The sequence below is a fragment of the Rhipicephalus microplus genome, chromosome 5 (genome assembly GCF_043290135.1).
Source record: "Rhipicephalus microplus isolate Deutch F79 chromosome 5, USDA_Rmic, whole genome shotgun sequence".
NCBI classification, from domain to species: domain Eukaryota; kingdom Metazoa; phylum Arthropoda; class Arachnida; order Ixodida; family Ixodidae; genus Rhipicephalus; species Rhipicephalus microplus.
This window is the reverse complement of record NC_134704.1, coordinates 92,406,254-92,478,342: the sequence shown is the minus strand read 5'-3', so window position 1 is coordinate 92,478,342 and position 72,089 is coordinate 92,406,254. Positions and strand designations below refer to the sequence as shown.

Sequence of the window (72,089 nt, the reverse complement as noted above, 5' to 3'; positions counted from 1 at the left end):
AGCCAAGCTTCGGCTGTAGGTATCTGCTACAAACGTTGGATCGAGAAGAATAAAACAAAGACAAAAAGAGTGGCAGTTGATGCTGTTTTTGTCGCTTCTTTTTTTGATTTTAAGTTTGCGCCAAGGCTTTCAAGTAACGATGTAACAACATAGCGTACTGTTAAGCATCAATGTTGCCGCAAGGAAACGAACATCCAGGGACAAAACATTGCCCGATATTAACTATCCTTGCCTACTAAACGTACATATTATCATGCAGTTCCCACTGCACACAATTTTTCCTTTTGCGAATCAGTGGAGGGCCCACTATGTATACGCGTCCGTTGGGCAACACGCGATCTACGCCACTGCTTCCTTTCTGATGCTTTTACTGATGAGGAGGAGGACGTTTCTACCCTTCTGTTACGATATATTACATAACTTGTAGACTCCTCGCACTACATGGCATTCATATTAAGCTTATCCTAAGCAGCTCTGATGAGTGTCGTAGATGAGGTAGGACAGTGCCTGCTGCGCAGAAGGCCTAAGTTCAAGGCTGAGGTTCCAGCGTGTTGGCTCTCGCTTCAACGCACCTTCGAAACTTCGAGCTAACGTTACCAGCCATGCTAGCTAGGCCTGGAGTAATTGCTGTGTGTTGTGTGCAGGAAACTTATTGGCCGTATACTTCACGCAGAACATCCCAGAGTTGACGAATTTCAGCTTAGAGGTTGTGCACATTTGCGGTCACAATGAAACATGAAAAGTGTTTGATGGCTGTCTTGTGGTTTTATTGTACAGTGTACGGTGAATAGCGTAATTCAATTTGCCTGATAAGTACGCTTTAAGGCGAACATGATGGAGTAAAACTCGCTGAAAATGCAAGTACACAGAATAACTTGCAGTTCTTAGTATTTTGCTGCGAAATTTCTTGTTGGTGGGTACCAAAACCTGAAAGAAAAAAGAAAAACACACTCAGGCGTGGCATGCTTTTCCCTTTCTCTCTTTCTCTCTCACACACACAAACACACACACACACACGCACGCACGCACACACACACACGCACGCACACGCACACACACGCACGCACGCACGTGCTCACACACACACACACACAAACACACACACACACACACACACACACACACACACTACATATTGTGCATCACGTACGCTTCGTAAAACGTCGGTATTTCTGGATAGGGTGATCCATGGTGCTTTATTGTGACGCTGAAGAACGAGCTCTGAAAAAAGGAAAATACACGGAAAAGGAATGCATGGCCACCTAACTGAATACGTCAAACAAATTGTAGTTTCAGCATACAATAATGTAAGCCATGGCAAATATCTAATAGGCAGACAATCATAAATTGGCATTTTGGTCAAGAATATTTCACCATTTTGCGTCCACAAACAATTAAATAAGCCGCTTGCTACGATTCACACAACATTAACACGACCACGCTAGAATATTCATGAAGTGATAATTTCATTTTGTAGGTTGGCTGGGTACAAATAGGGCCGTTTTAACGTAGTAACTACGAAAAAACATAAAATGTACTTTTTGGCATAGAGATATCGCTTTTACTTGGTATTGTTTGTGTCGGAAATTACGGAAATTACATTTTGCTACATAAGTCATGCATGACTTAAAACGTCTCCATGATTGCACAACTTTGCATATAAAAGCCTGTAAAAAGCTATGAACACCATTAAAACATCATCGATCTTCAATAGTTTCGAGAAGTTACGCAGAACTCTTCTCGTCTTCTCTCTTAACATGCTAAGAAAACGACTATCAACTAGTTCAGATTCATCTTCTTAGCTAATTTAGTCAGGGGCTATCTCTTTGCAAACGCTGGAAATTACTATTTTTTGAGGGGGAGGGGATCTCATTATTCTTGTCGTTAGCCGAGTTGTGAACTGAAATGACATCCTTACGAAGTGGTGCCACCAGCTGAAGCACTCGAGGTGGGAAAGCTGGAGCTACCACCATAGCTAACACCGTAGCTACCGCCGTAGCCCCCACCGTAGCCACTCCCGTAGCCACTTCCGTAGCCATTCCCGTAGCCACTCCCGTAGCCACCCCCGTAGCCATAGGGGTAGTAGTAGTCATAGCCGGGGTATACAGAGCCAAAGCCCTGATCATATCCGCCGTATCCGCTGTATCCACCATATCCACCGTATCCGCCATATGGATTGCCCCAGTTAGGATAACCTACGCCGAAGAAGAAGGAATTAGTTCAACATGCAACATAGGGCCATAAGGTCCTTCCTAATATTTTCGAAAATGGACTGTTTCATTCAACTGATTGTTTAAAATTTGAAAATCTTGGTTTCTTTCAGTGTTTGCCACTGAAAAAAATTGCTTAGCAAGTTTTATTTTTTGAGGTCACAAACAAATACATAACATTGTAGCCATGTTTACTTTTTACCAACTGCTGAGAGTATCTTGCACATGTTCAGTGAAGATACTTTTCCAGATATTGGGTGTTTGGTTCGAATGCAATGATTTTTTTTTCTGCTCGCTACTTTACGTGCGTGCTCTCACTGCTATGGTGGATTCTTTAGACTTGTCATTGTTTCTAGATTTTTTTTTACTTATATGGTAATAACTGCTCCCTAAAGAGTACACATTGCGACGGTACTTTTGAGTCTGCTCCTTCATTATTTTCTTCATTTTGTTTGCGATTGTGGATGTTTATTTGTGAAACAACAATGAAGACGATGACAGCGACAAGGACAACAGCAACAACAATAATAATAATAATAATAATAATAATAATAATAATAATAATAATAATAATAATAATAATAATAATAATAATAATAATAATAATAATAATAATAATAATAATAATAATAATAATAATAAATATAATAATAACAATAACAATAATAAAACTATAATAATAATAATAATAATAGTAATATATCATACAAGTACATAATAAAGAAAGAACAGCCCAGACGTGAGTTATCGTGAGGGTCCTAGAGTTTATCTTGCCTGCAACACAGATCAATAGACCCGCAGAGTGACTTGTTGGGCGAGTTGGTTCATTTAATTGCGATCGTGCTTGTCCTTATATGGTGTTTCTTTGCGCCATAAGCTCGTTAACCATTGGTCCAGTGTGTTGTGATTATGGCAGGTTGTCTTGTAAAGCCGATATCTATAAATGAACTAAAAAAGCCTGCAGTTCGTCAAAGATTTGTAGGAATTTCTCTAATATCAAGGGAATACATAGCTACAGCAACTATTTACGGGCAAATAATAATCACAGGAGGGAGGTAGTTATGGAAGCTAACTGAAGGCTTTTGCCTAGAGAGGTTACAGCAAAAGGAGTAATTTCTTGCATTGCGAACATGGCACAACAAATCTTGCAAGAAAAGGCACAAGATATGTTTATATGTCAGACTAGCTAGCACTATCATATGTTGTTTATGAATTAGGTTACCTAACGTGGTGGTTGCCTGATTTCTGTAAATAAAAAAAGAAAAGATTGCCTCCCCCTCCCCAAAAAAGCAATAAAAGAGACCCAGCAAAACAAAAGCAGTGTAAATTGAACAATCATTGTTATACAAAGCACAATGTTAGCTTAGGAGTAGATTTTTTAGCACTATCCATAAAAAAGACCATGCCGTACTGATGTCTAGAAGATAGAATCGTTTTGGGGTCTTATGACTGAATTGCTCTTGCTACCAAGCTCAACAATATTATTTGAACTCTTAATACCTCTATATTTCTACCTTTATTTCGCTAAAACAAGTGAATAAACTTATTTTGTAATAAATTAATAATTGAAGTATTGGTGACATTTGAATTTGGTGGCATTTTGCAAATAGGCACACGCTTTTTACGGTTAACTACCTGTTTTAACGTCACAACTTCTTTGCAGCTTCTATGAAGTATCTCCCAATTTTTTTTTTCACCAGCATCAGTGACTGCCCGGAAGACGATATTCCGTCGTATGCGTTCTCATGGTGGGCAGATCCACTGATTTATTCTGTAAAGAGGGGTTTGAGGTGCGGCTCTCGAAATCACCTTTCCTCAGTACCTATTAAAAACTCCTGCCACTTCATTTCATGTCATCGAGTGTGATTTTTGTGCAATGAGCTGCATAGTATGCGCGATCCTGAAAATGTATAAATTACTCGCATGGCAGTGAAACACTCGCTGAAGCTTCACTGGCAAAAAATTTGTTGCGTCTGTGAATGCATTCAAGAAATGACAAGACCTAAACGTAAGAGGTATTTATACCATTCTACACTATTTTGTTTTACGAAAAGAAAGAAAAAAAATGTTTGTGGGTAGAGTATGAAGGCAGAAGGAGGAAGCGAGTTATTTTATTAAAATTGCCATTCTGGGCGTCACCGATCAAAAAGACAACAGTGCTGCATAGCTATTATTTGAGGCCTAGCATTTGTCTTTCGCTGCACGCAGTGTGTTTATAAGGCCTAATGAATTTCCCATATAAATGATGATAAGCGTGTAACAAGCGGGTGTGTCAGTGAACCCCGATCCTCATATTCGTAAGGTGAATGCTTTAAAGTGTAGTCAGCAATGTTAAATCACTTTGCGAAAACGTATCCTATTTAGGTATTACCGTAGCCGTATCTGGTTACACCCACGCCGGCACCTCCACCCAGGTGTGCGCCTAGTTCGCCTCCGACTGAGGCGGTGAACCCTGGGAATCCACGTGGACCCACTCTCTCGACGCCGGCATACAGGTGACCGGCTATTCTGCCATTTGCTTCGACGTCACTTCCGAGACGACCACCTCTTGCCGCAGCCGTCAGTGCAGCTGTGAGTAGAACACATGCAGATAATCAGAAAACTATACAGGGCAATCGAGAAAACTAAATATTATGCCTTAATAAGCTATGAGAAAGTCATGCACGATGGAAAAACAAAGGCGTAGAACTAAAGCAGCGAAGCAGAGACACCCGGTGCTACAGAGCTGTCAAAAGAATGTAATCCTTGTGAACCTAAGCAACTGCTCACTTTCTTTGTGCTTTTGCTGATGATGTGTAAATGTGTCGAAGCGCATTTTAATGTGTGGGTTTTCAAAACACCCACTCGTTGTTCTGTTCACATATTTTGACATCTGACGGGATTTCCCGCTTCTGCCACGCAATATATGATGCGTTAACGAGACACCCACTACATGACATTCCCGTAGTGTTTTTTCTAAAGCAGTTTCAACAAACAGTGCGGCTCCGTGGTAGAGCACCTGCTTTCTAAGCAGAAGGCCTTCAATCCTCACTCGTACTCAGAAATTTTCATTATTTATTGTACTTGCATCTTTCTGAATTTTTCGGTCACGAACAATATGGTGATTTTTCGCTTACAACCAATGATGCTTGCAGCAGAATTTTGGCGAAACAAGATCTTTAACGCTATCTCGTTGATACTTAGCAACGTTCACAAAGAAGCCGCAAAAAAGCGCAAGTTCAATAATTTTCTCGCACATAAAAAAATGTCATTAAAAAAGAGACACTGGAATGCGAAAAGGATGTGAATAAGTTGCTTAAACAGATTTGTACAGCCTATTTAAGATAATACAAACGAAAGCACATATTTACATTGTAACATTAAATTCTGAATGATCTTCACTAAGTTGAAAGCACGTGTTCCACTTTCTTTGGGCCACCTCCGTTTTTTATTCCTCCAGTGTATATTTGACTGGAACACTCAACTACGCAAACTTATTAACAAACACGCAATCAATGAATATTAAACGAGTTATAGTGAGCATGAGTAGCACTAAATACTCACAGAAAGAGAATAACCATAAAGTCGTGCCCAGTGACGAAAAAAAAATCTACAAGCTACTCCATGATGTTTTTTAAAAGAAGCCCGATTCTGCCTATTATCAGCTAAACTGGTAACTTCGTAGCTCAGCTCAAGATGACGCAGATACATTATGAAGAAGAAATGTCGGCAAAAGTACAGAAAGGTGTCTATTGGGTTAGACCACCACGTGAAGCGGAGACTACACCAGCTACTCTGAGAAATGAATTATTTGCCTTAATATCGGTCGCGAAATATGTGCAGAACATCGTTGGCGCAAACTTAAAAGACGAAAGAAGATACTCAAAAAAGTGCGCTTTTCCGAGTCTCTTCTTTCGTCTTTTGAATTTGCGCCAACGATGTTCTGCACAGTTACACACCAACTAGCCCAACAGCATACGTTACATCGCGAAATATATTTCACAGTGAACACGATTGAGTGTAAGAGAGAACAACGAAAAGAAAAACAACCGTAATCGGTGTGTTTCGTATTTGCATCTTGACCACAGTTCTTTTTAAAGTAATCTTTCAAATTCATAATACGCGTGTTGGTGAAACAATACAGAATAATGGAAGTGCTCCTAATAATGTACCAACAAAATAAATAGTGCGCTTACCTCGGTAACTGTGCATGCTCCCTGTTTTCACAGTTTCCTAGATTTGCTGGTGCAGTCCAAAGCTTTCTAATAGCCAATTTTAACTTCGGAAGATTTCATTATGCCACGGCTTTAACAACTCTTTGGACTGCTGCTAGATGTTGCGGCAGTATGCTGATAAGGCTCTACATAAATAAACTAACACAAGGATAGACCACAGGAGATCTTAAGAAACAACAAATGGTTCACCCAATAAACATTATTAAAGTGTGTAAATAAATTAACAGGCGAGTCACCTGGCTGTCTATAAACTAGACAAAACATCTCACCGGTTGAAAGAAGGCAAAGAACGACGAAAACTTTCATTTTGCGGCGGTGTTCGCTGAGCTCTTTGAAACAGTTGATCTCTGATCACAGTTTATCGAGTTTCGAACTTCCTGCTTGCCTTTATTGCAATAAAATGACGACAGACAACTATTCTGATATATTTCATTAAGTCATTGTTAAGTGTTATTGTCACCGAACCACAGCTGGTTATGAAGCTTTTCGAAGCTGACAAAGCAAGAACAATGTGGAGCATTGTAATGTATGTTAAGCGAAAAAAGGACAAATTTTTAATAGAAAAAATTCGGCAGATCCCACGTACCCGGGAATCGAAGTTACGCGAAGCATTCGGAGGGAAGGTGACCTTGTTGCAATTTTTTATTGAGCAACAATTTTTTTCTTTAGTTCATGACGGTAAATATATGTACAATTGTTGCACACAGAGAAATACGTTGAAGAGCTGCAGATATTTATATATCGAGTTGTTTGCACTTGCGCAATGTTCAATAGCCACACCAGAAGCCGATATGAAGCGCCTATGCTCGCTTGGACACTGACATTGGACAGTGCTACATAAATCAACTTCAGCGCATGGCAACTAACCACAATACCGATAACGCAACGTGACGGCTGTATTAGAGTATTTGTAATGTTTTCAAAATTGGCCAGGCAGCACTGCAACCACTATCGACGTTTTACGAAGACTAGCGTCTATTTGAAGAGTAGTTCCGAGACCTGGTGTAGCTCTGTGGTGAAATTCATTGCCACGCAGGATGCTCCGGTTCGATTCCAGCTGGGACCCTGAAATTTATTCTTTGCATTTGTCGGGTCCACGCTACCTATGTCAGGTATATCTTAATAAAATTGCCCATGTGTGTTCTCGTCGTTTCTGCGTAGATTTCAAGTGTCAATCACCCATAGCACATACCCACATACCAGCGGGACATACCCGCTCCTGGGTATGTGCCACTGTCTGGCCGGAAGCGTTTGAAGACGTACGCGACAGGATTGTGATATTGCCACGTTCCATTTCCCAAGTTTTTGTTATCGTTTTGAAACACCACACGATTCTCGGCGCAAACCGTGCCTGCAGGTTTCGAGAAGGTTCCGGACTGTAGTAGATCATTTCGATAAGATCACGCCCACTGTGCGAACGGTACAGATTGTTCTGGAACCTACGCCACCGCCAGCGATAACGCTAGAACATTCGACGGCAAGGGTATAAATGCCGACGCGCTTCGCCGCTTGTCAGTTGTTGATCGAAGGCCGACGCTGCGTTCGCCGCTATCAGTCCGAGACTGCTATCTGTGCAAGACTGCTGCTGTAATTAGACTTTCCCTTTACCGGGCACAGGTTCGCCCAAATAAACAGTTAAATCCAAACACGAAGTTTTCTGTCTTCGGTCACGTCACGACACCGTGACATCTGGTGGAGGTGCTGCTTCGTTCATGTACCGGACGCCCCCGTCAAGCCGTGAACCCAGCCCCCGTCGCGGAGAAAACACCGACGCCAACCAAGAGCAGCGAACAAGCCGCCGACAGCAAGGTCTCCCACCGGAGTACGGCCTTCTATAAGACAAGGCGCGGAAGACCAAGACCATGACCTCGACTGCAGCGACAATGACAACCGGAGCGTCCCAGCCCGCGATCGTCATTCATCAACCCAGGGAACCACCAACGTTCCATGGCTCATCGTTTGAAGACCCGGAAACCTGGCTTGAAACATATGACCGTGTGGCCGCCCTCAACCACTGGGACAACGAAGAAAAGCTCCGTCGTGTGTACTTCTACCTGGAAAACACCGCAAGGACCTGGCTAGAGAATCGGGAGTCCACGCTCCGAACGTGGGATGTCTTCTGCGGCGCTATTGTGCAAACGTTCGCGTGCGTCGCTCGCAAAGAGAGGGCCGCTGCTCTACTCGAGACCCGGGTTCAGCAACCAAATGAAAAGGTTGGAATTTTCACAGAGGAGATGACCCGCCTATTCCGTCACGCTGACCCAGACATGCCTGAGGAAAAGAAAGTTCGTTTCCTCATGCGAGGGGTCAAACAGGAGCTCTTCGCGGGACTAATGAGGAATCCACCGAACACCGTCCAAGAATTTGTATCCGAGGCGACCACCATTGAAAAAACGCTGGACATGCTCACCAGACAGTATAATCGTCGCCTGACTCCAGAATGCGCTGCTGCTCAAGACAGTGACTCCGACGACCTGCGTGAAACGATCCGAGCGATCGTGCGGGAAGAGCTGCGCAAACTGTTGCCTTCGGCGCAACCTCAAGTGGATTCGATCGCCGACATTGTGCGAGAAGAAGTTCGGCAATCGCTTCGAATTCCCCAAACACCGCTGCCCGAGCCAGAAACCTTGAGCTACGCCGCTGCAGTGCGCCACAACGCTCCTCCCCGTCCACGCCGAAACGCCGCCCCGTCGCACTTCCGTCGCCAGACACCACCGCCGCCACCACCGCCACCACCCCCACCGACGTCCTACCGTTCCCCAGCGGGCCAGCGCAGTGCACCGAGGAAAACGGACGTTTGGCGTGCACCTGACAACCGACCGCTCTGCTACCACTGCGGCGAGGCCGGGCACACATACCGCCGTTGCCAGTACCGACAGATGGGACTGCGTGGCTTCGCCGTCAATGCACCGCGTCCGCAGCCAGGAGATCGGCCACGTGACATCGCCGACTACCTGACAGGAACTCAATGGACACCACGAAGTCCTCCCCGTTCGCCGTCGCCCAGCCGCCGCATGTCACCGCACCTCCGGCAGTACTCTGGCCCAACGCGGGGCCGGTCTCCTAGCCCGTATCCGGGAAACTAAGGGCAGCAACCGATGGAGGTGCGGTTGCTGTGCGACGAACTACCGAAGATCCTCCGATGACGCCGCCACCACGACGGAGCTTTTTGAACACAACACCAACCAGGCAAAGCCCTGAAGGCAAAAGCTCATTTACCGAAGGTGGCCGGACGACGCAACATGGAAGCAGCGGAACAAGCCGACGCAGCCGTGACCCGACGCCACGCCCAAACTGTAATGCGAGACGGCGAACTAGCGACCTCGACGTTCTTATCGACGGCCACAGTGTGACTGCTCTCGTCGATACTGGAGCCGACTATTCTGTCATCAGTGGGTCGTTCGCCGCAAAGTTGAAGAAAGTTAAGACAGCTTGGAAAGGCCCTGAAATCCGCACAGCCGGAGGTCATCTCGTAACGCCTGCAGGAATCTGCACAGCGAGAGTCACCATTAACGGCCGTATTTATCCTACAGACTTCGTAGTCCTACAGCGTTGCTCGAGAGATGTCATCCTTGGCACGGACTTCTTATGCCTCCATGGTGCTGTCATCAACCTGAAAACAAGGTCGATAACGTTATCCACAGAAGAAGCACTACCGCCGCGCACGCCGTCAGGACACCATGCCTTGAATGTGCTGGAAGAACAAGTCACCATTCCGCCTCGCTCAAGCGTCATTATTTAAGTCGGCACTCCCAAATCACCTGACTTGGAAGGCGTCGTTAAAGGCAGTCAGCATCTGTTGGTCACCCGAAATATTTGCGTCGCAAGAGGAATTGCAGAGCTGCGGGGAGGCAAAGCAACGGTTATGCTCACGAATTTCAGCAATGAGTACAAACATGTGAACAAAGGAACAACGGTCGCATACATCGAATAAATTGTCGAAGCCACCAGTGCTTTCGCCCTCGCCGATTCTGCGGAACCTGCTCAGAGGAACCAAGCCCCTCCCATAGCTTTCGACGTCAGTCCCAGACTTCCGAACGATAAGCAAGAACAGCTCAAGGCCCTGCTCCTGCGATACGAAGATTGCTTTTCGTCGTCATCGAAAATTCGGCAGACCCCAATCACGAAACATCGCATCATAACCGAAGAAAATGCCAGACCAATCCGTCAGAGTCTGTACAGGGTTTCGACGCGAGAACGTGAGGCCATGAAGAGACAAGTTGATGAAATGCTGCGAGACGACATTATCCAGCCGTCCAAGAGTCCATGGGCATCCCCCGTGGTGTTAGTGAAGAAAAAGGATGGGACCCTACGTTTCTGCGTCGATTATCGCCGCCTGAACAAAATCACAAGAAAGGACGTGTATCCCCTCCCACGAATAGACGACGCACTTGATCGGCTCCATAACGCCAAGTACTTTTCGTCAATGGACCTCAAGACTGGCTATTGGCAAATCGAAGTCGACGAAAGAGACCGAGAGAAGACGGCGTTTATAACACCGGACGGTCTCTTCGAGTTTAAGGTGATGCCCTTCGGCCTTTGCTCAGCGCCTGCAACTTTTCAACGCGTTATGGATACAGTACTGGCAGGATTGAAATGGCAGACTTGCCTTGTGTACTTGGACGACGTCGTCGTGTTTTCCTCGAGTTTCGACGAGCATCTTCGGCGCCTTGAAGCTGTACTTCAAGCCATCAAGACGTCCGGACTCACACTGAAGCCACAAAAGTGCAGATTTGCGTATGAGGAGCTCTTGTTTCTGGGGCACGTTATCAGCAAGTCTGGAGTTCGTCCCGATCCACGGAAAACAGCCGCCATCGCCGACTTCCTGCCGCCCACTGACAAGAAGGCCGTGCGCCGATTTCTGGGCCTGTGCGCCTATTATAGGCGGTTCGTGAAAAACTTCGCCCGCATAGCCGATCCTCTCACTAACCTTACCAAGGCCGACGTGGAATTCAAGTGGGAAACGCCACAGGAACACGCTTTCCAGGAGCTTAAACATCGCCTCCAGACGCCTCCGTTACTTGCCCATTTTGACGAATTCGCCGAGACAGAAATACATACTGACGCAAGCAGCGTAGGTCTTGGCGCCGTTCTTGTGCAGAGGGCTGACGGACTTGAAAGGGTTATTAGTTACGCCAGCCGATCGCTATCCAAAGCAGAAGCAAATTATTCCACAACAGAAAAGGAGTGCCTCGCCATCATCTGGGCTACGTCGAAATTTCGCCCCTACCTCTACGGCAGGCCCTTCAAAGTTGTGAGCGACCACCACGCCTTGTGTTGGCTAGCCACCTTGAAGGACCCTTCAGGTCGCCTCGCACGATGGAGCCTGAGACTTCAAGAATATGACATTACTGTCATTTACAAGTCCGGCAAAAAACACTCCGACGCTGGCTGTCTCTCTCGTGCGCCTGTCGACCAACCACTACCCGACGACCCGGATGACGACTACTTCTTGGGAACGATAACTACCGACGACTTCGCTGAACGACAGCGCGCCGACCCCGAACTTAAGGCCCTAATAGAATACCTCGAAGGCAGGACCACTGAAGTCCCGAAGGTATTCAAGCGCGCACTTGCGTCGTTCTTTCTACGAAACGGTCTTCTACAAAAGAAAAACTTTTCACCGCTTCGAGCTAAGTACCTCCTTGTTGTGCCTTCAGCTCTGCGACCAGAACTCCTGCAGGCCCTGCACGACGATCCGACGGCAGGGCACCTCGGTGTTTCTCGCACGCTCGCGAGGGTACAAGAAAGGTACTACTGGCCACGTCTTACCACCGACGTCACTCGTTATGTGAGGACATGCCGGGACTGTCAGTGACGCAAGACACCACCGACAAGGCCAGCGGGACTTCTGCAGCCAATTGATCCACCTTACCGACCTTTCCAGCAGATTGGTATGGACCTACTGGGGCCGTTCCCGACGTCGGCTTTCGGAAACAAGTGGATCGTGGTAACTACCGACTACCTCACCCGCTACGCCGAGACAAAAGCCCTGCCAAAAGGCAGTGCATTCGAGGTAGCTAAGTTCTTCGTCGAAAATATCGTCCTACGTCACGGCGCCCCGGAGGTCCTTATCACCGACAGAGGAACGGCATTCACTGCCGACTTAACTCAAGCGATCTTGGCATACAGCCAAACAAACCACCGCCGGACGACAGCGTACCACCCACAGACCAACGGCCTCACCCAGCGGCTTAACAAGACGATCGCCGACATGCTGTCAATGTACGTCGATGTCGAACACAAGACGTGGGACACCATTCTTCCGTATGTGACCTTCGCATACAACACGGCGGTGCAGGAGACGACGCAGATATCTCCATACAAACTGGTCTACGGAAGAAGCCCGGCAACGACGCTCGATGCCATGTTACCCAACGTCACCGACGAAGAAAACCTCGATGTGAGCGAGTACCTTCAACGCGCCGAGGAAGCCCGACAACTTGCGCGTCTTCGTATCAAGAATCAACAGACGACCGACAGCCACCGTTACAACCTTCGACGACGCTTCGTGGAATACCAGCCCGGTGAACGTGTTTGGGTGTGGACGCCGATACGCCGACGTGGACTAAGTGAAAAGCTTCTGCGACGGTACTTCGAACCGTACAAGGTGGTTCGTTGTCTCGGCCCACTTGATTACGAGGTTGTCCCCGACGGCATCACGAACTCTCAACGACGCCGATCGTGACCTGAAGTCGTCCATGTCACGCGCCTCAAGCCGTTTCATGCACGTTAACAAACTGAAACAGTGTTTTTTGTATTATTGTTGTATTGTAAGTTATTCATTGTACTTTCTTGCATTATTATTGTACCTTCATCTTTAGTTAAAGCATCGGGACGACGCCTTTTTTTCAGAGGGGGGCAATGCCACGTTCCATTTCCCAAGTTTTTGTTATCGTTTTGAAACACCACACGATTCTCGGCGCAAACCGCGCCTGCAGGTTTCGAGAAGGTTCCGGACTGTAGTAGATCATTTCGATAAGATCACGCCCACTGTGCGAGCGGTACAGATTGTTCTGGAACCTACGCCACCGCCAGCGATAACGCTAGAACATTCGACGGCAAGGGTATAAATGCCGACGCGCTTCGCCGCTTGTCAGTTGTTGATCGAAGGCCGACGCTGCGTTCGCCGCTATCAGTCCGAGACTGCTATCTGTGCAAGACTGCTGCTGTAATTAGACTTTCCCTTTACCGGGCACAGGTTCGCCCAAATAAACAGTTAAATCCCAACACGAAGTTTCCTGTCTTCGGTCACGTCACGACACCGTGACAATATTATTCATGTCTTGACAAGTGCGTCATATACATCGAACCATCTTACCCTTGCATGCTAATTTTGGTTCACGCGAAGTTAAGGGGGTGACCACGAGAGCACCCAAACGTAAGCGGCTAGATAGATAGATAGATAGATAGATAAATAGATAGATAGATAGATAGATAGATAGATAGAAAGAAAGAAAGATACGCACAAAGTCGCCGACGTTCGCTAAGAAATGCTTCGCATTTAAAAAAAAAAGAAGCTGCAGGAACTGTGAAATATATGCTGCGGCATTAAAGTTAAAAAAATAAAAGAAACACTGAGTATCTGACTCTTCATTTGATGATTACATCTTTCAGCCTATGTAGTGGTACACCATTTTGCTATAATCAAATAAATACAGTTTAGCAATAATTGATTGATTGATTGATTGATTTGTGGGGTTTAACGTCCCAAAACCACCTTTGATTATGAGAGACGCCGTAGTGGAGGGCTCCGGGAATTTTGACCACTTGGGGTTCTTTAACGTGCACCCAAATCTGAGCACACGGGCCTACAACATTTCCGCCTCCATCGGAAATGCAGCCGCCACAGCCGGTATTCGATCCCGCGACATGCGGGTCAGCAGCCGAGTACCTTAGCCACTAGACCACCGTGGCGGGGCAATTTAGGAATAAGAACTCTTTTGTTTCTCTGCGAATAGAAGATAGGATCATTTTAAACTAAATGTTGATGTATTTGATGTATTTTGGAGTGTGTAAAATATCTCAGATGAAAAGTATAGTAAGAGTCTGTGGTATAGCTAACTCACGTTTACCGTTACTTATTACTGGTGGAATGCTTCCTTGAGAACAAGGTTGCAACTATGTCATGAGAGGAGCATGTGTTAGCAGCTAATAAATTGAAAGTTGCTGCATGCCCATTAATAATATTTGTGTCCTAACAGCGAGCAAATGGCGTATAAGGTGATGTATATAGTTGAATACTTAAGGACGAAAAAAAAAAACGAGGGCTTTGGCCATATCACATCGGAAGTAGAAAAGTGGGCAGGCGATGAATGTGTTTTGTTTTTTCTGCCATATTTGCTCCACTGATTTTGGTTTTCTGTAGGCATACATATTATTCTACTACTCGGTAGTTTGAATAGTTGAACATTTTAGGAAAAAAAAAACGAGGGCCTCAGACATATTACATCAAAAGTAGCAAAACAGCCAGTTGATGAATGCGTTTTTGTTTCTTCCATATTTGCTTTACTGAATTCGGTTCTCTGTTGGCCTATATATTATTCCACTATTGACTGCATCTTTTTTAAGTCTTCTATTCAAGTATTATGGGTACACGAGTCTTTTGAACAAAATGTAAATCAAGGTTTCTTCTTTTAGTTTAATATTTTCCCTATTCGTTGAAGACTAATTTGTGCCTGGTGCACCATTGTATTTACCCCTTTTTTGTAAATATTCCCAACACTAGAAACTTTCCTTTCATTCATACTTGCAAATTTTTCCACGTGTTAGGCTTCATATTTGATCTTTTACTAGCTTTGTTTTATTTGATATCTTTAATTTCCGTCTTTGTTGAGTCAATACAAAATTCTCGCGAACATCCCTAGATTTTACTTGTTACCAAATACTGCTGGCCGTAATGGCTGTAAATGTGAGGGTACAGGAAGTGTGCACAAAACACAACAACTAGAGAATTTAAGTGAATACATATTGTAACACACAATGAAACGGTACACTTCAATTAAATCAAGTGGTTAGGCCGAGCTTGTGACCAAGAAACAGGCAACTCAAAGAAAGTCTATGTGGCCACTAAAGCGAACGATCGGTTCGAAATCATTCACCTCGTTTTCTTCTTTTCTTTCAAATGCGAATAATTTCAGAAAGAACATCGGTGACTTTGAGCGTATCTATCTATCTATCTATCTATCTATCTATCTATCTATCTATCTATCTATCTATCTATCTATCTATCTATCTATCTATCTATCTATCTATCTATCTATCTATCTATCTATCTATCTATCTATCTATCTATCTATCTATCTATCTATCTATCTATCTATCTATCTATCTATCTATCTATCTATCTATCTATCTATCTATCTATCTATCTACGACTTTAAGCTCTTGTGGCCATTTCAATAATGGTATCAATACCGAACTTGGTATGGCATAACATGAATGTATGAACATATTTCACTGGTCATAACATGAAAATCATGACATGCATGTCATGAATTTAATGGTTTACATTTACTGGTCTTGCAGCTTTTGCGGTGGTTTCGTTCACATGGCATGTTACAAAACTGGTATGGTATGGCATGATTGCATGGCGAACACAAACGACAGACTTTAACATTAAAATCTTGACATGCGCGCCATGTAACAACATGACATAGCGTCTCATATACCATATTTGTTATTAAAGTACGTGAATGGATGACGAAGGTAGGTGACTGGTGCAAACATCATAAATTGCAAACATCAGAACATCATGACTGGTGTGACCGGACTTCGAAGAACATCTGAAGAAGGTACGTTGCATTGTTATGACAATGCAGTTTTTCTACGGGCCCAACTACTCGTTACTCAAAAAGACTTGAAATGATAAACTAAGATCTCAACTTTCTTTTTATAGTTCAAGGAATACAAACTGTCAACATGAAAGCATTTATGGCACTGTAGTGTTGTTTTCTCAATAACTTTGTAGATCTCGGGCCACTATATATACGCAGCTCCTTGCGCACATCTTCATGGGTACCATGTCTCGGTGACCAGCATTTAGAAGTGCCAGGATGTTGCTGAGCTACATATGATCACCTATGATGCAAGTGTGAGGCACTTGCAATGAAATGCTGGTGAGGTCGCTTTTCGACGTTAAAGAACGAACTCATAACCTGTTAGTTTCTCCACTGACACGTATCATGAGATACGTGTCATGTAACCAAATTGCTACATGCCACGCTCACGATGCGCTATAGCAGTTGTTTCGCTAGCTTCACTTATGCCAAATTTGGTATTACGGGACGTGAATAGATGGCGAAGGTATGATATTAGTACAAACATAATAAACATCAGATACGTGTCATGTAACAACATGGCAACATGCTACGCTCTTGATGCGGTGGTGGCCGTTTCGCTAGCTGCACATGTAGCAAACTCGGTATTACACTGCGCGAACAGACGACATAGGTAAATGACACATTCAAACATGATAATCACGACATGCGTGTCATGTAACAACATGACTACATGGAACACTGATGATGCGGTCGCGGCATTATTCGCTAGCTTCACATATGCCAAATTTGGTATTACGTGACTCCAATGAATGACGAAGGTGTGTGACTGGTGCAAACATGATAATCATGAGATGCATGTCATGTGAGGACATGACTACATGCCTCAGTGAAGGGGCCAATACATTTCGACGTGACGCGCTGCGCGTGCTCCCCAGCGTTGATTTCGTCGCGTCACGCCGGCATTGCCACGCCAGGCGGCGGTCCTGCCATTTACTCGCAGGCCCGCGCCGCGCTGCGTTGCTTTGACGCATGCACGTTTCAGTGCGTCCGGCGTCCCTTCGTCAACAAAAGAGGGAGACCCAGTGTTGTCTGGGTAACGCATCGGCGCATAAGGCAGCATGTCGCATTTGGCGCCGGTTGCCATCGGACTGCGCCGACGGACGCTGGTCACGCGTTGCGTCAGACTATATAGGGCTCGCGTTTTGCTAACGTAGCGTCGCTCTGGCAGCATGCGCGTGCACCAATGCTACATTAGAGTATATAGGGCCCTTCATGATGCGCTCGTGGCCACTTTGCCGGCTCCAATCACACTAAAATTAGCCTAACGTGATGTCAGTGGATGAAATATATGACTGGTGCAAACATGATAATCATGACACACGTGTCATGTAAGAACACGACAACTTACCACGCTCGTAGTGTGCTCGCGGCCGTTTCGCTAACTCTACATATACTAATTTTTGTATCACGTGACGTGAACAGAAGACAAAGGTAAACGACACATCCATTCATGATAATCATGACACGGAAGTCATGTGCGGAATCATTTACCTTCACATCATAACGTTGTGCTGAATTTGAAGTGACATATCAACATTTCTCATTCGTGCTTCGCATATCACCGATTCCCACTGTACGTAGGATCTGCCAATTTTTTTTTTTATATAGCAAGTTCTGAAAGCTGCAGGGGGTTGTTCGTAAGTTAGCCACCGTTTTGTAGAGCAGGAAAAACGTGTTCGTGAGTCGAGTTTGTATAAAATATTGTTAAAACAGTTCGTTTTTTCCACCTGGTAGACCCACCGCACTGTTGGAGTGAGGATATATGGGAGCCTTTAATTTTGAGGGGGAGAACCTCGATATGATGTCACTGTGAACGGACTTCAATGTCTGCGTGGCTTTCCTGAAGCAAATTCACCTTATTATCGCAGACACCTCAAAGGCTTTCTAGTGCAAGGCTCGAGACCATGCTGTATTATATCACGGTACCCATAACGACAAAGAAGGTGGATCAAACAACCGGGTAGCCAGCGATGTTCTCTGTAAACCGCATAACTCTGCTAGCCTGTTTCTCATACCCTAAATATTACTTTTGTCTGTTATTTATTTCCTGCCATGTTTAGTTCCTGCGAACAAATCTGGACAATGGACTGCTTAGAAACCTTACAAGCTGTAAGCATTGCCACAAATAATAGGGCACTCAATCATATTAGACCAACCCTCCACCTCCCCCCCCCCCCAATACTCTATATTAGGCTAGAAGAAAAAAAAAGAGAGCAATAATGAACAAACGAAGTTTTTACAGGTTAGATTTTATTGCAAACAGCATACAAAAAACATCTGGCGTTAATTTCTTCAAATCATCCTACCTCTTTTTCTGGAAGCTCGTGTCCTAGCAATGTGCCTACAATAAAGCTATACGGCGAAAAGTCATACACGACACCGACCATATATACGGAGTCTATACATATTTTCTTTACAAACACTACATAGAAACAGAGTTCACGACACCAAATCATTTTTGTTGCTGATTTTGAAAGAAAATGATGACAAAAACGACGCAGCATTAATCTCCGAAAGGGCTTATTTGAGTTATGGGCCAACAACCGACTTGCTTAGTGCACATAAACTGTACCGTTCAGGACCAACAGACAGACCGAAGGATGGATTGGCTCAAACATTAAATCTGCCGAATTTCAAGGGGCGAAGCTCCTTAAAGCGGAACCCGTTCATCCCTCGTAGTAGTGCGTAACATGTCAGTTCAGTTAAGTTCAGTTTATTTCCTTAAAGGTCCCATTTATAGGAGTGTTGCATCAGGGGTGGGGACAACATGTAATGGGTAAATAAAACAAAATAAAAACCAATAGAACTTTGGAAAAAGAAGAGAAAGTAAAAGAAAGGAATGTTGATACACTGCGAAAACGAGAACACGCGCTAAGTAATCAATTTGGTAATATTAGAAGAAACCAACATGAGGTGGCAATATAACGTAATAATCATTAAAAAGTTTGCACAAAAATAACAGTGTATAAATAAATACAACAATAACAAACAATGAACACTGCAGAAATAAAGACTCGTGTTAAGTACAATCGTTGGCAAATAATTTGGTAAAACAGAAGACACAGCTGCATAGAACATGTGACGGTTACTTGTAGATACAACATGGTGCGGAAGGGCATTCCACTCTGACGCTGTACGAGAAAAAAAATGAAGTAGAGAAGGTGGTAGTGTCTTATGCTTTGACCTGCAAGGTGGTACCGGTGGGAAATTTCTCTTGTGTGTTGTTGAACAATAAAAAATTCGCAGCGTGCGCGTTAAATAAAGCCGAATTCTCATGTCTCTCATTCCCCATTAGCAGCAATAGGCATGTACATTAAGCACTATCTGACAAGAAAGGGTTGCTACGTTATACTCGATGGGAATAACCTCCTTGGTTTTAGAAAGGTTTAGCGAGCGTGGGGCCGCAGTGCCATGAATACAGGGAAGTAGTATATACCATGAACTCGAGGTGGTTAAAGGTGGAAAGTAGACACGAAGCGCAAGCTGTAAGAAAGTGTGCGTGTGCCACCTCTCCCTTTGTCATTGGAATATCCGCTGAATGGCGCTGCTTCTATAGGCGGAATATATGATGAAAAGATGCGAGATGGTGGTACTTGGAGTGTTGACTAGCTGGACGAACGGACACACTGACAGTTTGCATGGACGGATGCACATATGGCTGCATGGACGAATGGACGCATGGACGGACGCAAGGGCTGATGCATGGACGAACGCAGGGGCGGACGCACGGATGGACGTGTGGACGCATGAACAGACGCACGCACGGACGGCGAATGGACACATGGATGGTCACACAGACGGACGCATGGACGGACGGAAGCAAGAGCGAGTGGACGGACGGATGCTTCAGCCCACTCTTCATCATTCACCCCATGGATATGCTGCCATTTTTTATTGTTCAACAATGCACAGAAGAAATCTCCCACCGGCACCAACTTGGAGGACAAAATGTAAGACTGGTTACACACTACGACTACTACTACTACTACGAGGGACGAACGGGTGCAGCTTTAAGGAGCTTCGCCCGTAAAAGATAAATGTTTCCAACGCTTTTTGAAGTCGTCTACAGTGATTCCATGGCAGCACTACGGGCGTTCGCCAAGGGGACGGTCTGTGAACAAACGCTGAAAATACTGCAAGGCAAGAACATAACACATCATCTTCTGAGTTGGTTCCCAGCTCACCTTGGACAAATCAACGATTCCCCTTCCAATCTCAACGAAGCAGCACATGAGGCGGCGTGAGAACTCTCCAACCGCGCCTCCCCGGGGATGCGTTCTACCGGTGAAGGGGGTAACCGGGAAATTCTTACAACATATAACGAGCTCACTAAACATTTCTACCTGTCTAGAAGGATTTTCCCTCCACCTCACAAAAATCTAACCCGGCCCCAAGCACTTACATTAAGGCTTTTGCAAACGCGGATGTACCCTACTTTGAAAATGTTACACATCATGTACCCTGACCTATACCCAAGTAATCTTTGTCCACATTGTGGGGAAATAGCTTCATTAGAACACATGCTCTCGCAGTGCACCAAACTCGCTCATTTATCGCACATCACCTCTGCCAGATGGGAGGCGGCAATCCGCAGCTCGTCCTTGGCAGATCAGCTCTGGGCTGTCCACCAAGCCCGCGAGGCGGCTGAGGAGCTTGGCATATCAGTCCCCACGTGGGAGCTGCCCGCAACACAGTGATCTGTGTTTTGGAGGACCAAATAAAAGTTTATCCAATCCAAGCCAATCCAACGCTTTGCTACGACATGGTGGTGGCACCTGCCCATCGCTCTGCGGTCTACACTTTATCACCTCTGTTACTGGCACGCATGTTTCTCCGCGGGCGCGCATGCTTTCGTTTTCGAAGATAACTGCCAGATGGCGCTCGTGTCTAACATGCTTTGATGCACTCGTTCGCCTCTGCTACACGCTCGAGGCACTCTAACGCAGTGCCTCCAGAATGTCATTCACCACTTTTTTTTTTTGCACGAACATCAAATAAACGTTTTGTTCCCTCTCTCCAGACGCAAGACTGTCATCTTTCGACGACATGTGCAGTGTAACAAGCAGATTCGAGCCATTTCTTTTACTGTGGATCTTGTCATGCTTACTCTGCTCAAAGTGATTTTCGTCGTATGCCCAAGTCAGCCGTTTTACGAAATATGCGGTGATATATACTCAACTTGCTCGCAATACAACGGGTACTCAACTCGAAAACACGGGTACAAGCAGTCAGCTCCAAGTAATCTCGCTTCACTTGTGTAATCTAGCGTTTTCGTTGACTAGATCACGTCGGGAAGTGGGAATGTCTCCAGATGGTTTTGCATTGCGGTGCGCAGCACCTTGGCATTCGCACTCCTAAGTTCTCGTGGGTGCGCTTAGTGTGAGAACGGTGTCGTAGTGGAAGCGAGGTCTACGGTGTAGTGCAACGCTGCTCATACCTCAGCTTGCACACGCCCGCCAACATGCAGCTGATGCAGTGTGGTGGAGCAGGAACACCTGGCCGTAGGTGTTCCATGGTCTGGCCCCAAGAATCAACATGGCGCTTAATTGTTGCCATAGGAACTTGAACTGGCAACATTGTGTTTTAGCGGGTAGTGGTTGCACCACCCTAAAACACAGAGACGCGTGCACATTAGGGCTTCCTACATGGGAGCTGCAAACGGCGACGCCTTCGGTGCACATCGGTTATCGATTGGGCAACCCGGAGCAACGCAATGAGAATCCGTTCTCTGCTTCGACATGTCGCGAGCTACATGGCGCGGGTTATCTGACTAAGTACAGACTCCACCCCAGTACTTGCGTAAGAATGCAGCCGATCGCATCGACACACGTGCAGTAGAGCAGTTTGTTAGAACTGGAAATGCAATAATCCGGCCTGCAAGAGACGCTCATCGGCTTCGCTTTTTTGCGCTGGCCACAAGAGCGCGGTACGCGTACCTCAAGAACACTTGTTGAGAAGCACGCGCACGGACAGGAGGAATAAAAAGCACATCTCGTGTGCGCTAGGATTTCCTTCTAGCCGTCGCTGGCCCTTTCGTCTATATCAATCGGGCAAAAATTATTTTGATTATTTGACCAGAAATGAGCCGTCCAGCAAGTCCGCGATACAGCCGTTAGGCTATAGGCCTCTCAGTCCCAACTTGCGAGCCCTGAGCGCGTTCGCGTGCTTCCTGAAAGACATTTATAAATGTTTTTCCATTCATCCACCTGTGAATGACAGAAAAGCGATGGCATTATGCTTCCCGTTTATGGTATTGGTTTTAATGCGCACTTGAGGCATCAGTATTGCAAAGTGGATTAACACGGGACAAGCCCTAGGAAGTGATCACTATATCCTTTCCACGACGTTTAGCGCTGCGAAGCATAAAGACAAAGTGAGGGGGCATAGAAATACAGATTGGGACAGATTTAGGAAGAACAGAGCAGACACGGTGAACGGGAAAATTAATGACCTGAATGCATGGGTACAGGCGCTCAAGGAGGATGTAAATAATACCACGGTAGAAGTGCCAGTTGAGCAGGAGGAGTTTACCGCTGACTCGAGACTATTACACATGTGGAAAGCGCACGCGAGTCTCTTAAGAAGGTGGAAGAAGCAAAAACATAACGGCGTCCTTCGCAGAAGGACTACCATGTTAGAACGTAAAATCGAAATTTATACAATTGAGTTGCAAACAAAGCAGTGGGGCCAGATTTGTGATCGCATAAATGGACAGTTTGGATGCAAAAAGTCATGGCAGCTGTTGAGACATCTTTTGGATCCGGCAGCAACAAAATCAGCGCAACGGGGACAAATGGCTCGGTTAATGCATCAATATGAAGGCACAATTGAAGAGTTTATACAGGAACTCCGGAATCGGTACATAACTGATGGAGTAGACGGTTGCTTACCACACTACTTGGGGGTGGAAAACTCAGACCTAGATGAAGAGTTCACTATTGCGGAGGTGGAGTTTGCCATGGGGCAGCTGCGTACTACGTCTGCCGCAGGTCCGGATGAAGTTACTAATAAAATGCTGAGAAACCTAGATTCAAAATCGGTCGGGGCGATCACTGACTTGATAAATGAGTATTGGGTGGCCGGGGAGATCCCAGCACAATCGAAGCATGCTAGGATTATATTTATTCCGAAGCCAGGCAAGAAACTCTGCTTGGAAAACCTGCGCCCCATATCGCTGACATCATGCGTGGGCAAATTGATGGAGCACGTGGTTCTCAACACGCTTCAGAATTATGCAGATGACAAGGCCATCTTTCCCCCAACTATGATAGGTTTCAGGGCCAATTTGTCCACACAGGATGTCATGATACAGTTAAAACATGATGTAGTCCATCCCGGGCATGGTACCGGCACCAAAGCTGTATTGGGGCTTGACCTGAATAAAGCTTTCGACAATGTTTCACATGAGGCAATATTGAATAACCTATCGGAAATTTGCCCAGGGTGTAAGGAAAGCACACAAAAGTGCTGTGTTTGGTACGATTTGTGGCTAAAAGGACTTAAAAGCGCCGAGGAACGTCAAACCGAAACTGAAGAAGACGAGCGGAGGGCAGGTGGCACAAAGGCGATAACAAGAAATGAAAAACAAGAGGAGAAGAAGAAGGAACGTGTGAAAGCGAGCTCGAACGTGGAGGCCACGAAGGCAGACGAAGCAGTGCGCCGCTCGAGAGGACGAGTTCCTGGGAGCGTTCCTGAGCCGGACGTGGGACCCGTACGTGTCGGCCAGGTCGAGCTCCAGCGTGTTCGTTCGGGGTCGAGTCCGCCGGCCGGCACAAGGTGCAAGGACGGGGCCTGCTGAACGGCTCCTGCCTGGGTGCAGTGGCCGGGAGCAGGTTCGTGGGCGAGGCCTACCGGGCGTGGTCCTCGTGAGCCGGGGCCTGACCCTGAACCTCAGGAGTTGCGACCCTGACTGCTGGCCGCGACGTCTGACTAAACGGCGCTGCACACGGTAGCGCATCCGTGTGCCGTCAGCCGTTCCAGCCGCTCCAGCCGTGCCACCTTTGCCCTCGCGCACGTCGACGATCGCATCATGTCGGGACGACGGGGACTCAAACTGTGAGGCAGCGTTTTCCTCTTGCGAACTGAGAACTCTACGCGCTGGACTCTGAGTAAGCGTAGCCGCGAGCTCTCCGCATGCTAGAGGTCTGACTCTCGTACATGTTGCGTGACGCTTGGCGTGTAGGGTTGGACATATAGTTTTATTTTCACCTGCCACTTCGTTATCTAGTGTACAATATAACGCTTCTTTTGTTCGCATCCATTGTTGATGTTAATCCTTTTTCGTCCGCTATCAACAAACACAGTGACGAACGTCCTTAACCATCACACAGGGGTTAGGACATTTCGCTACATGCGATCGTTCTTGGAGGGCCAAACCGCAGAAATTTCAATAGGAGATATCAAATCGGACTCATTCGCGTTGGGAGGCAAAGGGACGCTGCAGGGTTCAGTTTTGTCACCGTTCCTGTTTAACATCGCCTTAATTAAAATACCGCTGAGGCTGGAGGAGATACAGGGACTCAAACACACATTTTATGCAGATGATATTACTCTATGGGTAACCAAGGGTAGTGGCGTGCATCTGGAAGAAACACTACAACAGGCTGTTAATATTGTCGAAGAGTTGGCAGGGGAGGCGGGACTTTCATGCTCTCAGCCCAAGTCCGAGCTCTTTGTGGTTCGGGACAAACCCAGAGGGCTACATGCAAGACACTATATTCCGCCACCGCTCTTAGAGGTAAAGGTAGGGGGTAGGCCGGTAGCTGAAGCCCAAACGATTAGAATTCTCGGCCTATATCTGCAAAGTAACAGGAAGAATAGGGTGGCCCTTGAGAAACTTAAGACCACGGTCAATGCTACTGTCAGGCTAATCTAAAGAATCGCTAACCGTAAGAGCGGGGTTAAAGAAAAAGAGCTCTGTAAGCTGGTACAGGCGTTTTTGCTCAGCAGGTTTAATTACGCGACACCTTATATGAAGTTGGATGCCACAGAAAAAGGTAAGGTCGAGGCTATGATCCGGCAAGCTTACAAGGCAGCGCTTGGGTTGACTAACAACGCGCCTACAGAAAGGCTGTTAAAACTAGGGGTGCACAACACCCTGGATGAATTATGGGAGGCGCATCTGGTGATGCAGCACGCTAGGCTTTCGACAACCAAAGCGGGCAGGATCATATTGGAAAGGATTGGCATTGGAGCAGAGGCTCCCACTGGAGACACTGAAATTCGGGTGCGGCGAGAGTTACATAAGGCCCTGTACATAAAACCTTTGCCCAAAAATATGCATCCGATTCACCATACGCAGCGCAGGCAGGCAAGAGCCAGAGCTTTACACGTTGAGTACGGCTAGTACAAAGCGGCAGTCTATACAGATGTTGCGGAATATAAGGACAAAGACGCTTTTGTGATCGTGGTGGCAGACAGGCGGGGGCGCTTGGTCGCCTCTGGATCGGTCAAAACCCGCTCCTCGGAAACTGCAGAGGAAGTGGCAATAGCGCTAGCTATAACTAATTCGCAGTCAGATTTAATTTTCAGTCGGATTCAAAGACAGCCATCCGAAATCTGGCAAAGGGCAGAATATCGGCGACCGCCACACGATTTCTGCATGGGGCCACGGGACGAGAAATTAGAGAAATAGAAATAGTCTGGGTACAAGCACACTCTGGGAACCCTGGGAACGAGGCGGCTCACCTGAATGCTCGAGGTTTTGTCAGCCGGGTAGGTGAGCCGCCAGTTCCGGGGAGGTCCGCGAAAGATGGGCTGGTGTCCTTTCATGACATAACGAATCATTATAAACTAGAGCGGAGGTTTTATCCGCCCCCGCACAAGCGGTTGACTAAGGCGCAGGAATGCGTCTGGAGAAAACTGCAGACGCGATCTTTTCCCAACCCTTACGTGTTGAACAAAATGTACCGGGAGGAGATTAAGCCGCAACGCAAATGGTGTCAGGCTGTGGCAACATATGATCACATACTTCGGGAATGTAGCATAGTGCCGCCGCCGGTGGATATTATGCGTGATCCCTCTCTTGAGCACTGGGAGGCCGTGTTGACCAGCTCAGACCCAGTCGTCCAGTTAAGGGTCGTGGAGTGGGCCACACAGGTCGCCGCCAACCTTGGGTTGATGGCCATCTAACACGGAATCATCCTCAGTTGCTTTCTGACGAAATAAAGTTTTTCCATCCATAATGCGCGCTTCAAAGCGCACGCATGGGATAAAAGTGACACTGAAAAAATTGGCAGATTCCACGTACAGTGGGAATCGATGATACGCGAAGCACGGATCAGAATGATATGTCACTTTTAAAGTCAGCACATCGTTACGAGGCGGACTTAAATTATTTCGTACATGACTTCCATGTCTTGATTGTCATGCTTGAACATGTCATCTACATGCGTCGCCTATGACATCACGTGATACGAATTTCGGTGTATGTGGAGCTAGCGAAAGGACCTCGAGCGCATCATGAAAAGCCCAATATTAACTCTAATGTAGCGTTGACGCGCGCGCACGCTGGGCACAGCGATGCTACGTTACCAAAATGCGAGCACTGTGTAGTGTGACGCCAGGCGCGACCGGCGTCCGTCGGCGCGGCCCGACGGCAACCGGCGCGAAAGGCGACGTGCTACACTTCGTGGGGATACGTTACCCAGACAACACTGCGTCTCCCATTTTTCGTGATGGAGGGACGCCGGACGCGCTGAAACGCGCATACGTCAAAGCAACGCAGCGTGGCGTGCGCCTGCGAGTATATGGCAGGACCGGCGCCTGGCGTGCCAAAGCCGGCGTGACGTGAGGAAATGAACGCCAGCGAGCACGCGCACCACTTCACATCGAAGTGTATTGGCGTCTTGATTGTGGCTTGTAGTCATGTTCTCACATGACACGCATCTTAAGATTATCATGTTTGCACCAGTCACATACCTTTATCATCCATTGGCGTCACGTAATACCAGATTTCGCACATGTGACGCTGGCGAAACGGCCGTGAGTGCATCATCAGACATGCCCCACCACGGAGTTCTAGTGGCAAAGGTACTCAGCTGCTGACCCGCGGGTCACGCGATCAAATCCCGGCTGTGGAGGCGGAATTGTTGGTGGAGGTGGAATTGTTGTAGGCCCGCGTGCTCAGATTTGGGTGCACGTTAAAGAACCCCAAATGGTCGAAATTTCAGGAGCCCTCCACTACGGAATTTCTCATAATCATATGGTGGTTTTGGGACGTTAAACCCCACATAAAATCAATCAATTACATGACACACACGTCGTGATTATCATGTTTGGATGTGTCATTCACTTATGTCGTCCGTTTGCGTTGCGTAATACCGAGTTCGGTACATGTAAAGCTAGCGAAATGGCCGCGAGCATATCATGAGCGTAGCATGTAGTCATGTTGTAACATGACACGCATCTCATGTTCATCGAGTTCGCACCAGTGTCATACCTTTGTCATCCATTCACGTCCCTTAATACCAAATTTGGTATAAGTGAAGCTAGCGAAAGGGTCGCCAGCGCATTATGAGCGTAGCATGTAGTCATGTTGGTACATGACACGCATCTCATGATTATCATGTTTGCACCAGTCACATACCTTGGTCATCCATTCACGTACCGCAATATAAATTTGATATATGTGACTCAAGCGAAACGTCCGCGAGCGCATGATGAGCGTGGCATGTAGTCATGTTGTTACATGACACTCATGTCATGATTTTTATGTTAGGGTCGGTCACTTGCGTTCGGCATGCAGTCATGCCATACCATACCAGCTTTGCAACATGCCATGTGAACGAAATCACCGCAAGAGCTCCAGAACCATGATATGTAAATCATGACATTCATAAAATACAGGTCATGATTTTCATTTTTTGACTAGTCAAATATGTTCTTCATACCGTCTTGTTATGCCATACCAAGTTTGGTATCGATACCATTATGGAAACGACCAGGCGAGCTAGAAGTAGTAGGCGTATAGATAGATAGATAGATAGATAGATAGATAGATAGATAGATAGATAGATAGATAAATAGATAGATGGATAGATAGATAGATGGATGGATAGATGGATAGATAGATAGATAGATAGATAGATAAATAGATAGATAGATAGATAGATAGATAGATACGCTCAAAGCCACCGAAGTTCGCTTATAAATGCTTCGCAATTAATAACATGGTACTAGATGTAACGCAATACACGAAACGAAACAAAAACAGCATATTTATTTGTTTATGTTTTGTTCGGCTGACACTATTCCTTAGAATAGACCGTGTCTATGCCTTCCGCAAGCCTTGGTCAGTCTTAAATATAAATCCATACACTCGTGGCCAAGATTGATGGTTTCCACAGAAATGTGGACACAACACTTCCTTGGCACCGCAGCCGCTCGCAATCTGGTCGCTCACCAACGAACAAGAGCTCAACCACAAGCAGCACGCACCACAACTCCGAAAAGCCTGACGGCTGTCACAGAACGAGCGCTAAAAATGGGCGCGCCGCCAAATTGTCGCGACAAAACGCCGAGTGGCGCCGCGAAGTCAAAAGAAAAAGAAAACAAACATCTAAAGGCTCCCCGGGGCGCGCGCTCTCCCCTCGGAAGCGTGGCTTCGCCGACGAACCTCCTCGCCCCACATCGGCGGCCGAGATAGCCCGCGAAAGTTCCAGAACGAAAGGGGCGTGGTCATACCGAGTTGAGTCATCGGCCGTGGAGGGCGTGCCAACCGTCTTGCCCTCTTCCCAGCCTTCGCTGCGTATCGCGCCGACGAAATGACGAGAACCGTCTGGAATGTCGCGCGCAAGGTATTTAAACGAGCAGCCGAGATGAGAGATCAGGAGAAGACGGAAGTTGCGCCAGAGTGCGAAGGGATCCCGCCGTGTAGTCGGCGAAGGTTTGTCCGTTGGGACGAAGCAGGAGATGAAGAGAATTTCCACCTGAGGGGTGAAGGCTCGAGCTACAGGCAAGAGCGTGTGTTTACCGCTATCGAGCGAAGAAGCGTGGCGACAGCTGCGTGTGTGAAGCCGACGTGTTCGGGCGAAGAAGTTTGAAGCTTGGAGAGTGGCCAATTGAAGACGGCGAGGTTTCCTGGAAGAGAAACTTCGAGGGCGTGGAACGACAACAACGCTGGACTTTGAGTGAGTGATTCTCGGAAGAGTATCATTCAGACTTTTGTTCCAAGGACTTTGGACTGAATAGGTTTTATATCTCTTTAGTCTTTAAGTGTCTTGGTTGTTCAATGCATGCGACTGCATTGTAGAGCGTATCGTTCGTTGTCTATGTCCGTTGTTTTGAGTGTGGCTGATTGTACTGTGTAGTACGTTGTTTGATTGGTGACGTATTGTATGTAACTATTGTGGAGTGTGCATACGTGTGTATTGTTTTTGATCTGCCGTTAATGAGAATATAATTTTGTTTGTTTATCAACTCTCGGCTCTGACTTGTTCTTTGGACCACAGCCGGCGTCCGCTGGCGCGCCAAAAAGGACCACTTCTAAATTGTCCACGCTTTCGTGGTGCGGTTCGGGGGGCCAATACTTCGGCCCTCGGAATTAGCCCGGCGATCGCCTCCCCTAATTAACAGGACCGGTGTGACAATTAATCTGGCGTCCGCGACAGGACCTTTTGGTGCACAGTGTGTCCAAAGTAGTGAGAAAGAGCCTCGAGTTCTTGATAGTGCTATCGGAACGATTTGGTTTGTTGTTCAGTGTTCTCGTAACGAGTGCAGGGGAGTGTTCCGATAGACTGATTTACTTTTTGCACCCGGCAAGGTCTTATTTGCGAGATACAATGGATCTCGAAAAGTTAGTCGCTCTTGGTGAGAAGATGGGGCTTTCTGGCGCCGAACTACGGAAGTGGGTCACCCAGAAGGAAAAAGAAGAAAAAGAGAGGGCCAAAGAAGAAAAGGCAGCTGAGCTGGAAAAAGAGAGGCTGGCGGTCGAAAGAGCCAAAGCGGAAAAAGAGGCTGAGTTGGAACGAGAGAGGTTGGCGGCTGAGAGGGCCAAGGAAGAAAAAGCAGCTGAGTTGGAGAGAGAGAGATTGGCAGCTGCGAGAGAGAGAGAAGAAAGAGAGGCAAAGGAGCGACAGCTGAAAGAAGAAAGAGAGCAGCAATTGAAGTTGGAGCTGGAGAGAGAGAAGCTGGCAGCCGAAAGGGCGAGAGAAGAAAGAGAAGCGAGGGAGCGACAACTGAAAGAAGAAAGAGAAGCGGAGATGGCTGAAAGGGAACGGCAGCGGCAGCACGAAATTGAACTCGAGCGGCTCTGTTTGCAACAGCGAAGCGAAACTCCCGTCCAAGCTAGAGTCGAAAGCAGCGAACGGGAGGATCATGGCTTCCGCTTGAACCCAAGCAAGTTGCTCGTGGCGTTTGATGAAAGGAAGGACGACCTTGACGCGTACCTTCACCAATTTGAGACGATTGCGAAGAGCCAGATGTCACACATGTCCCGTTTATTAGGGAGGCGATCGCCGGGCTAATTCTAAGAGCCGAAGTATCGGCCCTCCGAACCGCACCACGAAAGCGTGGACAATTTAGGAGTGGTCCTTATTGGCGCGCCAGCAGACGCCGGCTGTGGTCCAAAGAACAAGTCAGAGCCGAGAGTTGATAAACAAACAAAATTATATTCTCATTAACGGCAGATCAAAACACAATACACACGTATGCACACTCCACAATAGTTACATACAATACGTCACCAATCAAACAACGTACTACACAGTACAATCAGCCACAATTGAAACAACGGACACAGACAACAATACGCACTACAATGCAGTCGCATGCATTTAACATCCAAGACACTTAAAGACTAAAGAGATAGAAAACCTATTCAGTCCAAAGTCCTTGGAACAAAAGTCTGAATGATACTCTTCCGAGAATCACTCACTCAAAGTCCAGCGTTGTTGTCGTTCCGCAGCCCTCGAAGTTTCTCTTCCAGAAAACCTCGCCGGAGTTTCTCTTCCAGGAAAACTCCCGTCTTCAATTGGCCACTCTTCAAACTTCAACTTCTTCGCCGGAAATCCGTCGGCTTCACACGCGCAGCTGTTGCCCGCGTCTTCGCTCGATAGCGGTAAACCCACGCTCTTGCCTGTAGCTCGAGCCGTCCCTACGGACCAAAAACTTCGCCGACTACACGGCGGACTCTCTACGCACTCTGGCGCTCACTTCCGTCTCCTCCTGTTCTGTCACTACGGGCAGAACCTTCGCCGACTACACGGCGGAATTCCTACGCGCTCCGGCGCTAACGTTCCGTCTTCTCCTGATTTCTCGTCTCGGCCGCTCGGTTAAATACCTTGCGCGCGACATTCTAGATGTTTCTTGTCGTTTCGTCGGCGCGATGCGCAGCGAAGGCTGGGGAGAGGCACGAGACGGTTCGACTGCCCTCTCCGGAGGATGATTCACTCGGTCTGACCCCGCCTCCTTCGTTCTAGAAAAATCGCGGTATTGCTGGGCCGCCGATGTGGGGTGAGGAGGATCGTCTGCGAAGCCGTGCTTCTGCGGGGAGAGCGCGCGCCCGGGAGCCCTGGATGTTTGCTTTCTTTTTTTTTTCTTTTTACCTCGTGGCGTTTCTGCCGCCCGTTGTCGCAAGGATTTGGCGGCGCGCTCTTGTTTAGCGCTCGTTCTGTGACACCAGAATTGGCCGGAACACCAATGGGCAACTGCTTTGAGCACTTGCTTGAGTGGTGAAGCGCTCAGTGTGTACGGTAGGCTGACGCCGACCGATGCAGCCAACTATGCAAAGGTGAAAGCTGCTTTGCTGAAGCGATTTAGATTTACTGTAGAAGGATTCCGGGACAGATTTCGGACAGGAAAGCCAGCTGATGGTGAGACGGCTACGCAGTATGCCGCCCGACTTTGCCATTATTTCGACAGGTGGATTGAACTTTCAGGGACAGCCCAGGAGTACGATGAGCTTAGAGAGCTCCTAATTAGAGAGCAGTTTCTCACTAGTTGCCAACCAAGCCTGTCGCTGTACTTGAAAGAGAGGAAGGCTGAATCACTTGAAGGAATGCTTGAATTGGCTGATCAATTCTTGGAAGCGCAAGGTGGAACTAATTTGGCCAAGGTCAAGAAGGATTGTCCCGATGATTCGAAGAAATTGGCTCCCGAAGAAAAGAAGCGTGCACCAGAGAGCATTTCGCGATGTTTTCTGTGCAACCGAGTGGGTCATCGCGCGAAAAACTGTCGAACGATCTTTACGAGCCCTACGGCAGTAAAATGTTTCAAGTGTGGTCAGACTGGGCACAAAGCAGACGCTTGTCGGAACGGAGTGAGTCAAACTCACCAGGTATCCTGTGTGCAAGTGGCACCGAAATCTGATAATAATGCCGTCACCGATGGATTCGTAGAGTTGAAGAATGGGGAGAAAATTCCTATTGTGGGTGCTGTAATGTCAAAACAGCCAACCGGTGTTACGAAAGGAATGCCAACGCTGCCTGGAAAGGTTGCAGGCAAGAAGATTGCGGTTCAAAGAGACACCGGTAGCTCCACGGTTATTGTGCGGAGAAATTTGGTACGGGAAAGTGAGTTGACAGGCAGAACGAAACCGGTTTGCCTAATTGACCGAACGGTTCGGGTGCTTCCCGAAGCAGAGATTGAGGTTGAAACCCCCTACTTCAGCGGGAAGGTTACGGCTCTATGTATGACGACCCCCCTTTACGACCTTGTCATCGGAAACATCGACGGGGCGCGAGGACCGAATGATCCGGAATGTTTGGGAGAAGACCTTAAGATAGAGCCCTCGCCAACCCAACGACCGCGAGATACAGTGGAGGAGCAACCCGTGACGGATCCCACTCGAGCCCAAGGTGAAGCCGCGGTGCAAGGGACTATGAATGATAAGATGATCGTGTTGAACGAGTTCACGGGCCGGGCTACTGTACTTACGTCGGCACGACCTCAACCGACCGACAGTGCAAAGGAGACGGAGTCGGCCAGCCAGGCCAAATGTAGAGACATGAACAAGCTGGTAAATAAACAGACCGGACCCATCGAACGTCATGACCCGTTAGCAGGGGCGGAAGGGACAACGATGGCTGAGACGCTGCCTCAGATACCGTCGTTGGAAACGGCTCGCTGAAAAAGAACAAAGAAAAACAAGAAGAGATCGAGCGAGCACCACAAGAAAGGACGCAAGCGCAGCTCGAAATACACAGGATAGGGGCTGAGGTCGAATCAGAATGTGTTTGGCAGTGCTGAGTTCCATATGTTGTGTTAATGTTGTGTTATCCTGTGTCACAAGTGTCGAAGTGTTTGTGCTGTGATGTGATCTATAGTGTTGTATAATTGTTGTAATGAGAGAACTTTGTACATTTGTATTATTAGGAATGTGTGGTGGAGTGTTGTAATCATGTACCTGTGGCTATATTTCATGTGTCGTGGAATTGAATTACAATGTACAGTTGTATTGAGGATCTATTCCGAATGTGACGTGTCATGAGCGACGGTTTGTGTTACAGTCTTTCAGAGTGTGTGGTGTCTGTTCGCACTCGTTTGTGTGGTTTTGAATATTATGAGATAATATTCTTAAAGTGGGGGGCAGTGTCACAGAACGAGCGCTAAAATGGGCGCGCCGCCAAATTGTCGCGACAAAACGCCGAGTGGCGCCGCGAGGTCAAAAGAAAAAGAAAACAAACATCTAAAGGCTCCCCGGGGCGCGCGCTCTCCCCTCGGAAGCGTGGCTTCGCCGACGAACCTCCTCGCCCCACATCGGCGGCCGAGATAGCCCGCGAAAGTTCCAGAACGAAAGGGGCGTGGTCATACCGAGTTGAGTCATCGGCCGCGGAGGGCGTGCCAACCGTCTTGCCCTCTTCCCAGCCTTCGCTGCGTATCGTGCCGACGAAATGACGAGAACCGTCTGGAATGTCGCGCGCAAGGTATTTAAACGAGCAGCCGAGATGAGAGATCAGGAGAAGACGGAAGTTGCGCCAGAGTGCGAAGGGATCCCGCCGTGTAGTCGGCGAAGGTTTGTCCGTTGGGACGAAGCAGGAGATGAAGAGAATTTCCACCTGAGGGGTGAAGGCTCGAGCTACAGGCAAGAGCGTGTGTTTACCGCTATCGAGCGAAGAAGCGTGGCGACAGCTGCGTGTGTGAAGCCGACGTGTTCGGGCGAAGAAGTTTGAAGCTTGGAGAGTGGCCAATTGAAGACGGCGAGGTTTCCTGGAAGAGAAACTTCGAGGGCGTGGAACGACAACAACGCTGGACTTTGAGTGAGTGATTCTCGGAAGAGTATCATTCAGACTTTAGTTCCAAGGACTTTGGACTGAATAGGTTTTATATCTCTTTAGCCTTTAAGTGTCTTGGTTGTTCAATGCATGCGACTGCATTGTAGAGCGTATCGTTCGTTGTCTATGTCCGTTGTTTTGAGTGTGGCTGATTGTACTGTGTAGTACGTTGTTTGATTGGTGACGTATTGTATGTAACTATTGTGGAGTGTGCATACGTGTGTATTGTTTTTGATCTGCCGTTAATGAGAATATAATTTTGTTTGTTTATCAACTCTCGGCTCTGACTTGTTCTTTGGACCACAGCCGGCGTCCGCTGGCGCGCCAAAAAGGACCACTTCTAAATTGTCCACGCTTTCGTGGTGCGGTTCGGGGGGCCAATACTTCGGCCCTCGGAATTAGCCCGGCGATCGCCTCCCCTAATTAACGGGACCGGTGTGACAACGGCACACAAGAACGATGCAACATTCGTTGTTTTTCGGCGAAGTGCAGTAATGCTGCAGGGACTGCAACACTGATGCGAACGCGCCACCGAATGCTGGCGTCGGTTGCGTTGTGTGCCACCACAGCGCACAAAGCAACTAGCGTCGTCAGCCCATTGATATATGCAGTAGAGCTTCCAGGCCTTGACGAAGTTTCTTCAGGTGGCGGTGGCTCAACGAGCCAAACTCCCACACAAACTAACGCACACGCACTGATTGACTACGGCAATGCCCGCGCTATCCACGAAAGACGCCATCGGCGCGCGCTCGCCTTGCGCACATGACATGAAAAGGCGCAGTGGCACTGCGAGAAATCCTAGTGGCCATTCGTGTCGTTTTTGACCACCGAGACTGCAGCCACGGCCTGCCAGTCGCGTCACTAGATCGTATTGTAGTTCACTATAAAAGAAAGGCATGGAAAGCAGCACGCGAGGATCCGTTGGTGGTTTACGGGCCCTTTAAAGTGGCATATCAACCTTCCTCATTCGTGCTCCGCATATCGTCGATTCCAACTGTACGTGGGATCTGCCAATTTTAAGTGCGAAGCATTTCTTAGCGAACTTTGGCAACTTTGAGCGTATCTATCTATCTATCTATCTATCTATCTATCTATCTATCTATCTATCTATCTATCTATCTATCTATCTATCTATCTATCTATCTATCTATCTATCTATCTATCTATCTATCTATCTATCTATCTATCTATCTATCTATCTAGCCACTTACGTTTGGGTCCTCTCGTGGTTACCCCCTTAATTTGGCGTGAACAAAAAATTAGCATGGGAAGGTAAGATGGTTTGACGAGTATGACGCGCTGCTCAAGACCTCTATAATGTCACAATCCCGTCACGTACGTCGTCAAACACGTCCCGCCAGACAGTGGCACATACCCATGGGTGGGAATGTGCCACTGGTATGCGGGTATGTGCAACAGGTGATCGACACTTGGTATCTAACCAGGAACGATAAGAACACACATGGGCAATTTTAACGTGTGAGCGTTAAGAAATAACCAAAATCGCTTGCATCAAGCCAACGAATGCAAAGAATAAATGTCAGGGTCTCTGCTGGAAACGAACATAAGCATTCTGCGTGGCAATGAAGCATTTTACCACAGAGCTACGCCAGGTCTCGTAACTACTTTTCAAATAGACGTCAATTCTCGTGAAACGTCAATAGTGGTTGCACTGCTGCCTACCCAATTTTACAAACATTAGACATGTGCTCCTTTCATACATCCGTCACGCCGAGTTAACGTCAATTGTGGTTAGTTGCCATGCGCTGAAGTTGATTTATGTGGCAGTGTTCAGGGCCAGCATCCTCGTGAGCATCAGCGCTTCATATGAACTTCTGGCGTTGCTAATACGTATTTATCTGTAGGCATTGTGTCGCAAATGCAAATAACTGGTTATATAAACATCTGCAACTCTTCAACATATGTCTTGTGCGTGCAACGTTTGCACATATATTTAGCGCCATTTGATCACGTGTCACACAATAAAAAAATTGCGACACGGTCACCTTCCCTCCGCATGCTTCGCATAACGTCGATTCCCATGTACGTGGGATCTGCCAATTTTTTAAAAATTCGAAGCATTTCTTTGCGAACTTCGGCGACTTGGAGCGTATCTATCTATCTATCTATCTATCTATCTATCTATCTATCTATCTATCTATCTATTTATCTATCTATCTATCTATCTATCTATCTATCTATCTATCTATCTATCTATCTATCTATCTATCTATCTATCTATCTATCTATCTATCTATCTATCTATCTATCTATCTATCTATCTATCTATCTATCTATCTATCTATCTATCTATCTATATGTGTCTGTCTGTCTGTCTGTCTGTCTGTCTGTCACACAGGTCCCGTTCATTCGGGAGGCAATCGCCGGGCTAATTCCAAGGGCCGAAGTATCGGCCCCCCGAACCGCACCACGAAAGCGTGGACAATTTAGAAGTGGTCCTTTTTGGCGCGCCAGCGGACGCCGGCTGTGGCCCAAAGAACAAGTCAGAGCCGAGAGTTGATAAACAAAACAGAATTATATTCTCAATATTGGCAGATCAAAAACAATACACAAGTGTGCACACTCCACAATAGTTGAATACAATATGTCTCCCACCAAACAACGTACTACGCAGTACAATCAGCCACACTCGAAACAACGGACACAGGCAACAATACGCACTACAATGCAGTCGCATGCATTGAACAACCAAGACATGCACTTAAAGACTAAAGATATAGAAAACCTATTCAGCCCAAAGTTCTTGGAACAAAAGCCTAGATGATACTCTTCCGAGAATCACTCACTCAAAGTCCAGCGTTGTTGTCGTTCCGCGGCCCCCGAAGTTTCTCTTCCAGGAAACCTCACGTCTTCAATAGGCCACTCTCCAAGCTTCAAACTTCTTCGCCGGAAACACGTCGGCTTCACACACGCAGCTGTTGCCACGCGTCTTCGCTCGATAGCGGTAAACACACACTCTTGCCTATAGCTCGAGTCGTCACCCCTCAGGTGGAAATCATCTTCTTTTCCTACTGTGTCTCTACGGACAAAACCTTCGCCGACTACACGGCGGAATCCCCACGCGCTCTGGCGCTAACTTCCGTCTTCTCCTCTTTCGTCTCGACTGCTCGATTAAATACCTTCCACGCGAGATTCCAGAAAGTTCTCATCATTTCGTCGGCGCGATGCGCAGCGAAGGCTGGGGGAAAGGTCGAGACGATACGAGGGCCGTCCGCGACGTATGACTCAACCCGGCGTCACCACGCCCATTTCCATCTAGAAATTTCGAGTGCTTGCTCGGCCGCCGATGTGGGGTGAGGAGGTTCGTCGGCGAGCCCACGCTACGCTTCCGAGGAAGAGAGTCACGCGCCCGGGAGTCTTTGAATGTTTGTTTACTTTTCTCCTTTTTTTTATCGTTGACCTCGCGGCGTCACTCCGGCGTTTCGACGCGAGAATTTTGCCGCGCGCCCTTTTTGAGTGCTCGTTTTGTGACACTCTATCTATCTATCTATCTATCTATCTATCTATCTATCTATCTATCTATCTATCTATCTATCTATCTATCTATCTATCTATCTATCTATCTATCTATCTATCTCGCCGCCTACGACTTTCAGCTGTCCTGGCCGTTTCGATAACGGTATCGATACTAAACTTGGTATCGCATTACATGACTGTATGAAGAACATATTTGACTAGTCATAACATAAAGATCTTGATATGCATGTCATTAATGCCATGAGTTACATTTTATGGTCCTGCAGCTCTTGCGGTGGTTTTGTTGACATTGTATGTTGCAAAACTGGTATGGATGGTATGGCATGATTGCATGGCGAACACGAGTGACAGACCCTAACAAGAAAATAATGACATGCGTGTCATTTAACAACATGACTACATACCACGCTCATGATGCCCTCGGGGCCGTTTCGCTTGCTTCACTTATACCAAATTTGGTATTACGGGACGTGAATGGATGACGAAGGTATGATACTGGTGCGGACATGATAAACATTTGATGCGTGTCATGTAAAACCATGACTACATTCTACGATCATGATGCGCTAGCGGCCGTTTCGCTAGTTTAAAGTATGCCAAATTTGGTATGACGCGACGCCAACTGATGACAAAGGTACGTGACTGGTGCAAATATGATGCCATGAGATGCGTGTCATGTGAGAACATGACTACGGGCTACAGGGAAGGTGCCAATACATTTCGATTGTGACGCGGTGCGCGTGCGCACTGGCGTTCATTTCGTCGCATCACGCTGGCGTTGCAACGCCAGGCGCCGGTCCTGCCATATACTTGCAGGCGCGCGCCCCGCTGCACTGCTTTGACGCATGCGCGTTTCAGCACGTCCGGCTTCCCTCCGTCACGAGAAGAGGGAGACGCGGTGTTGTCTTGATAACGCATCGCCTTCATTTAGCAGCAAGTCGCATTTCGCGCCGTTTGCCGTCAGGCCACGCCGACCGACGCTAGTCGCGCCTATACCAACACCACCTAGATAAGTTATCTAGGTGGTGTTGCCTATACTCGGCGAGAGCTTTTCTCGACAGCACTGTGGAAGCTATAGAGCCGAACCGCCTGCATGAGCGCGCGCCAGGAAATAGTACCTATTTTATTTTCTGATTCTAATAGCTACTTGGCCCGAATAAATAAAACTTTCTTCATTATAAGAATAGAACAAGTATGGGACGCTGTTCATGGGGAAGAAGTTATCGTGTGCCCTAGTTTTTTTTCTTTTTTATTTCTTAGACGGCACCACGTTTTCCGCACGCCGGCTGCGTCTGCTGCTTGCTATTGCAGCGGCGAGCACAGCATCGGCCGTGGAAAAGCTGCTCATCGTTGGGACGCGCCGTCTTTTATACATCACGCATCGAACTTTCCAGCCTTATCACTAGTGGCCGCGCAAGCTCTGAAATAAGCTTCACTGTTCGCGTTTTGCGCGCAATCCTAACAACGATCTAAAACAATTGTGAGGCTTGTCGAACCCTGAGGCGCAGTCTGCGCCGATCATTGCTGACAGCCTTTGAGGGCGCAAACCGAATACAGCAAAACTGAAACAAGACAGGCCCGTGGCCGGATCGTGCCGCAACCGGCCTTCCATTTCGCCTGTACCAGGGCTCAATACCGTAAACGTTAACATTCGATCACGTGTGGCGCGTACCCGTTTATACTGGGCTGAACACGGAACCTAAACTTCACTGTTATAAAGGCTGAATAATGCTGGGAAAACGTTCTGAACAACGGAAAATTTTATATGTACCAGTATATAAACAACACAGTAACTAGCTGCATGTATGCACTCTCATCAAAGTTTAACTCTGACGTTCCCATTTTGCATGCATACATTTTGCTAAACACACCAGCGCAGCGAGCAAGCGAACCGAAACTGGAACCGAAATCGGGTGCAAGCTGCCGGACTACTTGCGTAGTAACACAAATGTGCGGGGTCCCCGCCTCCGTAGCCTTCGCTCCAATGTCAAGAAAAGCTGTCGCCGATTATAGTGCTCGCGTTTTGCTAACGTAGCGTCGCTGTGCCCAGCGTGCTGCCGCGTCAACGCTACATTGGAAATATTGGGTTCTTCATGATGCGCTCGCGGCGGTTTTGCTAGCTCCACATATACCAAATTTGGTGTGATGTGACGTCAACGGATGACGAAATATATGACTGGTGCAAACATAATCCTGATACGTGTGTCATGTAAGAACATGACAACATACCACGCTCATAGCATGCTCGCGGCTGTTTCGCAAGCTCATATATACTAAATTTGGTATCACGTGACGTGAATAGATGTCGAAAATAAACGGCGCTTCCAAACATGATTATCATGACACGGAAGTCATGTACGGCATCATTTACCCTCACCTCGTAACGTTGCGCTGATTTTAAAGTGACATATCAACATTTCTAATTGGTGCTTCGCATATCATCGATTCCCACTGTACGTGGGTTCAGCTGCCAGTTTTTTTTTATTTTGCTAGGGGAGAAGATAACCACGTGGCCACACCTGTTGCTGTGGGAGAGGGAGCGAAGAGCGAGAGCGGTGCCACGGAAAACGGCAGATGCCTGACATAATCCGATTGAAAAATGCATTTGCATTTAAACAATCCTGAAACCCCTTTTCAAGTAACCATGGAATAAATTCACTGGGAGGGGCGGGGGAAGTGTTCATGTTTAGAAGAAGGAAAGGAAAACAAAAGTGAGCCCCGCTACTGTCTGCCTCAGGGTGCGACACCTCAGCAGTAGCTCACAACGGATGGGGGTGAGGAGGGATTTAAAGGATAGGAATAAAGGTGTAGAGAGAGAAAAAGAGAGATGAGGACAGCCAGAGAGAGCGACGACAAATCGAGGGGATAGAAGAGATAGGAAAGGTGGAAACACGGTCACAGGAGTCCGATGACGGGGCACCACTTGCAAGAGCTCTTGTGGACGACAGGAGATGGCGTAGAGCAAGTCCAGTTGGTCAGAGCTACACTGTCGTTGGAGGTCGGCGCCAGGAGATGACGTAGGGTGAGCCCAGTCGGCCAGAGCTACGCTGACGCCGGAGATTGCGAGGGCACAACCGGTCGGCATAGAATCCAGCAAGCGAGTCGAATGAATTCACTCAAAAATGCTTCCGCTTCTCCGACGGGAATCGTGAGGAAATACGAATGCATTGCGCAGCGTCCGTAACGGCTTTTCCACGTGAGAAACTGTCGCTCGGTGGATTCCATGTCGAACGGTTGTGCCCCCGCGATCTCTGACGACAGCGCAGTTTTGGCCGACCGACTCCTTCCACCACATCCTGACGCCATGAAGCTCTCGCTGAGTGGTACCTCAACCTCGGACTCTTTCGACCGTGTCCCCTTCTTTCTCTGCCTTATTTTCAAGATTCCACTGGACACCAAAGGTGATGCGAAAATTACCGTAACTCTCCTCGAGTTGGTACAGAATCGATGCAGCACAACCACCTGGTGAGTGGTTGTAAGGAAGAAGAAAAAGGCACCTAATTTCTGTCTGCCTCAAGGGCGACTAGGCGCACTGCCTTACAGGGGTGGAGGGAAGGAGGGAGAAAAAGACTAGAAGGAATTAGATGAAGAAATAGAGAGGCAAGCGACGGAAAATAGAAAAAGATATGAAAGGGGGGATCCGGTCGAAGCAGTCCAAGGACGGGGCACCACAAATGTAGAGCTTCACGGCGGCAGGAGACCGCAGAGGGCGAACCAGTCGGCGGGAGCTACGCTGCCGTCGGAGATCGTGAGGGCACGACCGTCTAGCTTGAAATCTCCCGAGCGAATCCCACAACCACCTGGAGAACAGATGCGCGCCCACTTGACACGTAGCGTCTCGCAAGTGGGCTCTCATTTCTTGATTTTTTATTGTTTGCTCACTTATTGCCAGTACAAACAAGATGCTGGAAACTGTAGTATGCTAAATGACGCCTCTCGCATACAGCGATGCTGTACGGGATCGAGTTAAGTGGCTCACACGTATGGCTGGCCCGTAGCGAGGCGTAAAACTCGGTCGGTGTTTGACGTAACTTCCTTTGCACCGTCACGGTACCAGTGCACCTCAGCCGAAGATGTCATAAGAAATGCATTCGCATTTAAAATTATGGACGATCAGCTCGGCATCCCAGTCCCCACGTGGGAGCTGCCCGCAACACAGTGATCTGTGTTTTGGAGGACCAAATAAAAGTTTATCTAATCAAATCCCCGAAGGGAAGGCTGATGGAATGCGAAGCAGCAGCGATGCGCAGGACATTGACCCAGTTCAAACGGGCGTCAACGCGTGTGTTGGAAGAACGGTTTGAAGCAAAACTTGGTGTTTGTTTGAAACGCGAACATGGGAGGTGGGTTGGGTTTCCTGTAAGTTTCTTCTAAGTAAGACTGGTCGCTCGATGTGCGCACGAATGTTGCGAGTGGTGGAGAGAGTAAAGTGAGAGAGATGACACACAGCGAGTGGTGACAGGCTAGGGAGAGTGATGTCAACGAACGTGCATGTGCACTGCAAGGGAAAGCGTGACCTTTTTGCCCCCCCCCCCCCCAACACGTCCGGCCAGTGGAGCTTGGTGCGAATAGAGGGACAGCGTTACACAGGCTAGTCAAAGAGCTACTTCACATCTAAAAGAACTTAGTGGCTCGCGAAATAAACGCAACAATAATTTCGAGAATTCGTCCAGTACGAGCGAAGTTACGAAGAATTGTCGCACGCTATAAACGCATTCTCTCTTCTTTCGCCCGAAGAAAGCGCTGGAAGCTAAGCAGGGAGAAATGCCATGGGCAAAAAAATTACGTCACGCGCACCTCGTGACCTTGAGCACTTCTTTTTTTTTCTGCAAATACGTGTTTTTTTTTTTAGTTTGATCGTGCGCCCACGCGTGGACAAGTCGTGGCCTTCCACGGTGACTACCGTTACGACCAAGGGCGCCATGCTCAAATCACCCAAAGTATAATAGATGCCTTCTACGAGTGACGTTTCAGTGTCTTCCCTCATTTGTCGTGAGAAAAAAAGCAATTTTTAGCTGACTTTGATAATTCATTGTGAATCTCAGAGCCTGTGCTGCGCTATAACATCTAGAACGCGTGTTCTCGGGAGCCCCTACTACCTACCGGCAGCTTTTTCTCACCATGCTTTGCTCAAAACGTGCGACAGGGCACCTTTAAGAGGAAACACTTAAAGGGAGCACTTCGCAATGCAATGAAAAATAAAGAATAAAGAAAAAAGAAAAAGAAAGGATAGACCAGAAAAAAAAAAGAAATTGAGAAAGGAGGAGCGAAGTAAAGAAATAAAAAGGCGGAAATAAAGAAAAGTTCGAGGCCTTGCACACGCCAAGCTTCACTTTTTGCCCATTTTCCGGATAGGGCAAGAACTCTTCATGATTTTTTAGGGCAACAAGAACCCTGTATAACAGTACATTAACATTGGATATTGCATGCGCATTTACGTGCGCGTGAATATCAAACATAAATCCAAATTATCTCTTGGTGCACCAATGAACATCTTTATTCAAAGCATTTGCATTCTTTTAGGAATACCACTTTATACCCATACAATGCAGGTATGTCCATGCTGTGCAAAACATGAGTAGAAGGCATAACAATCCAAAAACACCATGGGGTTTGTTTCATAGCTTTAATGAACTAACAGAGTTTTCTTCGTGTTATCGTTTCCTATAGAGCTAATGTGGTTGTGAACAAACTTGTTTCCATCTTGCTCATTTGGGTAACCATCGCCACCTTCGAAAATGGCCAGGAAGGGGGGGGGGCACTTTTCTCAGACTTGGGTTGAGTAGCCAGCCGAAATATAATTCTTACGCAGATGCGCCACCACTTGTAGAACTGGTACTGGTATAACCGGAGGTACCACTGTAGCTGGCACCGTAGCCCTGGGGTTGGGATGAGTAGCCACTGGGTTGCCCGTATCCACCGTAGTAGCCATACCCAGGGTAACCAGGGCCATATCCCCCACCGTATCCTCCATATCCGCCATATCCTCCATATCCTCCATATCCGCCATATCCACCATATCCGCCATATCCACCGTATCCACCATACCCGCCATATCCACCGTATCCGCCATATGGATAGCCCAATGGTGGGTAACCTTCATCAAGAAAGAAACAGAGAACCAAATGTCACAGCTTTGCCGCAAAGGCGAACAGCAGCATAACAGCAACAAATTCGAAGGTCACGTGAAGAATGACAAGCAGATCAAAACGTGTCCCGTGTTTCTCACGCACTAATGACGCACGAAACGTACTCACGGGTACACATGAACGGCGAATAAGCGTCTCCTTTGCTAATTAGCTGTGTCTGAAAGGCATGCTTTTTTTGCAAACGGAGACTGTGCAGCTGGGGCAGTGACATTGTGTGCCCGGTAACTACAACCATAGATTTTCCTAATATACAATAGAGGGAACTCTAGTGCTGCTGTCTATGGGAGCTGCAACGCACGGTGCTTCAGCGAGCATGGGTATGATAGGTATTACACAAATTTGTCTAGTTTTCATACTTTTGGCCTGCTTCTGGCTCCGTGTGTGTTCGTGTGGCTTGCAGCTTTTTTCTCGCGAAACAAAAACCAGCAAATGTCCAGCAATTGTACTTCACCACCTTGATTTTGGAACTTACCTTATCAAATAGGGTCACGGAGTTTAGAAGGGCTCGTTCTTTCCTTCAAAACAAAACCGAAACACAGCAACAAACGAAGGCACAAGTGCGATTAGACACCCGCAAGTACGAAGACTAGGCAAATCTGTATACTACCCATCATTTCCATGGTCGCTCAACAATCGCAGTGCCAGAGTCCCCTCTAGTTAATTTGAGAAAACTCTATGACTACAACAGTATCGTTTCGGTAAAACCCTAAGGCATTAGATTCTCCCTACCACGAGATAAGCGCGCGCACGCATGAACGTCAATCCCGCCCCCCTCCCGGTGGTGAAAGTACGCGTGGGAGATGAGAACGCGTGTCGCCGCGTCGTCATGATCTGGCGACGCGCGCTCATGGCGCCATCTCACAGGTAATGCTAAAACCAGATATTTTTTCCCGAGATGGCCATCGCCAGCGTTCAATGGTTGGTATAAATAGCTTGCCATTTCCCCATTGAAGGAGGTGCTCCTTCGTGGCTCACTGGCTAACACCTCGCACTCTCGAGCAAAAACGGGGAGGTTCGATTCCGCGTGCCGGACTCTTTTCCATGATTATTTTCCTTGATTGTGTTTTCTTATAAATAGATACGTATACATACACGGTGAATCACACCGCCACCGCCGACCTAATCCAGCTGAGAATATGCTCATATAGCTGCTATCCCAATAAAAACCTCCCATTGAACATTATTCTACTGAGCTTTTTATTCTATAGAGAAGTAATCGCGTCAACACGATGCATTTTGAAAGCATCAATATTGACATTGACACTGAAAGCATCGATATTGTGAAAACACGTCTAGCGACACACACACACACACACACACACACACACACACGCACACACACACACACACACACACACCACACACACACACACACACACACACACACACACACACACACACACACACACACACACACACACACACACACACACACACACACACACACACACACACACACACACACACACACAAATCGCAAAACTGTGTTTGCACTTTATCACCTGTAAAAAAGAAGCAATCAAGGAGCTTTCGCATCATATAGCTTTATCAGCGCGATGATGTAACTGCACACTATCACTTCACAACACTGGACGGGGACTTAAGAACGTGATCAGTGGCTGAGAGGAAACCTGGTGAAACAAAGCGCACACATATGGCATAATTAAAACAGAGAGAGAAAAATGTAGCTATGTTACATTTTATGCATTCTTTTAATTTCTGGGGAATCGCAAACAAGCAAGAGGTGTAGACACGTGATGCGCTAAGACATGCATGAAGTATAATCAGTGCCATTATTTTCTACTAAATGAAGCATTCAGCTTGCACGTTATACAAAGTGTAGGGTGTACAGCAGTTGTCGGTATTGACATTGCTCGGAAGGCCTCCGGGCTGCTTTTTTTCCATTGAAGTGGAAAGATATCTCTGGCGACGGCTTTTGCACCAGATAATTTTCTCACTCACTCACTCACCCACTCACTCACTCACTCACTCACTCACTCACTCATTCACTCACTCACTTATAGGTCTTCAATTATTAATATGGGCCATCCTGTAAATATTGGAGGATTGCGCTTTTCTTGTATATTGTCGAACTCTTTCCGCGTGGTTTCACCCTTCATGCAGTAATGTTATACTGAATGATAAGAAAATGCGTAGTGCAACGTTCTTTATTTATTTTTTTTTGAAATAGAGATTAACATAGTATGTAGAACTTATATATGCAGGTATATGGTGGAAGCTAATAGTGTATAAAAATGCCCTTGCGTCACGTAACCAGAAGTGCTGCGTCAGGAATGTGTAACAATATGTGCCTAGTGTTAGTGTCAAGCGGCACGTGAAATATACAGGGGTAAAATGTTTCACAAGTAAGCCTCACAATATGGTACAAGAAACAGGCCAAAATGTTAGAGGCCCATGGGCTTTGCGCTGTCCATGCTCGTTAAAAAGTCCCAGATGATCAAAATCATCTGGAACCCTCAACTACGAGTTCACCCGGAGTATTATATTACGGTGCAGCTTTTAATAATATTGTTGTTTTGGTACGTAATACATCAGATTTTGTCGCACTGTTATTAGCCAGAACAAAAACATACACTAAAAGTCATCATCATTATCCCGACTATGCAGGACAAAAGCCTTCCACCAGCCAAGTCGGTCCTGTGTTTGCTGCTGCCACTTCATATCCGCGAACTTCCTTATCTCATCTGCCCACCCAACTTTCTGTCTCTCCTCCGACCCCTTGCTTTCTCTTGGATTCCAGTCTGTGATCCCTAATGACCAGCGGATATCTTGCCTTCGCGCTTCGTGTCTTGCCCATGACCATTTTTTCTTATTTATTTCGATAAAGCATGATGCCCTTAGCACCCGTTTGTTCCCCGATGCATTCTGCTCAGTGCTTGTTGTTTGGGGCCATACCTATTGTTTTATTTCCAATGCTCGCTGTGTCGTCCTCAACCCAAGTTGAACCCTCTTTGTAATCTAGGTTTCTGATTCGTAGGTAAGCACCGGCAAGATGCAGACTTCATATATGTTTTTCTGGAGGGACAGTGGCCAACTACCAGTCATGATTTCAGAATGCTTTCCGAATGTGCTCCACTCCACGGCGGTGGTCAACGGCCTCCTAGGTGACCACCGCTGGTAACGCACTCCCCAGCCGGGAAATATTGGCAATCATAGCGCAGTATCTGGCCACTAGCTTCCCCATAACATATGCGCAGTAAAGTTGTATGTCCGTAAACAGGAGTCATCAGTTTGCGAAAAAGAGTGAAAAGCTAGTCTTACCATAGCCGTAGTCGCTTAGTCCTAGACCGGCATGGCCACCGAGGCGTGCTCCTAGGTGCCCTCCAATCGAAAAGGTCCCTCCCGGGTATCCTAATGGACCAACTCTATCGACGCCGGCATACAGCCTACTGCTTATTCCGCCCCTTGCACCCACGTCACTTCCGAGACGACGAGTTCTTGTGGCACTCGTCAGTGCGGCTGTTGACAAAACACACATGAAACAACAAATTTGAAAATACAGTACATTGAAAAAAAAACTGGGTGTTATCATTTTAGATACGAAATAATAAATGCACAGGGTGTGAAAGACAGAGACTGCCGTCGTTTTTTTTTATTACGAGGTTATTGGAACATAAGACATCACAAACCAGACGCTAACCTTGTAATATTTTGCTACATTGTCGGGAAAGTAAGTGATCGCCGAAATTCAGTGAATGCGCAGTTTTGTACCGCCATAGGAATGCAGAAACATGTTTGATGAATGAGGCTTGACATATAAATAATAGCGGTAGCGCATGCGTCAGCCCACGGTTGAATGCCTTGCTTAAAAAGGAAATTTGAAAGCAAAAAGGTAGCAACTACAAGCAAATAGTTAGTAACTGCAACGCTTGTTACCTTTCTTGAACCGTTACTAACCTTTCGAAACCTGTTTACTACCTACATTAGTAAAAAGTTACTATAGCTGCCACCATTACTTCTTTCTACCTGTTTACTACCTACGTTAGTAAACAGTGAGTAACTGGAATGAAAAAGGTAGTAACTGAAGCCTTTACCAACTTTCTTGCATGGTTACATGCCTTTTTGCTACCCGGCCATGAACTATATAATCTAAAATATTAGGGGATACTTATTCTAATAATCTACGAGAGAAATCATCTTGACGTATCATCTTTAAACGGAAAAACGACGCGTTAGATATCTATGGATAAAACAACAATTATTTCAAATTACGCAACAAAGTTATGTTAGCGTCATTCTGCTTTTATCAAAACGGAGAAATGAGTTGGAGTAACGTGTGTGCACCGCTGTAGGCGTCTCGTCACTGGATGGTGCGTCGATGCCTTCGGCCACGCGATCCCGTGGTCTGCACACCTATAGGCTCACGCCCCTACGTGACTCAGGGATCACTGTTTTTCGTTTAGGTTTGCCGATATTAGTTCGGCCTTTTTCTGGAAAGGGTACATGCTGACAAATTCGCCTTCATTTCAAGTAAGTGAATAGCCATGTATATATTACTCTTTATTGTAGAAATGGCCAAAGAACATGTGCTCCATGCCGAAGGCGAATAAATGTGGTGAAATAGAGTAAATTCAGCAGGCTACAAAGAAACAGTGAAGCTACATAATCTATTCCTTGTGAATTCCCTCGGTACGAAAAACAATGATTAGAGAAATATTATAAAATATAGAACGCTAAGAATTCGCATGAATGTTGGCGTAGCGTAATTAAGCTATAAACTGACATTGCCTTAAGTTTAATGAGCTAAGTTGGATATGTGGTTTACAAAATAAAGGCGAAATGTCTAATTTCATAGCCATGTTGGTCAGGGAACTGATAAGACATTTTAGCGCACGTAGACAGTGGTGTTGTACCCTTTGGTGTAGAGCTGCTTGGTTTTTTTGTTAGCAGTATTGCCATCGCTCTTTTTTTTATCATCTGTGACTTCTCCTTCTCCCTATTGGTCTGTTTCTGTATGGCTACAGTTGCGCTTGTGTTGGTGGAACTATTTGTCGGAAAACAAGTGATATTTTAATGGCAGAGCTCACGCAGGTTGCTGTTCGTTAGCGCTCAGTGCAATTGCAGACAGAGTTTGCTAATGATAAGTACAGCATCTAGTCTGGCTAAAAACTACTAAATAGTTCTTGCATGAGGTGTTTTTGTGAATGTTGACCTGTAGTAAAATAAAAAAAAAGTTGACTCATTGGCATTATAGGTAGGCGTACATAAGAGTCACTTAACGCAAAAGCTTGATTTTTATTTTGGCAAATATGCCATTGAAAGACGATAAAGACAGATGTCTCAGAGCAAGTAGCGGAAAACTGTACGGAAGGATGGTAGTGGAGACCTGCAGGCTGTACTACGTGCAGCAGAGACGGCGGATGCTATATTTCTTAGAATTTTATAGGACTTAAGAAAATACTGTTGGCGGAAATATTTAGCAAGCAATAAATATTGAAAAAGACATTCGTGAACTTCACGTTGCTTCATTGTTTACATAATAATCAAGATTATTTTTTACTCATGCAGTGGAGGAATAAAATAGTGCAATGCAGATACTTGTAGTCACTGCACCTCCAAACTTCCGTTATTAAGCGACGCTTTGAGGAACTCTCAAGCTATTCTTATGTTGACCGAATGTCATGCTTAACCTGGCAGCTTCCTCTGGTTCTTTCTTTTTTTCACAAGACTGATGCAGTTACCGTTATACTTCTCAGTCTTCAGAAAACAATGAATTAACTTTGGAAGTTTCGTGCTAGACCACTTTTACTGTCATATTGAGGGCAGCATGACCTTGTTGTGGCAGTAGTCATAGATGCCACGATATGAATTAACACACTGGGAAAGGTTAAATGAAATGTTAGAGGAATAAGAACCAGGATTTCGCTTAACAAACATTCGTAAAGCGTGTAAATGGAATGAAAAGAGGTCATTGGGAGTGGTTTGTTAGTCTAGTGACAAAGTACGGCTGCAAAACTCACCAGTTGAAAGAAGGCAAACAACAATGAAAGCTTTCATTGTGCGGCTTTCTTCAGTGTGCGGTCCTCTAGAAACAGATGATCTCCGACCGAGAGTGACCGAATTCAGAGCATTGCGCTCGCTTTTATCGCAAAGTCGACGACAGCAAATCTCTTCGATGCAATGCGGTAACGTACGTGGTTCGTTTTTCTGTCAGCGAACACAAGGTACTTGTCAAGACACAAGAACAATAGCGAGAACAATTCTGTTCAGAATGGCCTGATAAGGCAGTAACGTAAAGAAAAAGAGATCAAGAAGCCAAAATAGCAGCCTCTGTTTTGTCACATTGACCCCCCAAGAAGAAATTCTGGCAAATCTGCCGTATTCAGGGAGTTAAGCTTTTTCCAAGCAATCAAAAAATATCCCCCTATGTTGTTTTCATTTTCAATTTTTTGTTTTAAACCAATCTTTACGAGCATAATTCACGTCATTGTGTAAGTTAAGTAGTTGTTCGAATTGTGGGCTGACCAGGCGCGTCGACTACACTAGAGCCAAAAGGGTAGCTCGTGGTACAACGTGACGTAAACGATCACCAGAGGGCTCTGACAACAGGGTTATGCGAAAGAAGTGACCGATGCATCGCGATGAAGTGCGTGCCATAAATAGCTGTCATTGGCGCATTCGTGCGGAATGAAGCAATGCTATTGCTTGCTTTATTTTTAAATGTATATCAGGAGAGGTTGTTGCTAATACTGGCTACACATATGGCTACTCCTCTAGCTGGTGTCAGTGGTGCTGGGTACTCCTCCCTTGCGCAATAGTTGTCGCAGAGTAGAAACCAAATACAAGGCTATAAAGAGATTCACAGTAAAACTCTTCCACACTATGTCCTAGTTTTTCAATAAGAAAATTCGTCCATGCATCACAAAAGGGGACAAAACAATGTATGCTCGCAATTGAAATATTCACACATAACACAATGGTTTGCTAGAATGTTGTGATAACTGATAAAACGTTTCTTGGAAATTGACTTGTCGGTGCGTGACTGCAACAGCAACACTTATGTTTTCACAAAGAATGCTCCACAAAAGGTACATCAATCACGAAGTGAAGTGTACCAGCAAACAATACCACGAGTAAAGTTATATCATATTTATTACATTTGTGAAATTTTTTATTCCTCTCCAAGTTGCACTACGGAGGTTTATTGATCGTAACAGTACATATGTATCCTAATGTTGCTTATACTAATGTTTATTGCATTGTTATGAAAAACTGATAACCAGCACTGGAACGACAATTCACGCTACCTCAGAATGACGCCGGTATAGGGTCTTTTTCCGAAACAAGAGTTAGACACTGGTGGCACACCGTGCTAAAGTACTTCATCACCACACTTGATACCGGCTTGAATAGCCACTTCTATCAATTCTTGCAAGTAGGGATTTTCAATGACCGACAGCGTCTACGATGCCGGTACCAGCTTTCCATGATACAGGCCCCTTTCCTCATTTTATATCGCGGCGAAATTTCCAGTCTATTTTTGCTGTTACTGGCATTAAAAGACGTGTAGGACATACCTGTATTTCATGTGCATGGTATCCGGTGTGGCACAAGTGGCTGAAAGAAATGGTTTCATAAAGTACAGGAAGCTGATTGTGGCAAAGTAAACTGAGAGAGTGGTAGGAACTATAGAAAAAAATATTTTACGACGTTTTCTTTTTTGTATTAATTTGGTGTATTATGATTTTGTTGTGAACCAATTTTGAAATTACAGAATTTTATATTTATCTCTTGTTTGGAAGGAGGAAGATTGTTTTTGAACATAATATAAAAGAACGGTTGTTTTTATTGACCCATTTTCACTTTTTATTGGGTATCCGGTGCCTTGCTTTTCGCAGCCTTTCTAACATGTTCGCAAATACACTGAGCGTAAAAAACTGTGTTATTACCGATTGCACATTTTAAGCAGTGGAGATCTGTAAGTTTTTGGGAACGGCAGAAAGTGTGAACAGGAATTTTCATCATCATGAACCAATACGCGCTCGTTTTGTCCTCTTCAACTTATGCTATGCTCCCGAACACCTGCGCCTATTTGTTCAATGCGTTATGCAATAACTGCAGTGGCCCAGCTGGTTACTAGAGTAAAAACCACGTAACATAACAATAATAATCCCAGCTTTGCCGCAAAGGTGAACCAATGACCACAATAGAAACGAATCGGAAGGTCACGCGCAGAATGGAAAGCAGATAGAAACGTGCCCCGCGTTTCTCACGCACAAGTTAAGCACGAAACGTGCTCACAGATGCAGATGCACGTAAATAAGCGTCTCAGTTGCTACTTAGCTGTGTCCGAAAAGCGGGCAATTTTCGCAAACGGAGACTGCAATGATTGCAGTGACCATTGTGCGCCCAGTAACTACAACAGAATCATTCCACGTAAAGCTCGAAGCCAGCCAAGACATACGAGCCTCCCTCCTCCCCACGGCGAGATAACTGCGCGCGAGGGGGCGTCGCTGAACTCCTCTAAGCGGGTCAAAGTTCGCGGGGGAGTACGCCGCGCGTCGCGACATCGCGCACTCTTTGCGCCACCTTGCTGGTATTGATGATAACGCGATAGTTGCTCCCGGAATGCCCGCCAGCAGCGGTAAGTGATAGATATAAATAGCTTGTCGTTTGAACGTTGAAAGAAGTGCTCCTTAGTGACTCAGTGGTTAACGCCTCACACTCACGTTCGAGAAGACCCAAGTTCGACCGTGCAATAGAAAATTTTTCTGGGTTTTTCTCTTTCTTGCATTTTCATATATGTAGATATGTTTACATACTGGGTAAGTGAGGTCGACGCCGACACCAGCGTCAAAATACAGCCGAGAGTGCCCATATTATTGCAATATTAATTATTGGCGTTTAATGTCGCAGAACAACGTAGGAAGTACGCCACAGTGGAGGGCTCAGGAAGCATCGATTATCTGGGGTTTTCTAACGCGCACCTGACTGTAAATACAATCATGGTAAAAATTTGGGGGATCGACCCTTAAGCTTCATCTTTAAGAGTTGAACGTGATAGCGAAATCCGGCCTATAGTGCGCCCTTCAACCGCCAGGTGCATACTTATTATAATGTTTTGTTGCGTACACACACACACACACACACACACACACACACACACACACACACACACACACACACACACACACACACACACACACACACACACACACACACACACACACACACACACACACACACACACACACACACACACACACACACACACACACGCACGCACGCACGCACGCACATAGTAGATTGTACCAGCGCACGCGCGCAAATGGTACACACAGGTTTTTGATCTAAAGCAAGAGTCGCAGGGCCCCAAGGTACAAGCCATGCGCTCACCATCTCGGAGGCCATGTAGAGTCTCACAATGCCTCACAGATGGCACTACATTATCTAGCATTTGTTGTTTGCTTGATCAAGGCCTCTGGAGAGGCATGATATATTTTGCACTAGATGGACATATTTATTTAGATTAACATATTTTTAGAGCTGTTTGAAAGTTCCTGTGTGTTTTGAGTGGTGATGGCTGCAATATACCGGCCTTTTTTGACGTAGTTTGAGGTCTCCTAAATGTGCCTACAAATCGCCAAATGGGATCGTTTTCGTCGTGACACCTGTCGAACAAAATGCGTTAAGGTGCCCTGAAACACTTTTTTCAAGTAACCATGAAATGAATTCACTAGAAGAGCCTATTGCTTTGCGAACTCAGCGCCGCAAACATTTAAAGAAGCCGTTCAGTGCGAGTGGAGTTACGAAGGTTTATCGCGTGCTGCCATAGCATTCTCTCTTCTCTTGTCCCGACGAAATTGGTGGAAGGTAAGCAGGAAGGGGTGGCAGGGGCAGAGCGACGCCTACTAAATTTCAAGGCCGAAAGGCTGCCGCAGGGACGTCAGAGAATGGGGGGCCCAGTTGCCCAACTGAGCATGCTCAGTAAGACTTTTTTTCCACATCTTGTATTCGGCCCAAACAAGCCGCAGCAGCTGCGAGAGCGGGAGCGCTGGTTCTCCTAAAACGTGAACGAAACGCAGGCTTTCCGCCGCGTTCGCGGCGTAACTGCGCCCCCACCCTCTGACGTCACTGCGGCAGCCTTTCGGACTTGAAATTTAGTCGGCGTTGGGCAGAGAAACTACGTCACCCGCGCCTAGTGACCTTGAGCACTTATTTGAATGCGCAGCCTTTTCAGTGTGATTGCGCGCGCACGCATGGCAAGTGGCGGCCTCCTACGGCGATCCCTGTAACAATTTTTTTTCGCTCACGGACGATTTTTCATCACAACCAACGGGGCCGACGCCGATGGCAGAATTTCTGTGACACGAGTTCTCTAACGCTATCGCGGTAAAACTTTGAAGACCATGGGCTTGTGCAGCAATTCCAGTCAGCCTACTTGTTTGCAGCTTTCAACAATAGCTCCCTTCTACGGTGCGTGCACCAGAAGACAAGAAAAAAAAAACGCTAGGTGCCACTTTTGCAGCTGCCATGGAAGCGCTGATTAAGTGTTTATATTGTTTGGTTCAGTTTCCTAAATTCGAAGTATTTGATAATATTACCCGCCAGCTTCAGCGAAGATAAATATATTAGGCCTATGGTAATCGTGTAATAGCTGAGCCCAATAGTAATGCAGTGAGAAACATACTTGACCCTAATTAGGGCAAGTTCAATGCCTAATGTTGGTAGTGAGGTCGAGGTTTACAAATCTTGCCAAGCCACACCAAAAACAGGCTAATTAGTAATAATTTAAGCTAACCACAAACTGTTTTCGTTAGCTTATTAGACCCAGGATAGGATTAGACATGCCAGTTATGCTAGCTAGCTTATTTAAGCTAATTAATCTTATTAGCTTTAAATAAAATACCCTACTGGAATGGTTTTGATTCGGTGCTGCTCTCTGATGAGTAATCGATACCAGATCAATAACGTTCGATAAGCGTGGGGTTGAAGTGAGGTGTACGAAAGAGATAGTGTGAACGTTTTGAGCAGCCGTGTCAGTATGCACGTATCCAGTGACCTAAGAAAACTTAGAAAAGCTTAGTGAAGCCAGGACTATAGCTAGGTGCCCACCAGCTTTGCAGGGAACCTTTGCCACTTAATGCAAGATGCCCCATTTTTTTTGTCAATATAGCAAATTGCACAGTGCTTCCATAAAGTCAGCAGGAGTGGCACCTTGCGCATTCTCTGGCGTTCCAGTGCGAGCGAACGGGAAGCTAGTCGGCGATATGATGCAGGAACACAAGGACGCGCATGCCTTGTGCGCGCTGTCGAGCTTCACAGGAAGCCGTCAAAAGACTGCTTTAGAACTTTCAAGCATGGTCAAGTTATATCGGTCGTGGAAGTTGGAATGAAAAGTGGTCGAAAAGCTATTACCACAGACTTTGATGATTGATTGATTGATATATATGGGGTTTTTAACGTCCCACAACCACCATCTGATTACAAAAGACGCCGTAGTGGAGGGCTTTGAATATTTCGACCACCTGGGGTCCTTAAACTCAGACTTCGACACACACCATACGATTGAAGCGTTACTATATGTGAGGAGGGAAATAATAAAGAAAACTGAAAACTCAAGAGAATTTGTTGGTAATAGTTATAATTTTATATATGCAATGTAAACTATAAATTTACTTTACGGTCTATTTGGCACTTGGCTAAATGGCTGATTGTCTTACTTTTTGATCGATCAACATAAGTGGAGGGCGTATGCAGGCAGTCGTCTTCTACCTCAGCTTGTGTTTAGTTTGGTGCATTGCTGGGTGAAAGAAGCATCTTTCCTTTTTGCTTGGGGCTCGTGCATGCCTTTCGTAGTTTATTTGATTTTGTGCTGTTTACTTGCGTGACATTTCTCAGCAGAAATAGCTCACGGAATGCTTAGATAATTGCTCCTGTGATTGCCGACTGCCTTCACTGGCAGACGGCTGGCTTGCCCACGCCTTTCGTGACGATGAATGCGAAAAGCTGAGCAAAAATAATTAATTATTAATAATAAATTAATGAAAAAATATATAAATAAAACAATTAAAAAGATGCTGTGCTCCGATGTTTCTAAACTGCCTTTCTTAAAGCTCCTCTCTCAGTGCAGTGGTTTTGTACGATCGGGCATTGTGAGTTTTCAAAGTATTGGTCCATGATGTCACAATTTATTCATCTGCAAAGTTTTGGTGTATGTTGCAAGTACACCATTTGGCTAAGAAAACTACCTTGGTGCCCCAGACTTCCTTGTTGGTACTTCTCTCTCGCACGTAATGAATGAGCTACAAAGGCGCAATACAATCACCATCAAACGGCATATAAAAAGTCAGCAATGAAGAAAAGTTTCAATTTCTCGACTTGTTGGGCAAGAGCACAATGTCACTACCGGTTGTGAGATGATATTTTACTTTTTATGTTTCGTTTGCTGTTAGTTGTCTCTTTCTTGCGTAGATGAAGCTAGTGAAAAGAGCCGCCAGGTACTAGATACATGTGCTTCTATAGTAGTTACGCTACCAGCTGACACATACATTTCCTTCGAGTGCGAACTAAGACAGGGACAAAGGGGGAGGGAATGACACCATTGATAGCAACTGCAAGCTTTATTGGGCAAGATCAAACATACATACCTGGGTCATGACACCCGCTGCATTTGCGCACTGTCCTAGGAGAAATATTCGGCACTACCATGTATACCGTATAATTACTGCTAACCCACTTTCTTTAGGAAGCACACTGTGCTGAAAGTCGTCAATGACAGTTGATTGCTGCGAAACGATCCCTTTCGCAAGCCGAGGTGATGCGCACCCGCAGCAACAGCCAAGACCGCCCCTCCCCTCCTACTCGATAACTCGATGTCAGAAGTGGCGCCATTCCATATCTTTATAGGGCTCTTGGCCGAGCGCTTCCATATTGTAGCTCAAATCGAGCGCGATGATGCATGGTTGAAGAATCTATTGCTGCAGAAAACGTTTCTGAGGGAAATTGGTTGAGAAGCACCCGGAGCTGATATGACTGGGGGAAATAGCACCCACATCTACAGAGGATGTGTTAGACTGTCTCTTTACTTAAGCAGAGGACACATGTAGAGGCGTGCACCAAATGCATTTGACACTTTGGCTACACAGGCAATGAAGTAAAAAAAGGTACTAAGTGGTCTAAGCAAGGGTAAGGATGAGTGGTTGAGATCTTCAAATAAATAATAAAAGAACTACATGTTCATGACCTGCCACTAGAGTAGCCCTCATGCAGGAAAATGAGAAAAGATAGATTTAGATATGTCATTGGGACGGAAAGCGAGCCGTCGCGTTGGATCCCATTATTTGGATCACGTATTGAAACGACGTATTGAAGTTAAAAAGCAAGAAGGCTATAAATCGCAAGTGCTTGACGTTCAACGCGCCGCGCGTTCACCGACATAAAAAAGTAGGGTATCCGACAAACTTCTCTGGAATAATTAATGCTCAGAATTTGTCACCACGCAAAAAATGATTGTGATAGTGACTACAATTGATGCTTAAATCCCAGAAACATTGATTCCCGGCACAGCCACGTATTACACTCATTTTAATTGTGATTATTTTTAGCCGTTTTCAAAAGAGTTACGCAAGGCGCGTGAAGCGAGTAGCAGCTTTGCAACAATGCAATGAGCTTATCACTCTGCGTGAAATGATTTCTAAAGCTAGTAAATTCTGTTTCAATCCAAGTAATCCTGACTCACTGTGAATTTTCACCTTTTCCTCAAAGTCTCTTGCCATCAAGCATTTCAATAGAAACGCCAATGTTCTTTTTCCACGCTTGGCCACTTCTGGCTACTTTTACTGATATTTGTTCTAGTTGGATACTTTTCAGCTAGTTTTTCAATTGTCAGCCAATATTTTATTTTCTACCTGGCAACCTAGAGTACAGCTCTATCACCAAGTTGGCATTCATGCTCGTCAAAGGTAATCTTCTCGACAAAAGTAGAACAGCTCCGCATGAAAGGTTGAGGCAGAATGTTACCAACAAAGAGCTTTCTCCAGCGGAGGCCTTCACAGCCAAAACGTTTTTTCGTATGTACACTTTCGGGCCTGAAGATATCTTCAAATGAATAGGTTATACTAGCACGTAAAACAGATGGTGGGAGCTAGTCTTCTAAATATATTATTTCAAACAATATAGCATCAGAATGAAGGATGTTTTCCGCAGTTTTTTATGTATTTACTTCTTCGATAGTGCTGTTTTGAAACTAATTTTCAACCCTCCCGAGTAAATTTGAGAGTATCGGAGTTGGCGATTGTTCACTCTTCCTCGGACTCAACGAAATCCAACCTAATGGGCGCAGAAAATGTTGTGCAGCAACTAAATCGCAATTAGTGTCTCCTTCAGCTGCCAATACGACTCTCTGAACTTGCCATAGATAGTCTTGCTTCTTCACAAAATTTTGATGATATTAAGTTAACACGATTCATAGCTTTTGGGGAGCCATTCACGAACTCAGAGCATGTTAAAGATTTTCCTGCTGTCCTCACCGAAGCCTGGTTGTGTTGCACGAACATGCTGACAAATAATTAGACGAAATAATAGGTGGAATGAGAGACTGATCAGAATATTTAAGCTGTAAGTAACTGGTTTTTTTAGGAAACATTTGTGAAGCATATATCCTGAGAAACAGAAGCGCTGTGACACGAGGACAATAAAACTGGGGCTGTTCATGCCAACAGTCGAAAGAATTCGATGAACGATGAATAATTGAAGGAGCATAATTATTGGGTTTTACGTCGAAAAAGCCTGACACGATTATGAACAAGAAAAGCTTCAATTTTATGATGCTGTTTATGATTCTATTCTACGTTATTGGTTGATTCCCGACGAAGGATTATTGCGTTCGAAGCTTCGCGCCAGCTTTTATAGCAAGGAGATGACGATAGTGAACTATTCTCTATCATTTGTTTGGACTATTGTATGGTGCGAGCGAAGAACAGGTGGTCACCATACGGTTGAATATTTACGTTGTTAGAAACAAGTGCAGCGTTATTCTATGCAGAAGTGCCTGCAAGGGCCATCAGGTAAAAAATATAGAAAAACAGTAACATTGATGTCTGTTTTCCCACTTGGAAACTTCAAAGAGAATCCGGGAAATGTTTTAGACATTTCGGGATTAAACCTAGGCACTCACGTAAAAATGAAGTTTAGTTTCCGGAAAGCCCAGATAGAAGTTCATGTTATTTTTTATTTACCAATCAGACGTGTTCTGTGGTTTTTCTTAGAAAAATAGTATATTCCACAACTGCATGGCACGCGCACGTTGCTCTTGTTTCATAGACGCAGCCTTTGGCACTGTAAACTCATAATAACCATTATTTTGTTCATACCATAAGGTATAACAGTTAATGTCCGAGCCTATGTAAATAACAGCTTTTCTTTTTGGCTAAAAATTCCATCAGTGGGACCCTGCACGCAATTTGTACGTTATTGTGATCCCTAAGGCTGGAACAGGGAGTGATAAAGTAAGCCTAAGGTATAATTACAACAACCTTAAAATGTATTACCAACATTGAACTCAGAAATTTCGCAAGAGGGGGCGTGTTGACAAGACTTGTCTCTTGCACGGTAACTGCTCGGTACTTGCAAGATGTGGCTGCTGAATGTCGGCAAAACTCATGCGTTCAAAGAGGCATCGCCTAGCAGAGTTTATGCGAGATTTCGTGTAACGATCTAAGCGCCTATAGCTCAAGCAGGGATTGTTGTTTTGTGCAAAAAATAGAACAATCACGTAAACGTTGTTACATGTTTATTATGCAGCGTTTTACAATTCTTGTAGTTTATTTCGCCTGATAAGTGTAAATAAAGGCAATAACAAAATTTAAAACACGTTTGCGTGAACCTCAATGGACTGATTTCTATGTATGGTACTAATACTTGTGAGGCACAAATACTCGAACGTTTGCAGCATAATCTGGAACAGAAAAACAAACAATTCAGTTAGTGCGGGACAGTGTCATACCCAAGAGTTATACTCTATCTACCAACTACATGAAGCGTAGTGCATCATGATATTTGAAGTACCCACAAGGCAGACTTTATATAACAAACGAAATTATGTGCGCATCAATAAAACATAATAAGTAATAAAATAACTTGCACAATTGAAAGTATAAATAATTACAGAATAATGAAATAAATGAGTAAATCAATAAATAGGTGAGTTTCTTTTTACTGCGCAAAATCACGAAAGGACAACCAAAAGTAATATCAAGGCTACCACACATTGCCAGTGTTACTTGTAGTTTTTATTCAAAATGTAATAATTATCAGATAACTGGAAATGATAGTGCAAAAAAAAAACAGTTTGCCGCTGGTGATCAGCGAGCCACGAACCTTTGCACGACGCCTCCGACGCGCTACTGGTAGCGAACATTGCCTCGTCTTTGAGTATTTACGTACAGCAAGAAGTTCGAGTGCTAGCCAGCAGCACTCGTTTTCAAAGCATGGAATATGAAGACTTTTTTTTTCACATCCCCGTCTTGTAGCACGCAAATTTTGTGAGACAGTGCATTACCAAAATGTCATTGCAGGCTATCAGAAGGTATGAAAGCTACGGGGGTCCCGACTCTGGTTCTAAAATTAACTAATATAGGGAAATTGACCGATTGAGGGTTCCAGTGTTAGACACAACCACAGGAAGAAACCGATACTCTATTCCCACATGTGGCAGATTTTTTTGTCATTTCACGTTTTCCATGCATTCTAATGTTATTACCTTTCAGCTGAATGCTACGAATAGGGCACCGTATGCTTTAACGAGAGACCTTATGTGTTTACTTAATAGAGTTGCGTATCACACTGCATGTACTATGCAAAGACGTATAGTGTCAAGTCAATTTGCGACTTCCTTTTTATATGTAGGTATATCACAATTATTTACTGCTATTGAAGACCTGCTAATAATGTTCATCTCGAAAAAAAACTTTATGCAACGAAACATTAAAAACAAGAATCAACTAGCAATATGCGAGGAAATGTGCATGAGCACGCAGGTGCTATAGTGTTTTTATACTGTTGTCCGCTTAGCTAGCGCAGTAAAAATTTTTTAAAAATGAATTCCCACCAAAATAAAAAAATAGCGTTTTTCCAAAGAAATGATACACAGTTATGACGCCATGTATGCTTTTAACGATTTGAATAAATGATGACATCCTATGGCTATTGTAATGCCCTTCGCACCCCGGTGTCTTGGTAGCAACGATGCGCGGCTACTGAACCCTAAATTGTGAGTTCATCCTTGGTAGCGGCGGTCGCATTTCGATGCAAACGAAATGCTACTGTGTGATGCTACTGTGCGATGCCAGCGCACGACAGAGAACTGCAGAGTTTCGACATTTCTGGACGCCTACTGCGTCTCATAATCATGTTATGGTTTGAGAACGTAAAAGCCCGGAAATAATAATAATAATAATAATAATAATAATAATAATAATAATAATAATAATAATAATAATAATAATAATAATAATACTAATAATAATAATAATAATAATAATAATAATAATAATAATAATAATAATAATAATAATAATAATAATAATAATAATAATAATAATAATAATAATAATAATAATAATAATAATAATAATAATAATAATTATTATTATTATTGTGGCCAACTAGATTGATTATGGCGCTGACACCACCACAGACATAATATAAAATATGGCTTTCTAAGATAATATTCAAAGAATTACAGCAGGGTTTGACGATGCTTACATGATTAAGGACCTCTAGTGACCTTGACATGGTATTGGTGAGGAAATTTAAATGACCCTGAAGGGGTAACACTGCGAAGAGATTTAAAAAGAAAAATAGGAAATGTTAGCCCTATTATTCTTGTTATGAAGGCTACATTTGTATTTTGTTTCATTTCTTTGAGTGATATCGAGAAGCCCTTGTGCAGGTATTTCGCCGGAATAGCTATAAAGTCGGAGACTCCAAAGAGAACACTATGAAGTTCCAGCTTTTGGTCTGGTATTGTGCTTCCTCAATAGGGAGTTTTCGAACGGGCACCCTAAATTTTTGGGGCCCCGAAGCCTTTTGCGTATGCGCGCTTTGGGTCAAGCACGAGTAAAGAGTTTTCGAATACGGTCTGTGGTGTTTTAAATGCTCCCCCCCCCCACACACCCCTCTACACCCCCCCTCTTATCATCGGTTGTGGCAGAGAGCCGTCACTTCAGTGGGTTTCGGCAAGTTTGTCTCCCGAAAAGCCATTGGGGCAGACATTGGGGCTACCGCTAAATTCGAGAAATAGCTTTACCAACGCAAACCTTAAAGCCTGTTTGGGTTTCTCCTTGACGCTATCTCTTCGGGGCCTTAAAACAATTGGGGCCCCTTTTTGTAAACGCCTTATCATAAAACCATCCAATTCGACTCAGTTTAGCCTTCGGCAATAGTGTAATAAAAAGTTAGTTTCAGTACCAGCTATTATGACTGCTTTGTGTGTTACTACTGTTTGTTGATATCCTAGAAGGCTTCCACTAGTGCATTTTACCGTTATGCAAGAGAATCAAGCAATGGTGAATGATTACATCTCCGCAAAATCACAATTCAGGGGTCAATAACTTCGTATAATTATCAGGCTTCATTGGCCATACTTTATATCGTAGCAGACTGCTTGGTAAGGAGCATGTACTGAATTTGTAATAACTCGTTGAGAATAAGTGCTACATATTAGAAGACTAGGGCATGACAAAACATGGTTCAGAATGTTGACCATAACATCCATACTTGTATTCTGTAGACCCTAGTGTAGAGCTTCCCGTGAGCCTCGTACTAATAATTTATGAGACGAGAATTTACAAAGTTTTCGACTGGCTGCAGAACTTGCCCGCCTTTTCGCGTCGCGTCAAAAGAAGCTTAGCCTCCAAGCACAGCTGGCACGACACACTGGTAGTCCCTGGTGAAGGTACGCTTAATAATAACAATGTGCTCTGACAGCCTTACATGGTTTTTCTTTGATGTTGGTTGGTTAGGTTATTTGACCTGTGCATTCCAACATGGCCGAAGAATAATAGTTAATGAACATAATTAAAAATGGCAGTTGTTAGGTTAACATTACCCAGCTAGCAAGTTTTTGTAGCTTGCACGCCTAATGCCTACGCAGACATCGATCTTCACGGGGTTCTCATGCTTTGCTTACATTCAAGTTTTCGATAAAACGAGAACACTTGGTTGAAAGTAATTTCAACAGCCGAACAGAGCGTAAAACTGTAAGACACAGAGTGCACAGCGCTCTTTACACTCTGTCTGTGTTTATTTACAGTTTTACGCACTGCTAAATGCTTTAAAATAAACCACCTGGGCCAGAAAGCAACCACCTTTGAAAGTAGAGGTTTCGTCCCTACGCCAGCAGCAAGAGCTGGACAGGTGCAGGCAGCGTTGCAGCAACCACATGGCAAAAGGGAGTCGAAGCAATGTTTTATAGCGGTGCGACTCTGGAGAGGCAGTGCCATCTCTTGTAGAAAAGTGGAAATTGGGGATGTATATCGCACGTTTCCCTTCCCGCCTATGTGCTGCTGCTCGCTTCTGTACTCGTATACAGAGCACGTGTTGTGCTTTGTTGTCACCTCGCAATGTACCTCACAATGTCACTCACACATGTACCTCACACATGTACCTCACAATGTCACCTCACCTGCAGCGCGGCAGCACGAAGATCTCTGAGCTGGACAAGATTTTCCAAGAAAAGAATCTAACGAAAGAAATGAAGCTTGTTAATCACGTTTATGATGGGCTACACACAATAAAAGACGACGAGGTCCAGAGTCACTGCGAAATGCATTTATTTGGTCCGTGACAATACAATATGGGACGTATGCCTCAAGGTAAGGCTCACTCAGTCGGCATGAAGCCACTTACTCTATAAATGTGCTGCGTGGACGTTTATAAAAATCGTGTAATTGTTATTTTCATGTGGTATTCAGAGGTAGCAGCCGTACTGTCTTGTGCAAACTTTGATACGTGATGGAAATAAATAAAAATTGGCAGATCTCACGTACAGTGGGAATCGATGATATGCGAAGCACGAATGAAAATAGTTGAAATGTCACTTTAAAATCAGCACATAATTACGAGGTGGAGGTAAATGACGCCGTACATGACTTCCGTGTCATCATTATCATGAATATATGTGTCATTTACCTTCGTCATCTATTCACGTCTCGTGATACCAAATTTAGTATATGAGGAGCTAGCGAAACGGCCGCGAGCACGCTATCAGCGTGATATGTTGTCATGTTCTTACATGAGAAGTGTTTCAGGATTATAATGTTTGCACCAGTCAAATATTTCGTCATTAATTGATGTCACGTAACACCAAATTTGGTGTATGTGGAGCTAGCGAAACGACCGCGAGCGCATCATGAAGAGCCCATTATACTCCGATGTAGCGTTGACGCGCGCGCACGCTGGGCACAGCGACGCTACGTCAGCAAAACGCGAGCAATCTATAGTCCGACGCCTGGCGCGAAATGTGACATGCTGCATTTCGCGCCGATGCGTTACACAGACAACACTGTGTCTCCCTTTTTTCGTTATGAATGGACGCTCGACGCACTAAAACTCGCATGCGTCATAGCAATGCAGCGCGGCGCGCACCTGCGAGTATATGACAGGACCGGCGCCTCGCATGGCAACGCCGACGTCACGTGACGAAATGAACGCTGGCGAGCATGGGCACCGCGTCACGTCGAAATGTATTGCGCCTTGACATTGGCATGTAGTCATGTTCTCACATGACAAGCATCTCATGATTATCATGTTTGCACCAGTCCCATGCCTTCATCCATTGGCGTCACGTAAAACGAAATTTTGCATATATGAAGCTAGCGAAACAGCTGCGAGCGCATCATGCGTGTAGCATGTAGTCATGTTGTTAATGACAAGCATGTCGTGATTATCATGTTTGGATGTGTCATTTACCTATGTCGTCCGTTCACGTCGCGTAATAACGAGTTTGGTACACGTGAAGCTAGCGAAATAGCCACGAGCGCATCTTGAGCGTAGCATGTAGGTATGTTGTTACATGACACACATCTCACGTTCATCATGTTTGCATCAGTATCACACATTCGTCATCCATTCACGCCACGTAGTACCAAATTTTGTATGTGACGCTAGCGAAACAGCCACCAGCGCATCATGAGCGTGGCATGTCGTCATGTTGTAACATGACACGCATGTCATGATTTTCATGTTAGGGTCTGTCGCTTGTGTTCGCCATGCAATAATGTCCTACCTTACCAGTTTCGCAACATGCCATGTGAACGAAACCACCGCAAGAGCGACAGGGCCATGAAATGTAAATTATGACATTCATGACATACATGTCATGATTTTGACGAGTCAGATATGTTCTTCATACAATCATGTTTTGCCATACCAAGTTTGGTTTTGATACCAATATTGAAACGGCCACGAGAGCTAAAAGTCGTAGGCGGCTAGATAGATAGATAGATAGATAGATAGATAGATAGATAGATAGATAGATAGATAGATACGCTCAATGTCACCGAAGTTCACTGAGAAATGCTTCGCATTTGAAACAACAGCACGCACACTACTGGTGTGCGTGCTCTTCTGATAATACATCACTGTGTTGGCAGTGAGAGTGCGGCATTTTGTTCGATATGAAAGACACGCAATTTCGCATTGCAAACGTTTAGGGGGTGAGCTCCTTAGGCTGTGTTCTGTCCATCCTCCGTTGGTGTATGTAGCCACCAGTGGCACATACCCGTCCAGAGTGGGTATGGGCCATAGTAGATGCGAGATGGGAGATGGCGGTACTTGAAGTGTTCACTGAATAGACGCACGGACGGACTCATGGACGGTCGGATGGACAGACGGACTAGCAGACGGACGGACAGATGGACGGACGCACGGAGTGGATATGTGCCACAGGGGATGCGAGATGCGAGAGGGCGGTACTTCACTAGATGGACGCACGAACGGATGGACACACAGACTAGTAGAAGGCGGACGAACAGATGGACGGACGCGCGTACGGATGGACACACGAACCGACGGACAGACGAATGAACGGACTCACGGACGGACGCACAGACAGATGGATGGACGCATGGATGGAGGCACGGATGGTGGCGCGGATGAACCGAAGCAAGAACGAACGTAATGACATACGCATGAACGGTATGACGGACGCATCGCTCCACTCATCATCATTCACTCCGTGGATATGCTGCGATTTTTATTGTTTGTACTTCAAAGAAATAAAATCGTTAGATAACTTCACGCTGGGGATTTGGTAATGCGCGTGTGTTACAGCCCAAAAAAGTGTTGCGTAGAGCCTATAAAGAAATCTTATGCTGAGCATGTGGTGTTGCAGTTTTGCATAATTTTATTGTCATTCGAAATTGCATGACGCAAATTAATAAATTAATAAATTAATATGTAAGAGGAGAGGAGTAGCCGGAGCGCGACACATACCTCTTCTTAGACACATTTAATAATAAAAACAGCAATCTGCCTAGGGATATAAAGCACAAAAAATCTTGCAGCCTCTCTACCAGATGCATCGGTGAACTTCTCTACCTTCCTAACATTTTTTTCTTCTTCTTCTCAACAAATCTGCAAATGCATCTGACATATCCGTTGAACGAAAACACCTGAAGTTGAATGCATTGTGCATGAGTGAACAAAAACCACTGGAGAGGTTACTGAACTCTGTTGCTACAGTTAGGGGCATTTATTGAAGCACCGCTAATACAAGCACCGCTAATACAAGCTATAGCATCTCACACATGATATGTGCGCTGCAACCACGAGAGTAACCAAAAACCGAAGTTCTTTCTCGAATAATGCCAGGGGTCTTCATTAATAAAAGTACCTGTTAATTTTCAAATCATTCTTGCTTCCTTTATTTCTTGCTGACAGAGTATGGTTGCGGCATATGACGGTGCACTCATTAGGTTTGGGGGGCCACGGATTTCTTTCGCAGGGAGTGTGGGATGGCCGCAGGATCTCATCCTCTCAGTTTAACAGGCTTAGCTAGGGGGCAGCTGAAGAAACAAATATTCTTTTCTGTATAAGTACATCCACAAGAAAACGAAATATTAAATCAACACCCGTTTGAGACAGACAGAAAGGCAGGCAAAATACAGTGAAGAATTCATGGAAAGGTCAAGGTCTTCCGAGACACAGTGCTTTCTGAGCTTCTTAGGCTGATGGTACGTAATATAAAGGGAAGATTGTAGCTCCATGAAAGCTTTTCAGAAAGTTTGTGAAATTATTTTAGCTGGAATGGTACCGCCAAATCAGAACTGGCAGAGCTTTCGAAGCTGATTAATAAGTGTGAGGTATCCCATGTAAGAAAGTATAACATGGCGGGAATCGAACATGCTCTAAAAAACGGAGGAAGCGTCAAAGCGGTGAAGAAGAAACTTGAGATAGGGAGAAACCAGACGTATGCACTAAAGGGTAAGCAAGGCAAACCAACTACCGGTATGGCCAGGAAAGTCGAAGTAGCAGCGGAGTTTTACAGAGATCTGTAAAACTCCTCCACACAGGCCGGAGCAATCACGACCACTATGTAAGAAGTCGCAGTACCCCAGATGACATCCAACCAGTAATGACAGAAGAAGTCAGCAAAGCCTTCAAGGGAATGCAAAGAGACAAAGCTACTGGTGAGGGTCAGTTAACATCATAACTGCCGAGAGATGGACGACACATTGTGTTAGAAAAACTGGTAACCATGTTTACGATGTGTTTCCGGGTGGGGAGGGTACCTGATTTTTGGAAGAATGCTAACATAATCTTAATTCATGAGAAAGGGGACGACAAGAACTTGAAGATTTACAGGCCATTGAGCTTGCTCTCTGTCGTATACTAGCTATTTACAAAGAATATTGCTACCAGAAATATAACGTCACCATTCAAACAACCAAATAATTAAGCAGGATTCTGAACAGGCTATATATATCAACAATCGACCACATACATACTATAAATCAGGGGGTAGAGAATAGCTCAGAATACACCACACCACTCTACATAGCCTTCATAGCTTACGAAAAGGCATTTGATTGAGTGCATATATCAGCAGTCATGCAAACACTGCGGAATCAGGGCATCAACAAGGCATATATAATCATTCTGGAAAAAAAAAAGTCTACAGAGGATCAACTGCCACCATAGTGCTCCATAAAGAAAGCGGCAGAATACTAATGAAGAAGGGTGTGAGGTAAGGGGACACGTTCTACGTAATCTTCTGTAAGCACGTGCTTACAGAAGATTTCAGAGGCCAATCTAGGAAAAGTTAAATATATGAGTTAATGGAGAGTACCTTAGTCACCTGCGCTTCGCCGATGACATTGCATCGCTGAGTAACTCAGGGGGTGAACTGCAATTCGTAATAGCTGAACTAGACAAGCAGAGCAGAAAGGTATCTTAAATTAATAAGCAGAAAACGAAAGTAATGTACAACATCGGAACAGAACAGCGCTTAGTGACGGGCAGCAGTGCACTCGAAGTGTAAGAGAGAGAGAGAGAGAGAGAGATAAATAGAGAGGAAATGCAGGGAGGTTAACCAAGCTTGGCTCGGTTGGCTACCCTACACTTGGGGGGGGAGGGAGAATAATAGAAAATAAAGAGATAGAAAAGAAAGAGATAGAAAAGAAGCTGATAAAGAATCAGAAGGATGAATGTTCAGCTCGAGACCACACAGCGCGGTCTCACGCTGTTCTTTCACAGGCGTTCTTGAAGTCTAGTATTTCTTAAGAAGTACAAGAGGGCTTTCGTGGCTTTGCGCTTAAGGGAAACCATCGGCCAAGGTCCCAAGATCTTCTCTTCTGTAAGCGGCCGTGAATCCAGCTGACAGAGCTTGGCTTCCATAATGCGTCGTTCAGACTGGTATGCTGGGCAATGACATAGAATGTGCTCGAGTGTTTCCTCGCAGGCGCAGGTGTTGCATGCCGAAGTGCTCGCCATTGCAAGGAGACGAAAGTGCGCATTCGTGAATGCCACGCCCGACCTCATGCGACACAGTTAAGTTTCAGCGCATCGTGGGAGTCTGGATGGCAAACGAAGTTGGAAGTTTGGGTCGATCAAATACAGGTGCGTGTTGGAGAAACCCGGCGTATTCTTTTGTAGCAGGGTTACACGGCGAACATGTGATTGTAGTTGCCTTGTAGCGTCCGTTCTCCAAAGTGGTATGGGCGTACACCGCTCTTGGTCTTGAGCCGATCGAGCAGCTTCATCCACACGGTTGGAAGTGTAAAAGAGTACGTCCATTTAGGACAGATAGTAAGCCGCGGAGCCGAGCCTCGAGATTGAAGTGACTAGAAGAATAAGAATAGTGTGGAGCACATTCAGCACGCATTTTTCGATCATGAATGATATATTGCCACTATCCCTCAAAGAGAAAGTGTATAACAGCTGCTTCTTACAGGTATTTACATACGGAGCAAAAATCTACAGGCTTAAAAAGAAGGTTCAAAATAAGTTGAGGACCACGTAGCCAGCGATGGAAAAGAAAGTGGTAGGTTTAACCTTAAGAAACGAGAAGAGAGCAGAGTGTAGCAGGAAACAAACGGATGTTAAGGACATCAAAGTTGAAATGAAAAAGAAGAAATGGTCCTAGGCAAGGCACTTAGCGCAAAGGAAAGATGACCGCTGGCCAATGAAGATCACAGATTGGATTCGAGGAAAAGACAAGCGGGTGAAGGGAAGACCGAAAGTTCGGTGGATGTGATAAGGAAGTTTATGGATATAAAGTGGCAGCAGAAAGCACAGAACTGAGTTGACAGGTGGAACATAGGAGAGGCCTTTGTCCTGCAGTGGGCGTAGTAAGGCTGTAGATGATGATGAGGATGATGATCATGATGATGAGTATCGCCAATCAGAAAATGAATTTACAGATTAGCAGAATAACTTGTGAGTGTTTTAAACTATACATGAGTCACGATCAAGTACATTTAAGCCTAAGAATTATCTGCAGTATTAAATAAATTCAATGAGAACTAATGAATAAATAACGTTACAGTAATTTAAAGTATATAATATCTGGGTATATTACCTCGAGATACGTCAGTGTTTGGACACGTACGCCCTTATTGGAGCACCTATTGTACACTAGAGATTCAGTATTCACGGTCTGTCTATGCCGATAGACGCGTGGGCGCGTACGTTGGACGTGGTACCCGCGACGCAAATTCTTCTTATAAAAAAATGGCAGCATATCCACGGAGTGAATGGTGGAGAGTGGGGCGAAGCATTCGTCCGTCGATGCGTCTGTCTGTGTGACCGTTCATGCGTCTGTTCGTGCGCCCGTCCCTGCGTTCGTTCATGCATCCGCCCCTACGTCCGTTCATGCGTCCATCCATGCATCTGTCTGTGTGTATGTTCGTCCATCTATTCAACACTCCAAGTCCCACCATCTCGCATCTTTTTATCATATATTCCCCATATAGAAGCACCGCCATTCAGTGGACATTCCAAGGACTAAACGAGAGGTGGCACACGCACACTTTCTTACGGCTTGCGCTTCGGGTCTACTTCCCACCTTCAACCACCTTGAGTTCATGGTATATACTAGTTCACTGTATTCATGGCACTGCGGCCCAATGCTCGCTAAACCTTTCTAAAACCAAGGAGGTTACGCCCAGCGAGTATAACGTAGCAACCTTTTCCTGTCAGATAGTGCTCAATGTACATACCAGTGGCTGCTAATGTGAAATGAGAGACAGGAGGATTCAGCTTTTAATTTCTTACGGCTTGCGATTCGTATCTGCACCCCCCCTTTAACCACCTCGAATTCATTCATGGTATATACTAGTTCATTGTATTCATGGCCCTGCGGCTCAACGCTTGCTATACCTTTCTAAAACTAAGGAAGTTACACCCAGCGAGTATAATGTAGCAACCATTTCTTGTCCGATAGTGCTCAATGTACATGCCAATGGCTGCTAATGGGGATCGCAGCGTGCGCGTGGACTAAAAGCCGAATGCTCCGGTCTCTCATTCCCCATTAGCAGCCATTAACATTTACATTGATCACTATTTTTTTATTGGTAAACAACGCACAGAAGAAATCTCTTACCGGCAGCACCTTGGAGGTAAAATGTTATACCTATTTCGGGTATGTGCCACTGACGGTTACGTTCTACGAGGGACGCACTAGCCAGGCACATCGGAGGCGCTGCCAGGCTGCCTGGTAGCGTTGTCGTCGTTAGCGTCTCAGGGCGTCCCTGGGCTGGCGGACGCCCGTAATGGCAAGCCAGCCCCCGAAGAAGGCGCTAGCCTTCGACGTAGTCCTCCCCGAGGGGACTAGTCCCGAAGACGTCGTTGACACGACGTCTTCAATAATAGGAATCGAAGAAATGTACTGCGTTCAGCACTTTGGAGGCCGGAACTACCAAGTTACCGTCAACAGTGAGGCCGCACTGGCCCAAATCGTAGACGCGTCGCACCTTATCATCCGAGGAGAGCGCGTCGCCATCGTACCCCTGGGACCCCCAGTGACCCAAGTGACCGTCCTGTTCCTGCCGTGCCGTGTACCCAGCGAAGTCTTCGCACAAGCACTCTCTCCCTACGGGAAGGTGCTGCACATCACCAGAGGACTCATGGGATTGCGCCCAACCGTGACCACTGGGACGCGATACGTCCGCATGGAAATGAAGGCTTCGTCACCGGTGCCCAACTACCTCAAAGTCGCGGGCCATCGAGTAACCTGTGACTATAAAGGCATCCAGCGAGTGTGCCGTCGATGTGGAGACAGTGAGCACTTCCGCATGAACTGCACAGCTCCGTTTTGTGGAAGGTGCGGCGTTATGGCCACGACGGAAAAGGCTGCTCGCTGCCATGTCGCCGTTGTAGGGACCCACATGCCACCGTGGCCTGCACCATCAGGCCATCATATTCCGAGGCGGCATCCAAGGATTTCCCTCCACTTCAACCAGGAACGCCATCTAAGAACAAGTGCGACGATTCGTCAACG

The 72,089-nt window shown here is 45.8% G+C and overlaps 2 protein-coding genes across 3 annotated transcripts; both read right to left on the bottom strand.

Annotated features, from left to right (window-relative positions):
* Positions 1 to 745: 745 nt before the first annotated feature.
* Positions 746 to 6,839, bottom strand: LOC119174340 (uncharacterized). 2 transcript variants are annotated; one of them, XM_075895749.1, is made up of 6 exons: positions 6,694 to 6,839; positions 4,582 to 4,779; positions 2,064 to 2,195; positions 1,919 to 2,027; positions 1,151 to 1,221; positions 746 to 927 (listed from the first exon to the last, which is right to left on the bottom strand). In XM_075895749.1, exons 1-5 carry the CDS (start codon positions 6,728 to 6,730, stop codon positions 1,197 to 1,199), a joined length of 501 nt encoding a protein of 166 aa, XP_075751864.1. In that variant the 5' UTR covers positions 6,731 to 6,839; the 3' UTR covers positions 746 to 927; positions 1,151 to 1,196. The 2 variants fall into 2 exon arrangements, with proteins under 2 accessions (XP_075751864.1, XP_037281101.2); XM_037425204.2 differs by having other exon boundaries at positions 1,919 to 2,195.
* Positions 6,840 to 43,588: 36,749 nt separating this feature from the next.
* LOC142817864 (uncharacterized) lies at positions 43,589 to 50,264 on the bottom strand. Its single transcript, XM_075895750.1, has 3 exons — positions 50,107 to 50,264; positions 47,408 to 47,605; positions 43,589 to 44,073 (listed from the first exon to the last, which is right to left on the bottom strand). The coding sequence occupies exons 1-3, from the start codon at positions 50,141 to 50,143 to the stop codon at positions 43,781 to 43,783; spliced, it is 528 nt and encodes a 175-aa protein (XP_075751865.1). The 5' UTR covers positions 50,144 to 50,264; the 3' UTR covers positions 43,589 to 43,780.
* Positions 50,265 to 72,089: the final 21,825 nt, after the last annotated feature.

Excerpts from the sequence above, each read along its gene's own strand:
- LOC119174340 (XM_037425204.2), bottom strand. The coding sequence starts at position 6,730 with ATGAAAGTTTTCGTCGTTCTTTGCCTTCTTTCAACCG. Across the intron at positions 2,196-4,581 it reads TGTAACCAGATACGGCTACG|GTTATCCTAACTGGGGCAAT; the intron begins GTAATACCTAAA and ends TCTTCGGCGTAG. Across the intron at positions 1,222-1,918 it reads TCAGCTGGTGGCACCACTTC|AGCTCGTTCTTCAGCGTCAC; the intron begins GTAAGGATGTCA and ends TCCTTTTTTCAG.
- LOC142817864 (XM_075895750.1), bottom strand. The coding sequence starts at position 50,143 with ATGAAAGCTTTCATTGTTGTTTGCCTTCTTTCAACTG. Across the intron at positions 47,606-50,106 it reads TGTTTGCCTTCTTTCAACTG|CCGCACTGACGAGTGCCACA; the intron begins GTGAGTTTTGCA and ends TTTTGTCAACAG. Across the intron at positions 44,074-47,407 it reads ACTAAGCGACTACGGCTATG|GTTACCCACCATTGGGCTAT; the intron begins GTAAGACTAGCT and ends TTCTTGATGAAG.